Source organism: Aplidium turbinatum, chromosome 7, assembly GCF_918807975.1.
Source record: "Aplidium turbinatum chromosome 7, kaAplTurb1.1, whole genome shotgun sequence".
NCBI lineage: Eukaryota > Metazoa > Chordata > Ascidiacea > Aplousobranchia > Polyclinidae > Aplidium > Aplidium turbinatum.
In genome coordinates this window covers 7,948,641-8,020,208 of record NC_137478.1, presented here as the reverse complement: position 1 = coordinate 8,020,208, position 71,568 = coordinate 7,948,641, and the positions used below count along the sequence as shown (strand labels likewise).

The window sequence follows — 71,568 nt, the reverse complement described above, 5'->3', positions numbered from 1 at the left end:
GTATTTGACTCCTTCTTTGTTTGTTTATTATATTGATGGGGGGAGATTGAGAGATTAGCAGGGAATTATATCAGGTGTTTTGAGAAGAATATTCAGCTTTGATGTGTCCCAATATTTCTATGTTGCCATAATGAATGTTTATTGTTTATGCATATCAGAATTATGTTCATATTTAATGATATTTAGATTAGCAATTGTGCATGATATTGATACATTTAGAAGATAGGTTTTGCTTTGTTGAATAGAGCTTCGATTTCTTTGGCATTTTTCAAACAGAATTTGTTTGTTCTACCAAAGTCCCACTTTCTTGTAATAGTAAGCCTTTTTCTATTTTCATTTGTAAGGATCTGTTCTACATCAACTTTGTCATCAACTGGTTTTTCCGCATGTATCCAGTAAACATTCTTTTCAGAGTCCTTTCTCACAAGATGTTCAATACTATAATCTTTGGCTGAAAGCATCTCCTTGAAGTAAATTGGTTTCTCTAATGCAGTGGTTTTCAACCAGGGTTTCGCGGAACCCTAAGGTTTCGCCAGTAAGTCTAGGGGTTCCGCAAGTTTACATTCAAATCCGAGAGTCTATTTCATTATTATATTGCTCAAGTTTCTTATCAATTTTTTTATGAGAATAAATGTAATTTTTTACAGTTTGTATTTTTATTGTACATAAATAAATCTGAACATGAGTATTTTAATTTAATTTTATTAATCAAACGATGTTTTTTGCATAAGGCAATTAAATTATTAAACAGGGGTTCCTCGAGCTTTTGGAATGTTTCACTGGAATTCATTGGAATGTTCCGTTCCACCAAAAAGGTTGAAAACCACTGCTTTAATGATTATAAACAGCACGCTGCTCTAGATAGAAATACCTTAGGACCAATCTTAGGGCTATGGCCTGCTGAGCTGAGGATAAAAATGTGTTTGAAAACCGATTGACTTAAAGTGTACTGTAGTGTATACTGTATAGCCCTATTTAGTATGTATGCTTCATTGCGCAAAACAGAAAATGTCAGCACGGATATCGACGATTGGAGTCCAGAAAAAGCTTAAATAGTCCTCTATTCAGTAGCGCATGTCATTGGCAACACTGCAAGCAAACATTTCAAGTTGACGAATTTTGCATTTCTCTTGAAGTTTATTGCCACGTGTACGTAAACTGCCAACTGATGAAGTGGCCGATAAAGCTTTGTCAGTCTAAGAATACAACCAGATGAACCGGCAAAACAGTGGTTCCATGTCATCGAATACTAGAATGTGACGCACTCACCGAAAGGGACGTTGTTTCTTTCAAATGGAGGAAACTTGGCGTCGAGAATAGCAAGAATGGCGAAGAAGACGGGAACGATCAGTTGAGATATCGCCACCTGAACAAGGAAATTAATGTGATTGCAGAGAAGTGACGGTTGCTTCAGCTTACCTCATACGAGGAACGATCCACAGTGCTGCAATGATGACTGGCCTACAAGTTGAAATGTCACTTTTTTAAAAAGCGTTCTTATCCAACTACTGTAGTCAGTAGCTTACACACAACTCTCATGGGCAAAATTTTTTAAACATACTTTTTTTCAAACGCTGTTAGTCTATTTTTATCAAATACATACATTAATAAAAGAGTGCATCTATTGTTACATACAATATAAAGCCTATTACATTACATAAACTCTATAAAGTCTACACCTCAAATTCTCCATCTTCATAATGTGCTGCAACTTAAGCGCCTCCCTTAGAAATCTTAACTAAAACAAGTGCAACATCTCATAACAATATGTTGATTCTGTGACAATAAACATATAAGGATAACGTTGAAGACAGCACCTTATAATTTCTCTTGGAATGCAAAATCTTTTTGACAAGTAAGCCATAGAACTGTTGGATCCACAGCACAGCCCCAGTGTTGAGGGTCAGAGACGTGTGAAGGTATTCTGAAATGTAGCATTGTTTATTTTGAATGAAAATCGGATTTAAGTAAGAACGAAACCAAGCAAGTTTTCCACGTTGTATCAACGTCTGGTAACGTTGTGGAAGGTAGGTTGTGGTCACTCTTAATCAATTGCGTAAGCAGAACAAAATTTACAATTAGAATAGTTAAAAAATCATATCGGACAATTTAGCACTTTGGTGTCAACAAATGAAGATTTACATAACGCTATTTTAAGATAAAATGGTTTATATTCTTAAACTGTTTCTCTGGCGTGGTATGACGGAAAACATGTTAAAATGATTCCATGTTATTACATGTTTAAGAGGGAAAAAGTTTAAATGATAAAAATAATTAAGCAGTAGAAATGTTTGTAGAACCATCGTTTTAGCGTTTGAATTTTGGGCTATATTTTTTTTAATCATACGACTAATTTTTCCAAACAATTGGGTGAACCTTTTTCAGCGTTAAGGAGGAGAGTGGTATCTTCTGCAGGGGTTGAACAATTTCCGTTCATTCCCGAAAAATCGTTATGATTCTCTTCAATGGTTGACTGACGTTGCAGAAGTGATTTTCTCTTCGACCATTTTCGGTTAACAGACTTCACCGTTGTGTCCGCGTCTTCGGTGACTCTGCGATGAAAGATATTGCAACATAATTACAAAAATTTGAAAAGACTGTTCAACAATTAATTTGGCTATTGGCTGCATATAATTTACTTTTCTTGAAATCAAGCAATAACGTTTGTGTTTGAAGCAAAAAAATACTTGCATTTTGATAACGTTGACAGAAAAGAAATGTTTTAGAATTACTTTCCAGCCAGCAAAAGTCACTTTTTACGTTGATTCAACGTCTACAGATAACTGCATCTTATAAAACAAGGCAACATATAACATAAGGCGCTATGTAGAACCAACTAAAACACCTGAGAAACACTTCCTCAAGAGTTGTCACCATGGCTCCATAACCAGATATCCCGAGCGCCACCGCGTGGTCATCAAGTGATTGAAAAAGGGCGGGAAATTTTGGAGACGCTTGAAAAGGAAGAAGGTATGACACTTCAGCTCCAGCAGTTCTCTCTAAGCTGGTTTCAGGCACATAAGACTGGATTAAACCGGTTAGCTGCAACAAATAGAGAATAGTTTTGGAGCTGTTCGACCAAATTCGTTTGCCAAAACTCAAGAGCTTCTGCAACGCTAAAAAAACTTGAATTAATATAAAGAAGTTGTTTTGTTACCTTGGCAACATCGCAGTCAGACGACTTGGTCAGTGCAATGTGATATCCAACCCCGAATGCGTTCTTCAAGAAAACAGATGAACCTGGAAAGATACAACACATTTGCTGACCCACCAGAAAATATTATAGTACAAAGTAAACCAGTACCGTACAATAAGTATGTGTTGTGTAACCATTTACGTCTTGTGATGAACTTTCTACAGAGGTTTTACTACATTTGTCACCATTTTTGTTAAAAATTATAACAAATTTAGTACTTTAAAAAATAACCGGCATTTTTAGCCCAGACATGACCATCATTACTCTCCACAAAACCTCACTCTCAAAGCAGAGATCATGACCTTGCTCCTCACCTACGCATCTCAGTCTCCCCTCGGCCATGATGGCGATCCTGTCTCCAAGAAGATCGGCTTCATCCATGAAGTGAGTGGAGAGAAGAATAGAGCATTTGTTCCTGTAGCACTGGAGAACATCCCAGATAGCTCTTCTTGCCGCAGGATCCATTCCGGATGTTGGCTCGTCCAAAATAACATGCTAAAGATTAATACGTCTTATATGCAATAAGATACATCATCCTTATAGTTGTGAACATTAAGGAAAACGTTATTCAAAGACAATATAACTCAGCAACAACACTATTCGAAGGTTTTTTTTTGATGTCACACTGTTCGGTGTCAAAAATCAAGTCTTACGTTGACACAAACCGCCATTTTTTCATTTAAGTACCTTTGATCCGGCACAAAGAGCGAGGCCCACAGACAACTTTCGCTTCATGCCGCCTGACAAGGTGGATGATCGTTCGAATGACTTGTCAGTAAGTTTAAGGACTTCTATCATCTCTTGGCATTCTGTCAACGCCTCTACCTTGGAAAGTCCCTTCAGCTGGAAAAATACAACAAAAATGTGTGAAACAAACATGATAAACGTGCGAAAAGGCGTAAACGTGACTGGTAAAGGTGAGTCCCTTACTTGATTCCACGTGTCGGGGATGAGAAGATAAGGTTCTCATTGTACTAAGCCTTCGGCACTAACTAGAGTAGGGTGGCCAGTTCCTTACTCTCGGCCGCCTTTCCTTCAGCACTAACTAGAGTAGGGTGGCCAGTTCCTTACTCTCGGCCGCCTTTCCTTCAGCAATTATGCCCACCCAACTTATTACACCCTAGGTCAGGGTTGCTCAACTAATGTTAAGAAAGGTCCTGTTTGACAAGTAGAATATTTTAGCTGTTCGGTGAATAAATTATTTCACACGCAACCACGAAAGTTAAACTATCAGTACCAGTACAGAACCTTTTTTTTTTTAGGTAAAATCTAACTCAAATTGGATTTTTGACAGTGTTGGGGGGTCTGGGGAGGGAAGCCCCCCAGGTACAAGGATAATCACAGAAAAAATTGCTTCTTTCTAGTAAAAATCTGTTTAAACACATCCTGAAACGTGGCAATGAGATTTTTCTTCCAGAAGCCCGAGATCCACCATCAACACCCAAAAGGTCCGGATTCGGACCGCGGTGGCTAGTTGAGTAGCCCTGCCCTAGGTAGAGGTGAGCGGTGTTTTCAACAACCAGTTTAAGCTGGGAGAAACCAGGTTTGCATTATTGGAAAGCCAACGCTTTGTCCGCTGCGCCATGCCACCGCTGTAAACGTGACAACATCTGCTTTGTTTTTCTTCAAACATAACTTTCTAGTAAATCTAGCGGTACACTTTTTATGTTGAATTTACACTCACGGACAAAAAACAAAATAATTCTTCAAGTTGTTATCTTTTGCAAAGGAAAGCAATGAATTTTAACTCAAATATAATCATTTTAAAACGATGCTTTGTTTAACAATTTTAGAATACTACTCATGCAACCCCACCGTTTTGTGACTCTAATTTTCGACTTACCCTGGCAAAGAAATAGAGATGTTCATGCACGGTCAAAAGGTCAAATAGAATGTTGAATTGCGGGCACAGACCTAAGGCTTTGCGGACGTTAGAAATGTCTTTAGTGATGCTATAACCATCGATATACGCTTCTCCACTACTGGGTGGGAAGAAACCTAAAATACAACCGTTTGTTCACTTCCGGCTTCTAAAATCTCCATATAATTAGAATCAAGTGCTGTTTTAGCTGCAAACAAAAGCTGAAACATGCAAGGTCTTAATTGTCTGCAAAACTCAACTAACTATTCGAGGTTCCAGTAAAAAAAAAAACGATTCTCGGATGTAAAAATCTTTTGAAAACTGATTGCCATTTGGCTTGTGATACACTTCAGGGATAGTGTAGCTTTTTTACTGCATGGGCCACCTTAATCCTTGAAATTAAAAGTGGGTTATATATTTAATCGCAGGGGACTATCAATGCGAAACTTGCAACTGCACCTTCTCTGCAAGTCTTACTATTCTTGGCTGATAATGTGTAGTTTTTAGCTTCACACATGCAGCTCTCGAATCTGAGCTGAGATGAATCCGTAGGCTTGATTTTGTAAGATTCATGTGCGATAACAAAATATGAACAAAGTTCACACAGTTACCGCAAATCTTTTTATGGTTTCAAACGAATTTGGCAGAAGTTCCACTTTGTAAGGATTATATTTTCACTATAGGTTTCAACAGCAAAAAAGTCACAGCCATCCATGTCCGTTTCTATTTCAATTTTATTTTCAGTCTCCACTAATCTTAAACAGTCAGGAGACATGCAGTTGCTGTTTATGACCAAGAGTGCAAACAAGCAAATTAAAATCATCCAAATTCGGCTTTGTTCCCATGAGCGGGGGTGGCCGATTTTTTCCTTGCAGTGACAACCTTTGCCAATTTTTTCAACTGCGAATAGTCTTTGAGATAAAATAGAAATAATGAAACAAACAGTAAACACAAACCGGTCAACATGGACATGGTGGTCGTTTTTCCGGCCCCGTTATGGCCCAGCAACACAGTGATCTGGCCTTCATACATGGTCAGATTCAGACTGTGCACGGCTGCTTTCCGTTTCTTTCCATTTTTGAAGACCTGTGTGTTGAAACAGATAAAAATAATGACAGAGCGAAGCTGGAAGAGCAAGATGTTACAAAAATACGTTATCAAATGAACGACAACAACCCCGTGTCCACAGAGCCCTACCCAGACAGCTGATCAACCGTTTTTACATTATAAAAACGATTGATTAGCTGTCTGGGTAGTGTGTGCGTATAATTAAACCGTACTACAGAAGACAACTGTGATGTCTGCAACACAACCTTATCTTTTGATGGTAAAACAGGATAGTAATGTTACTGCACAGCGCCTTTACTTTCATTCAGTTGAAACAGCTGAAATATTTAAACACAAAAGTAGCTGACTTAACTAGAGAGTGGTCTACCTTTCTTAAACCTTTAATTTCGACAGTTTTCGTCAAGTTTGATGGTTCCTGTTCAAAATATTCCCGGTCGTGTTCTGCGTTAAACCCTTCGTTCTCTTGGCCTTCTACGTCATCGAGTAGCCTATAGCTGGCTCCAACCACCTTCTGTCCACACCAATATGATTTCTGTTGAAGAAATGATATAACGACCAATGACTATCAAATTCGTATAATGATTGCATGCGGTAGAGCGCGATTTATCCATCATTTGTAATATTATTATGTGATAATAAAAAGTAAATGAACAAAACAAATTAATTATTTTCGACACCCAGAAAGGTTGTAATGTTAGATATTTTAAGGCAAAAAGCGGAAATCGAATCTTATAGATTTGAAAAGTGGACGATCATAATAAAAAAACAATTACAGTTAATTAAAAGAAAAGTAGAAATAATGTAAAAAGATTCGGAAGTGAAAATGACTTTGATGCCGAAAGTCAACTAATGTAGAAATAAATCATATTCATTTGTCCCTTTTTATGTTGAAAGAAACATACAAATTAATGCCCTTTAAAAAAGTCATGTTGCTCACAGATATGCTCACCCATTGCAGTTATCAATCAACAGACTAGTGTGAAAAAGGGTCGCGTGATAGCACTTACTGTGAATGGAAAATACCACGGCTTGGGTATCCCATAGTCTCCCGGAAACACCCCCTCGATGTACACGGCAAGTAGCATGTACAAGATGGAGTCGAGTACCAGCATCCCGAACACCTGCAAAGCGTCACACAACATCAAGTGATATTTCTGGCAAGAAACACTAACAACGTACTAATCCTAAATATTACTGCCTATAAGGAAAATGAAAAGGTAGAGCAATGTAACTTCTGTTGCAACGCTTTAGTACGTAAAATCTTGCAAATTAAAATTTTTCTGGACTTCAAGCAGGATTATCAAAATATAACTCAAATAAAACTCTGTTACAAATATTTGCAAAAAGAAAATTGAAATATATTGGACATACAATACAACGGTGCATTCCATCTAATCCTCATCACGAGGAAAAAAGTTAATGATTCTTCTCTTCTTCTTCGTTTGAAAATTACAAAAGTATAAAAACTGTTATGATTGAAAAATCTATACCAGAAAGAATTTTTTCAACTGGTTGTAGATATGACAGCAAAGAGGTTGCTTACCATGCTGGGAATTTCTATTTTATTGTACACAAACTTTCACTCACACGATTCTTAATAATTGTGATGACGTTTCACCATGTGATTACAGTTATTAGTGTTATGAATTGCTGGTTGAATTACCGATTTCTTTTGCCAAGCTTTCATGGCTGGTAATAATAGATATATGTACACTCAGTCACTCAGTGCTTATAAAACTGGGTTAATTTTGTGACTGAATCGTTGATGGATTGCCACAGATGAGTTTAATTCAAAAGCCTTCATTAGAAAATATATTGCTTGACCTACATAAAAATTAAAGAACAATACAGTGCAAACTGCTGTGACATCATATGGCAACCAGATTGCTCAGAAAATAGAAGGAAAAGACCCTTCCAAGTCGGCAAATTAATTCTTTTTTTTTACAAAATACTCACATCCGCCAAAGTAAAGTTGTCATCCACAGTCACTCCCTTGTTGATATTATTCCACTGCGTGCCAGTACCTGTGTGCATGAATTGCGAACAATGTTATTGCTACGAGCAATCAGTTCCAGTACGGAAAAGCACAACCCAACGAGTTAATGTCTGGGTTCGAATCCCCAGCGGCATATATTTTTTTAATTAGTGGTCAAAACTTTTCCACATTCAAATCTGTTACTGAAAGACCCACTATAGCCCAGCGAAAACCAACAACTCAATTAGCAAAACTGACAAGTATACGTGAAAGGCGTCGGCCACTTGCGACTCCAAATAAAATACTTAAAGTATGCAAAATGCAAATGAATTGTGAAGGAAGCTGTATAAGTGATTGGTCAGGTCAATTCCATTCAAAGTGATCAATTGCATACTTTATGTAGAAATCGCTTTATTGTACAAAATCAAAAGCCATTTTATGCAAATAGGCTACACCAATTAGTAGCAAATAAAAAAGTTTGTTTGCAGATGGTAAACCCTCCAGCACATATTTTGATTGATCGTTTTAAAGCAGGCAAACCACGTCAGGAAAAAGAAAAGAAAATTAGTGCTCATGCAACAAACAGTTAGTCTCGCATGAAAATCTTTGCCTCAATTGATCAATAAGAATGCCATGTTGTGATGCGTGCGACAAGAAATACTAACGTTTATTTATTGTATTTCACTAGTGAACAGATATAAGGTGTGATAGCCTACCACATAAAAACGTTAAAGTTTAAAAAAAAGTTAAAAATGATAATGCTAAAGGTAAAAGTTTAAGTTCGTAAATAATATTTGGATGAAAAAAGTTACAAAATCTGAAAGATATTGGTTGACTTGAAACTATTCAAAACAAGAACTTAAATCAATCTCATAAAAGAAAACGTGCAACAAAAATCGACCTTTTCCTTCGAGCATTCCTATCATGTTCCATCCGCCCGCCATGGCCACGTTAGACAAGAGCGATGCCGCAAACTTGATAGGTCGACTCAAAGAACTGTAGTTGTTCGACATGAACAAGTAGGGCATGTATGAGAGAGCGTAGATGATTCCACCAGCCGCTGCGCCGACGTTCGCTGCGAGCAAGAGTTAGATTCTATTTGAATAAGGAAACAGCGAAGCAAATGGATAAGGCGAAGATCTGACATGGACGTTGTACTGTAAGGCAGTGATTTTCAAACATTTTTTCATTTTGAAATTAATCCAAAACTTGCACAACTTTAATGATGTTTCCGCACTAACCTTTGGAAAAGAAAACAGACACAAGAAAGGAAAAGTTGATCGTGGCAGCAGAAAACAGCAACAGAAAGACGATGACCACCGAAGCGTCACTATGAGTCAGCACGCTGCCTTTGTCCGTCTACAAAGCACAAAACAAAGTGTCTTAACCGGGATGACTTTCACTGTTCGGCTTAACCATTTCGCAAGCCTCTGCCATTTTAGCGCCACATAACAGAGAATAAATATTTCACTGGAACAGGAAACATATAATCTTTGTAGGCCTATAGCATATTCTAATAAAACGTTTTTTTTTTCTGATTTTTGGTGTCTATTCCCTCCAACTAAAATTTTTGATCACAAGACAAGACGCAATGTCATGAATCGATCGGCAAGAAAAATGATAATTGCATCAGGCATTGATTGCACATTGTACATAACCTTACTGGTGGACGCCAAAACACATGATGACCAGTGACTAATGCACTGCATACAATTTTCTCGGTTCATTTATTTTAGGTGGCTTGGTAGAAAATGCCCCACGGCCCGGTGCAAGATTGCGACCTATTGTTGGGGCCACAGCATTGTTACGTTGTTACATCAACATTTATCTTCCGTTTTAAAATAATTTTAACTTCAACATAAAATGCTACGTATCTCAGACAGCAAATCAGCCATTTTTACATTGAGTTCGTCTCCAAACGTTGAATTAATGTAAAAACAGACTGATTTGCTGTCTGGGAGATTTGAGTTAATAAACAATACAAACAGTCTCAAATAATACTCACATTGATCTTGTAAATGCCGGCCATTATCAGGCAGGAAATCGAAAGGAAAACAAGATATTTGATAAACCAGGCCGACCAATGTAGCCAATTTGAAAGCCCCATCATCATCATGTATTCCTTGCAGAGAAAAAGAAGAAATTAACTTTGAGTGAAATTTGGTATTGGCTTTCCTGTTTCGATAAATTGCACAATTTTCTAGTAATCATGGTGTAATACTACGAACACCAGAAGAAAATAAAAAGCTAAGAATATTTCACCACTGGTCGACAAAACTCTTGCATCATTACCGTAATGCTCATGTGTGATCCTCAACAAGGTTGAATAAATTATACATAAAAACAATGTCGCGTTACGTGTAACAGCATTGATTTGATAATCAAGACATGGTAATAATCTGAATAATAAATAACCGTATACAGATGTTAAAACAATGCAAAAGCGACGGATTGTGGCAGCCGAACGATAGAAACGTAACGTAGTGATATCGACTGTGTTCGGTGACTATGTTAAGTGTTTGGATGCCTGCAGGTGCGGAGGAACAGACTGCTGATCATGTCATTCTTCAATGTCCCATTTACAAAGCACCAAATTGAATGCATGGTACAGCAGCACTGAACGAAGCTACCTTGTCTGGCCTTTCATCACCTGTCCTTGAATCGAAATAGTCTGGTTCATACGAAAGATAAAAGAATACAATAAGAACTTAAATTTGTTCTCGCATTTCAAAATTATGTCAGCTAACTAGTTTCGCTTCTGAACAGATGTACACCAAAGAAAACCATACCTTCATTTTCGATTCTTTCTCTTGCACCACACTTCGTACAATGATCAAGGCAGTGTAGAAAAAGCTGAGCATTATGACAAAAGGGAGTGTATTCTGGATGGCAACTGAAAAGCGTTAAAATCAATGAGAAGTTGTAAATTGAACAAAGACAGTAGACACGTTGGGCCAAAAGTAGGGTTCAAGTTGTTACAAAAAGAAATTTTGACGTGTGCTAAAATGTAACTAAAATATATATGAACAGAATGGAAATACACCGCAAGTTGTTTCAAAAGTTTAATATTATTATGGTTTATTAGCAATTGATAAAAAATGTCAAAAATACCTTGCAGACGTGCAGTATATTTCTTATTTAGGCTATTCGTGTGCATTTTTATTGAAACAGTATGGTTAGAACAAAAATACATGAATATATACACTAGATTAGGGCTTCTCAAACATTTTTTACTGTGCTGTGCAATTTTCGACACCATTTGAAAAAATATTTTTATGCGATCCCTTGGTGGATAGTTTACAGTGTAACTACCCAATGTAGGCCCATTTTTAACTTATTTAGCGACCCTGAAATTACGATTTGCGACCCGAGTCGGGTCCCATAGTTTCGGAAGCCCCGCACTAGATTACATACTATCGACCAAATATAACTCAACTTTTGGCACATACTTTCAGTCATAAATCATTGTATCGTTTCAGAAAACAATCAGCCAGTTGAAAACGTGCGATATACTTCACTTCACACTTCACAGTGTGCAATTATACTGTAACTGCAATGTAATTTCATCTCAAATCAATAGAATAACTCGAGCCGATTGTGTTAGTTAAAGTTTTTGACTGTACAATAAGTGTGTCGGCAATACCGTGCAGTTTCAAGAGAGTACCAGTAACTGATTTGCTGCGACTTACCGATAAATGTGTCATCTGTGTACGGTGGGTATGGGTATCTTTTCAACCCAAACGAAGCGTTGATTGAAGAGTTAGTGAGAACACAAGCTATGCTCATTTGAACAGCATGCATAAGAGAAAGAAACCCTTCAAAAAACAGCTTCAAAACATAAGCATTCCATTACTTTCTCAAATGAAACTACTCAACTGCTTTTACTTCAAAAAAAAGTAAGTCCCATATTTGATTCAAGTGTCGGGTATGAGAAGATAAGGTTCTCATTATATTAAGCCTTCGGCACTTACGAGAGTAGGGTAGCCAGCTCGTTCTCTCGGCCGCCTTTCCTTCAGCAATTATGCACACCCAATTTATTACACCCTAGGTAGAGGTGAGCGCTGTTTCAACAACCAGCTTAGCCGAGAGTCGAACCAGGTTTGCATTATTGGAAGGCGGCCAACGCCTTACCCGTTGCGCCATCCCACGCTACTTTAAATATAACCCACAAAAACAAAACCCGGTAGGAGATATGCAATTATGCATGGTGCTAACTCCTTACAAATGAAAACGTAACTTAACATGACCAAAAGTGGTGTAAATCTGAACAGTTACCAGAAATGATTAAATTATTCCGAGATAAAATTTGTATGTACAAAGCTTTGACAACGCACCGCTAGACAAATAAAGCGACTTGATGCGAGTAGGAAAAAAGAAATTACATAAAGTTCAAAACAAGCGTAAATGCAGTGACATGGTTTTTCCAGGGATATCCTGGGTTTTTAGATATCCTGGGATTTAGATATCCCTGGGTTTTTCACCTTCTTCATAGTAGTATGGGTTGCCGCCTGTGTTAGATTGTGAGCGAGGACCAGGTTTTTGAAAAAGCGGAAAAAGCTGTTCCGTCTTCCAAGTATCATCGCTGTTGAAGTAAAAACGACCTTGAGATAATGTCATTCTCAAAAAGTGAACTATTTGCATTGTTGCATAAAAGTTAAACCAAATCCAGAATACCGAATCCTCTTTGGATTATGCCAGTCAAACATGGAGCAAAATTAGTCAAGAGTTTGTTTACAGCAACATGTTGTGAGTAATTTAAGTACAAACAGATTGCAGTGCGGTGCCGGTGTGTCAAGGCATTTCAAACCTCTACCGGTACTTGTTAAGCATGGTCGCAATGTGACGGCAGTTAGCTCAGAGTTGGAAGAAATTTTAATACAGATATTACAGCAATTATTCTAACAGTTTAGTATGAAACATTTGAAAAATATGTTAATAATTTAAATGCTCTGGTTTATCACATTGAGAAGCAAACATACTCTCATTTAATATATGCAAAAGCAGTTGGACTAACATATTTTTTAATCATTTTCAACTTATATATTTATTAATAAAGTTCTCTTTTATCATAATTGAAATTGCTCTACCAAAGTTAAAAATGTAATGTACCAATCATATTGTATGCCAATGTATGGTTCGCAACTATGGTGTAACTATAAAACTTCTACTTTAAATCGCATACGAGTTGCTTACAACGACTCGTACAGAATTATCCACAATTTGTCGAGATGCGACAGTGCTAGAGTGTATCAGGTACAGAACGACGTGTTAACATTTGATGCTCTATTAAGAAAAAATTGCTATGCATTTGTAGAACGTTGCAAAAGATCAATTAATCCACTTTTGCGCAATGTTATGTCTTCTGATTATTACTTTAATTCTACATTTTATATTCACTACAACAGTATTTTGTACGTTGTTTGATGTAGCCTGCTTGATGTTGTGTTAGTCTGATATTTTGTGTGATGACTGTTAAAAATTTAAATTCTATGGACTTTGAGTCTGATTGCAAATAAATAAATAAATAAACTGTCTTAGTTACAAAATCTAAAGAACTTCGACTGGTAATGTGCTTGAAACAATAGACAAGGCTCTCCCAGAATGTAAAAAGCGTCGTAAAGATTAGAAATGTTTGGCTTTGCACAATGCTCTTCAAAGGTTTACCAATTACTTCCAAGAAAAATGTGGCATTTCGAACAATGAGAATAATTTGTAGAAAGTTTCCTTTCTTTTCAACATCAAATTCTTTAGTTCTTTTGCTATAAAATACCTGTCGTGCCTTTGATTGCTGTTTTATTATTACACAATTATTACGCACAAAAAACAAAAGTGGAACAACTCAAGAAAGAATCTTACAAGCCAGAAATTAATGATTTGGACTTTGAGCTGGTAACCGGATCTGAGTGAAATCGCAAAGTAATTCTCATGTCATCTGGTACTTTTCCGTTGTTAGATACCCCGCCAAATATCACTCCAGCTAACACTTGCTTTAAGTGAGTGTCATTTTTCACATAATTCAAAAACAAAGCTTCTGTTTGAAAAGCAAGCACTGAAATGAAAACACAAATATGTGAAATAAGAATAAGCACAGGAATAACTTGTAAAACGTTTCTAAAAGATTAAACCAGATCACACAAGGTTTGGGGTGGAGATACAACCTTTTTGTACTCAGCTGCACTTCTACAAGGTTGCGCTGAAACTGTCCGCCTTGTAAACGGCTAAAACTAACGTTTATATGCAATGGATAAAGAGCTCTATGAAACACACGGTATAAAAATACGAAGTACAAATATTGACACCGGTTGTGTTTTGCAAAAAAATAAAATAAACAAATGAAAAAGATAAATTTTACTCACAATCAACTGTTGGTACCACTTTTCCAGATACTTTTTTTCTATTTGCACGCAAAATCCCTTCATGATCCATTTTTAATTCTTCCGTCACATCTAGACACCAATAAAGTTAGAAGATGTTTGTTTAAATCAGGGATATCTAAAGAAGGGGATACGAAGGCTCACAGCGATAGCCTAATTCTCACAACACTACCAGGGCGGAATGGCCCGTTTCGGTGAGTCCGATCCCTTAACGGGGGATTTTTTCAATTTTTTTTTTTAAATTATCGAGTACCGTAGCCTAATTATCATTGCCGTTTTAGGGTTAGGGGTTTGGGTTAGGGGTTAGAGGATAGAAACTCACCGAATCGGACTCACCGAATCGGACTCACCGAATAGTAGCAGACCCCTACCAGGGGCGGTAGTTTGTAGCGCTTTAAACATGAGGTTCTTTTTAAAATTACAGAAAGTTTTGTAGTACAACTGGTACAGTCAGCTATAGAAGATAGTTAGCAAATGTTACGCAGAGTATATTTAAGGAAGATTTGTTTGGAAAGACAGTTGAAAAGTTACCAGTAAGGTAGTTTTCTTAACAAAGCCTTTGCGATAGGCTAGATGTAAAGTAAGTATATATATGGGACAGAGGTAATTGAATTAACAAGATGAATTTAAAAAAAAATTGCACGGTACCTTGGCGCTGATATTACGGTCCACAACATTAAGGCGCAAACAAAACGGCGCAAGACAAAACGGCGCCAAAGTCAACGTAACAAGCTCAGAACCTTTTCCTTATTTTTTTCACATGTTTTGGTCAATTCCTCTTTGTCATGAGTTGCCAAGGGTGGGAGGGGGGACTTGTATACCAGCTCCAAAAATCCTTATTCACACATAAACTTTCGTTATGGTTGCAGAGTATTATCGTTCTATACATTGACTTTGGCGCCGTTTTGCCTCTGCGCCATTTTGTCTCTGTGCCGTTTTTTCTGCGCCGTTTTGTCTCGCGCCGTTTTGTTTGCGCCCTAATGTCCTGCTTCGCTGATATTATTAAACAAAAATAGGCATATTTCTTCCTACAGAAGTGAAGCGAAAAGATTGTCACTGCGCCATTTGAATCTAGAGCAAAAATTTACTTGAAAAATTTCTGTCCGCCCACCGTAATCACTGCCAATAAATTTACATGGGATATTAAAACCAACGTAAAACCAACTTGCACAGTGAAAAAGACATTAATACTCCAAATAACATTGCAAGATGCAATATAAATAAAATTATTCATTATTAATGGAATGTGTTATTTCTTTAATTAATATCCTCTCAACTTGAATAGGAATATCTGAACAACTTTGAATGTAGAGCATTTTGGTAATACATTATAGATATCCTGTAAAAAATAACGATATGAACATGTTGGGTAACTGACTTTATAACCAAATCTGTTTTACCTTGAAATTGATTGGTGGAGTGAGCATTTAATCTTTCTTGCACCTTCAACATTATTTGATCAACCATTGTATTATTGTTTGGAACATAAGCAATCGTCCATTTATGATCTGATGGGAGAATATCCGTCGAATAGCTTGGTAGTTTGTCAACATTAAATTCTCTGCGAAATTGAATAATGTAATAATTAATCATTTAATCTGAATCTGGTAGAGGGTGAAAATGAGGAACAATTTCACTTCTAGGCTACAAAATAATTCTTTACAGTATGGTATATTAAGAACAACAAAATATAAAATAATACTTAATAGCTGACGAAATTCATACCGGTATGTTGAAAGTTTAAAGTTATGAAATGAAGAGAGCTCTATTTTCAATGTTTAAAATAATACAAAGGTCACAACCATAGCGATTTATATACACATCAAGGATCTCTGAAGAACGGGATGACTCACTTGAGAATTTTCGATCTTTTAGTGGACACTAGTAAGGTAAAAAAACACACACGATTTTGAGAATTATGAATGGGATTCTTTGAGGTCAGTAGTGGTATGTTTTTTACAAGCAAGTCATGAATCTTCATGATGTGTAATTTTATTATAATAGATACAAAACAGTGAATAGTTACAATAACTGTTTGTGCCTTTTCGGAAATGTCTCAGCATTACTATGTTCAGGCTATCCAGTATCCACACCTCCTTACTATTTTTATTAAAGAAATGTGTCCTATTGCACCAAAATGGTTGGGTGTGTTAAACGTCACTATCAAATCAACATCGTCTAGTTTTAGTATAGTGGGCCTATCGGTATTTAAAGAAACTTTCCCTTCCACGCATTCACTGTTACATCACTATCTCTGCAAATCCTATTATATCCTTTTGAAGCCCACTTTGCTATCGCTTATTGGTAATATAAGCTACTTGTGATAATCTCTAAAATGTGGTCTGACGAAGTGGGTTAAGTTGCCGTTAAAACATCAATAAAATAAATGGGAGCGGATCAGCGTTATATATTGACCTCTTAGAAGATTAATTAAAAAAAACATTAACAAGTTTGCAGAGTTTTGAAGTTTGACCCTACTAGTGTCCGGGGCTAAAACAAGTGAGTCATCCCGTTCTTCAGAGATCTGTGTACTGTACACATTGCACAGGCCTTGACAATGTGCAAACTAGAGGCCTGACTGAAGGCTGATGTAATTTCGATTTTGAACTGTAAGCTAAATTTACTTTATATATATTCCTTTGAAATCATAGTTTTGAGAATCCAAATTGCCAAAGTGTGATCACTGAATCTCAAATCACTGTAAAACGCTTAATTTTATGATAAAAACATGACAAATCTTTCTCAATTACCAGTGTTGCCAAACCCTTTTAGGATTTCCAGCACAACTGCAAAAATCTAATCTGTTATTTAAATGGCACAAAAGTTACTCAAGATCACACATATATATATATCTTTCAGTCAAATTTTTAGCTGCCTGTTGTCATGGCCTGTGTATGAAGGTCGCAATCTAATGGGAACCTTTATCAGCAAACTGAGAATATCATTGGAATTTTAATCTTAGCAGCTGTGTATACTTGTAGAGATGACATTGACACACACCCAGGTACTAAGGTTGACAGAGTTTTTTTCTGTTGGTTCAAGTGTATAAGTGTAATTGTCTGTAAAGATGTCACCCAATTTTTGCCATAGAATTACATGTAGCGGTCTCAGCACATTGACCAGCTGCATACAAGGAAATGAAATTGAAAGATTTTCTTGTGGTTATGCCATTTTCTTAAGTGCATATGTAATAAATTGTTGTAGAAGTCCCAAATTTTCTGTTTTTCAGGTTGACTTCTAAGAGTAAATTTGTACTAAAAAATACTGGAAACATGTCATCAGCACAGTGTAGGAAGTACAAAGTCGCAATCAAAAAGTACCTTACAAATATTACATCCAGTGGTGTGTGCACTAATAAATATACTATGCCGTTGCAACAACCAAGCTTCACAATATAATATTGTTCAGCCTACATAGAGTAACACCTGAATTACTTAAGCAACCACCAACATCAATAATGATGAAGTATTATGTCTAAATAAAGCTCAAAAGAAATGTATTACAACAAATTTCAGAAAAAAAAATTAAAATATATTATATACGAGGTAGAGCAAAATTCATTGCAAAGATTAAACCAATTCAATTTTTTTTCTTTGTTGTAACGCAAAAGAAACGATACTGTAGATATGAAACACAGTTCAACAACAAAAAAGCAGGAGCAAAGGCAGACCAAGAATAGTTCAGACATGAGACATAACAAAATGAACAAACTGAAGTACAAAAATGCAACAAGAACTTTTATTGACTGCAATAAATAGTACATTTGCATCCAATCTTTAGTATGAAAAAATAAATTAATATATTAATAAATTACATCAACGGTGTGCAAACTGCGGCTCGTCAACATAAATTTTGTGGCTCTTGTATTGAATCGTAATCTTACAAAAAAATTATGATTATAGTTTATAAATATGTTATCTCGCGCTGTCAACCAAGCAGTGGCGTGCCTAGGGTATGGCAGGCATGGCTCGAGCCATGGGCGGCTTGGGCGCCATACCCACATTGACAGGCTGTCTTTAAATGTAGCAAACGTAGCAAACCTCGCAAACCACAAAGTTGCCAGATGGTATTTTTTTTAATTGTATTTTTTTTATTTCTTGGCATTTTATTTATCGGGTGCATGTTTTTTAAAACCCTTTTGGATATGTTATTTGCTTAGTGTTGATGTCTTATTTTTATCAGTAAAAAGATATCAAAATCTTTGCTTTGTTGGTTATGGTTAGTTTTGATATAAATACGTTTAAAGCAATGCCTTTGCGATCAACATTTGTGAGATGTTGAAACTTGAAAGGTAATATTAACGAAATATTTGGTAGTCAGACATTTGGGAATCAGTACTCCATCCCTTAGTTAGACCATGGTTGGGTGAGTTCACTAATCAGTGGTTCTCTAAAAACCGGGCTGCAGACGATAAATAAAACTTAACTTTTGCAGGTGACCGTAGCTCCTGGGCTACGCCGTGTGACACAAAAGGAAAAAAGTTCCTAATGACAAGTTTTTGTGTGTGTTTAGAATGTAAGGAATATTTTGTAAACGAAACCGGTTTTTCCAAAAGTTTTGGTCATTTGAAGTGTGTTTAAAATGCCTATATGCTTTGGCTCTTTTTTGGGCTACTTGCAAAAAAATTGGTTTGAAACGTGTTTTTGGCTGGGTAATTTTGTGGAATCTGGCAACTCTACAAGGTTTGCTTCTTTAAATGTTGCAAACCTCGCAAATCTTGAGAAAGGTTTCTACAATTGATGGCCGATGAGGTTTTCAACTGTTCATAGTTTGCATCAAACAGATAGGCCTAGACTACAGACAACCTTATCATTACTTGCTGCTAGTCTTAATCTATCTTATTTAGGGAGACTATGAAAACCTATTGCGGTAGGCTTTCAAATGCAGAAACCTTCTCAAGCTTTGCGAGGAATTCGGAGTTCGCGACATTTAAAGACGCCCGCTGAGAAAACCTCATAACTATCAATTGACAAATGCACAGACCTTATTAAAAGTCATAGCCTAGATAGTAGCTACCATCACTAGGTAATTGTACAAATGTACAAACCTTGTGAGGTTTGCTACATTTAAAGAAGCAAACCTTGCAGAGTTGCCAGATTCCACAAAATTACCCAGCCAAAAACACGTTTCAAACCAATCCCAAAAACAAACCATTTTTTGCAAGTAGCCCAAAAAAGAGCCAAAGCATATAGGTATTTTACACACACTTCAAATGACCAAACCTTGGAAAAACCGGTTTCGTTCACAAAATATCCCTTATTTTCTAAACACACACAAAAACTTGTCATAGGAACTTCTTCGTTTTGTCTCACACGGCGTAGCCCATGGCTGGAACTACGGTCGTCTGCAAAAGTTAAGTTTTATTTATCGTCTGCAGCCCGGTTTTTAGAAAACCAGTGATTAGTGAACTCACCCAACCATGGTCTAACTAAGGGATGGAGTACTGATTCCCAAATGTCTAACTACCAAATATTTCGTTAATATTAACTTGCAATAGGCTATCTCACAAATGTTGATCGCAAAGGCATTGCTTTAAATGTATATATTTATATCAAAACTAACCATAACCAACAAAGCAGAGATTATGATATCCTTTTATAGATGAGAACAGAACATCTGCAACATCAACACTAAACAAGTAACATGTTCAAAAGGGTTTTAAAAAACATGCACCCGATAAATAAAACGCCAAGAAATTTAAATACCATCTGGCAACCTTGTGGTTTACGAGGTTTGCTAAGTTTGCTATGTTTGCTAGGTTTGCGAGGTTTGCTACATTTAAAGACGGCCCATTGACAGGGGCGCGAAAATTGGTTGGTAAAAATTAAAATTTGTTACTTACACTTTCTTCAAAATCTAATTTGCACCCAATACAATACAAGATCAAAAAGGAGTCTCTCTTTTACAGTAGCCATTGTTAAACAATAGAATTGTGACATTGCAAAAGCAACAGTGTGCCTCTCCTGGCTCATTTTGCATTCAGTCAGCAACAATTGAAAGTTTCATAAAGTCGCAAAGCAGCGATTAGTTGAAGCTAAGAAGTGGCACCAGAATTTACTTATTCATTTTTATAAGAATTTATAACTTTGTAAAATCAAAACATCATGCAATCTTGACAAATAAACGCTTGGAAGAATTAATTCGCACAGCATTCTCAACTTATCGTCCAAATTTTCAGAGATTAGCAAGTTAAGTACAAAACTGATATGGATAAACAATCATTGTTTTTATTGCTGTTTTGTTATTTTATGTCTTGAAACTGATTTTGCGGCTCGCCGGTATTTAAGGTTTATCTGCAAGCGGCTCTTTCTTTGAACAACTTTGCCCACTCCTGAATTATATTAATATTAATAATATTAAATTATATTAATATATTGAATAAATTAATATAAATAAAGATCAATTTTACTGAAATCATTAGTTTTATCAAAAAAATACATTATTTGTATGAAAACTCACTAGTTAACCAAAACCTTTTCATTTAAAAAGTGAAGACTTACTCCCAGATAGTTATATGAGTTATAGTTTGTAGTGATATGTTCATTCGAATGATGACCAAAAGTACTGCAAAGAATAATGGAAGTACCAACTCAAATACAGTTGCAATTGGGCGACGTCGCTGAAGAATCACGTTCTTCCACAGAAGCAACCTCAACTGACTGCAACAACTCATTTCAATTTGCTTAGAAATAGGTTATGTACCGTACTTTAAAACTTCATAACTTACAGCCAATCTGCAAAAACATAATACTGTAATTCAATTAGTAGCAAACAACCATGTGAACTTCACTTAATAAACAGAAAACTAGCCTACATTATTTTGCGTTTGATGTGACAACATAAAATTGGTTAGGTCTACACATCACGTTCAAAGTAAAATAGAACATTAGCTTCTTAAAAATTGAGTGCCCTAGGACCTACCTAGGTGTGAATTGAAGATACAGTACCGTACTATTAAGGCAGTGGCTATTTGACCGGCGCCGGTCTTTGAATCTGAAACACTATTTGACCGTCATGACGTCACTATACAGTCACTTTTTTTCTTTTTCTCTTTCCAAGCAAAAGACGAGAGCACGTATATAAGCTCTAAATCCGACCATTTCATTCAACTCGTCAGGTGGCGAGTGCGATACGTCGCCGCCTCCTATTCTAGAGGGACTGAGTTCGATACCACGCGCAAGCATTTTTTTTTTTTTAACTAAAATTTTCACCCGAAGTGCATTTTTGTAGTCAATTTTTAATTTGAGTTGCATTACATTTACATACCATTAATCATTTTATTTTTCGTCATTAACGCGTCAGGGACGAAAAAGATACTAACTACAAAAATCGATATGGACCTCCCAGCACGTTAATGAACGGGAAAAAGTGGCAAAACCTTGAAGGTTTAAAACGTGCCTGAATGAAAAATTATGTAGTAGGCTATAGTTAGCACGGCCACAAACGGAAAATTACCCAGAGAAATTCTCAAGTTCCAGCAAATTAAAAAAACTCTAACTTTATTACTCACATTTGAAAAGACATAAAAAATTGGGCTGTAGACAACTCAAATTAAAAATTGACTACAAAAATGCACTTCGTGTCAAAATTTAGTTAAAAAAAAATAAATAAAAAAGAAGAACGCTTCCGGGTAGTATCGAACTCAGTCCCTCTAGAATAGGAGGCGGCGACGTATCGCACTCGCCACGTAACGAGTTGAATGAAACAGTCGGATTTAGAGCTTATATACGTGCTCTCGTCTTTTGCTTTGAAAGAGAAAAAGAAAAAAAGTGACTTGTATAGTCACGTCATGACCGGTCAAATAGTGTTTCAGATTCAAAGACCGGCGCCGGTCAAATAGCCACTGCCTACTATTAAATGCTTATTTCAGACCTTGTGATCCATATAAAGCGAAGAGAACAATTGCACAAATTCAATTGCAGGCAACCTACATTATAAGACATGTGTTTTCAATATGCGCCTTAATTTTCACATTGTTGCTGCCCTGCTTGTGAATCCCTTATCTTGACATAGTCCGGCTTCAACCCAGCGCATAGCCCCGTCTGTTGGCTATTCCTAGTTTAATTTTGTTGTTTGTGAGTCTTAAAGAGAGAGACTGATCTTATGACAAAGGTGTACGGAATCAGGTTTTCTGGACTCCTGCTCCACTCCAACATCTGCGACTCTAAATCCACGCCTGCTCCAAATATTTTGGAAATATTGACTCAAACGCAAAATATAAACTACAAACCAGATTTTTAATGCCTTTTATGAAGGACCCTTATATCTTCCCTATCCCCTGTCATAAAAAGAAAACTATATTTTTAAATGAAAAAATTACTGCTTGGAAAATAAAACCATAGCCTAAAAGTGCACAAAAATAACAAATGAGTCAAGTAGGCTAACCTGGTAAATATTTTCAAGTTAAACGTATCAACTGGAAAAAACTCAGACTGTGGCTCCCTGTTTTTACCAAGAATTTCAGACTGCCGCTCCACACGGACTCGGCCGAAAACCGAGGCTCCCGCTCCTACTCCTCCAATACTCCAAAAGTTCTACATACTCTGACTCGTACAGTACATAGTATCGGTGCAGTACACCTCTGTCCCATGCATAGAATGGTCCCATGACTAAGAACTAATTGCCCAATGGCCAATGCCTACAATGTTTTGTTTAGAGTTGTCAGGTTCAGGGCAACAAACATGTTAATTCAACCGTCGAATTTCGACTGTCAAAAAAGACCTAATTTTATCAGAAAAGGGAAAACTACAAAGAAAATATGCAGAAGCAGTTTAAAAAAAGCCAAAAAATATTTTTACGCTCAGTATTATTGAAAAAAAAAATGTCAAAATTTGATGTGAATGCTAAACCAAATTTTCTAAAGCAAACCAATGAAATTGTCCAACGTCAATCTGGCAACTTTAAACTTGGTTTCAGGTTCAGCTGATCACAAGTTCTTCATGTTGCCATTCTTTCATAAAAAAAAAGAAATAAATTGACCTTCAGGAGTAAGGTGGCTTCACACAGATCCAATGTAAGAAAAAAATCTCATAAACAAAGTGTATGCTGCAATCTAAAGCACTTTCAAAGAATATCTTATATGCTTATCAATTCTGAAGAAATAAAAATACGTTTTTTATCATATTTGACGACTTATTCTTGAGATGAACCAACGCTCATTAACGTATTTGCAATCTGCAGGCCGCTGCAGAAAATCAAGTTCATTGACCAATGATAAGGCAAAGTTTAACTTAGCTAAACAAATCTGATTTGTAACTTTTTGTAGAAACCCGATCACAAATTCGCATTAATCGTTTTCAAAATTTCAACCTAAAAAATAAAACTCAATTTGAAAAAATCGTTAATAAAATATAAATACTAAATAAAATAAATAATAAAAAATTCATTTGTCAGAAATAAAAAAAAAATGAACTGAACTAAAAAAACATGACTTTTAAATAAGCTCCTTTCTGGCAACATTTCCAAACCGGGAGAAAGAATTGATGAACCATTGATTGCGTTTGTGGGTTGTGGCAACGCTGAGATGGTGACTTGGGTCATCAAAGACTCAAAGTTGATGGTGATCAGTACAGTAGTCCCTAACTTTTCTACTAATTTCTAATCACCAGTTTTACTTGTTGCAAGTTTTAATGTTAGACAGATAATCATGCATGAGTTACAAGGTAGGCGATTAGGCAGAGGTGGACATCCGCTACTTCAAAAGTACGCTAGCGTGCCACCGCCACTGGGCTAAAATAGCCTGTGCTACCACTACTAATTTATAAAAGTAGCGCGCTACTCAGGCTAAATTAGCGTTTGCTACTTTTGTCTTAGCTTAAATTAACACAGGAAGCACTATGTGACATCAAAATGACCTTGAAAACGAATAGATTTTTGTCCCAGACACGTTAACGACGAAAAATAAAATGATTGATGATCATTCGTTTACACTGCCATTTCAACGTTGTTATGGAAAACACGTTCTAGGTGAAATTTATTGTTAGGCATCTTTCGAAAACACAAGCATTTCAAAATGCGAATCACTGGGTCTTATTCGCTTTAGCTTCAACACGTACCGGTACCAAAATCTTTCCATCACAGCTCTGGAAAGAATGAGGGTGTTGAATTGAATAGAGACTTTTTAAATTGGCACCAGGAAAGCTCAAGGACGTACTTCTGCATGAAAGTCAGTCTCTCTGAAAAAATGCCTCCACAATGGCCCTTTCTTTCCATACCGACGTTTCATGCAATGGCACCAACACACTAAAAGATTTATATAGAGTCGTGACTGGTATTGGTGTCACTCTTGTAGGTAATGATGAAATGATTTTTGTTTTAATTTTTTAAGCATTGTTTCCATAAAAATTCTGGTTAGAATGTGAGTCTTTTTTTTTTCACTACAAATTGGAAAGTAGCGGGAGTGCGACAGAAAGAAATGCAGCGCCTCTCTGCTGCCACTACATTAAAAAAGTAGCCACTACTCCAACAAAAATGTAGCACAGCTACCAAAAAGTAGCCTGCTACTGCCCATCTCTGTCTACATTAAGTTGACAAGTGAGGATAGACTTTACTTCATTATTATAGCTAACATGTTTTAGATATTGCTTTGCTATGCACTGAATGGTCATTTCAGTAACAATGGTGGTTGTGTCAAGTAATATGCCATTACAAAAGGCAGCACATAATGAACTTGTATACTCATAAAAGAAAGAAGAATTTGTGTTAATTTTTTAAACATAATGTTCATTTGGTGAAGGCATTATCAATGAATGTTTTATTTTTGTTTTATCAAGTTTAAGTGGCATTCTGCAATTTTTAACTTAACTTGGACTATATTGTAATTAATGTGATTCACAATATGCCTGTTGTCAAAGAACGAAACTCGTTTATTGGCAAACAAGCTCCAGTCGAAGTGAAGCAACTAGTTAAACATTTAAAAAAACTTAAAGCTATAAATGATCTTAAACACTTAGTAAAAGGTGAGCAATTTATGAAATGTTATAATAACATATTGATGCATTTACTGTTATTGTGTTTAATTCATACTATGTTTATTTTATTGCGTAACAAAGGCCTGAATTATTGCTCCATATTGCTACAAAATTTATGCTGCACAAAGAAATATATTGTGTGCAGGTTTCAAATTAATGATATATATATCTTGTAGCCTGCTGAGTTTTTTTTTTCAGGCATATATATAATCGTAGCCTAGGCGAATTACTATTGACTGATGTGAGCCTTGAGGTTAAGGATGTTGAGGTATTGTTCAATATATGATGTCACAATTATTTGGGAGCACTGTTAGATATAGTTAGATATACTCTAACTTTTAATGTGGTTACAGCAGTAAGGTTAAAACTCCAGCCCATTGAATGAGCTGTTGCATAGAAGAGCCAACTATAATCATATTGATGAAGTTGATTGTTTGTTTTTTAGATGAATTGGTTGAATGGTTGATTTCAATACAACTTGATACAGAAAGCATAATGCCAGTAGTGAAAGCAACATATACTGTTACTACTGTATATGCGCTTTAATTTAATACATATTTTTCTTTAGTTTACTATAGTTTTAATCTACTTTGAGTTATAATCATGCTTTATTTTCAGTTGCGGCTACAATGTTGTCAACGTCTAAACCAAGTTACAACAAGTTCCATTCTCTTGTAGAAGATTTAGATCCCGAATTAGTTGAAAAGTTATATCCTGGAGTTTTATCAATATTGCAACTGGCACTGCGCCTTCCAGAGAATCAATTAAAGAAAAAAGAATTCATTAATGACCTGACAGAACTGAAGTATGTCCTGCAATTTTAAAACATGTTGGTTGATATGTTTCTTTGATAAAGTCTAACTTTATTGCAACTAAATTTTGTCAACAATTAATTTACATCTCAAAGAAGAAAATAAGAAACCGAGTTTTAGAAGTTTTTTGTATGGTTAATAGTTTCACTATCTTTGTCAGTATGTTGTACATGGCCTGTAGAGTTATGACAAGCTTTGTCGGAGTTTGAAAGTAATTTCTAAGCGTTAGGTTTTCGATCTTTTTCTTTTCTAATGCAGAAAGCTATAATGCCTGTTAATTTTCCAACATTTCAGTAAACTTGGTTTGGCTTGATTATAAAGCGTACCCAGACTTGAAACCGTGCATTACCGGTGATTACGCAGCTAAAAACGGTTTTAATATTGTTTATGCGTTGTTTAGTGGTTTGTTTAACGATTCGCTGCTGTTCCGTATAATACGGTAGCAAACTAACTAATACTTAAATTTAGTATTTCAGAAAAACATCAAGATCCATTTGTTCAAGCTTTGTTCGGTGACGACAGACAGGCAATGAATGAATGCCTTACTGGGTCCCATCCCAAGTTGTCGTCTGTTGATAGCTTCAGGTGGAGAGTTGACGTCGGCATTTCGACAACGTCACTCATGCGCACTCTGGAACCTTCTATTTTGTGCAATATTAAAACTACTGACGATAAAACTCACACATTTGAGGTCAGCTTGTGATGTGTAAATGTTTTTCATCTTTCTTTTTCGTCCTTTGTAAAATTATTAAATGTTCAATTATCACCTGTATTTTTTTCTGTTAGGCTATTGAATGCTTAGTGTCTGAGAAGTTGAACAAAATGCTCATCACTCGCTGAATAATAACTTTAACTTTTAGACAGAAAACTTTAAGATACGGTATATACCGTTTTATTTTTACAGGTCAGCAAAGAAAAGTTCCATGAGCTCCGGTATGCTGTAGCCGAAGTGTTGAATCATATGCAGCAACTGGAAAAGAGATCAATATTGAAGATCGAAACGTGATTTTCATGTTCTTTAACTTTTTCTCGCAATCGATTTTACATTTATCCACAATATTCATATTTTATTGATCTAATCTAAATCATTACAATTCGAAAGCTTATGAGCATTTTGAGAACCTCACTTTGTGTAGAAGCCTCAGCTGAGATTCCCAAATGCAGCACTGCTTTGAAATTGCAAGAAAAAGTGCTCATGTCAAGTAGTATGCTACCAACTACTGAAAACAATCTCAATCGAAGGACTTGCAGATATTCGAGGTTTGAGCCAACAAAGGAGTCTCTACAGACGTTGAATCGATGTAATAATGCGCTGGCTAGGATACAGCCAAAACCTTCAATTCAAACGCAAGCACCAGATTGTTTGATGTGATGTAAATCTTTCACAGTTTAAAACAATGTGACGAAAAAGTAACCACTGATAGTTACCTTAGTCGTTACCGATATATTTCGTTTGTTTCAACCAAGCACGTATGACGTAAGAATTGCCATACTAATTAGTGGTGAAATCGCCAATTTACTAGAAGCGAATGCTTCTCCAGTTCTCTATATCTCGTTCATTGGATTCGCCTTTACTGTCACTGAGCGAAAACGTTAGCGCATGCAATTATTTGAGTAAAATATTTTTGATATCACAGCGTTGCTGCAAGTTGTCAGATAACCATGAAAGCGTTGATTTTTTTACACTTCTGAAATTTTGTTGCTTGCTTTCTGTACGCAAGAGCATATCAATTTAAAAAATCATGCAAATTCTTCTGTAGCCTAGGCCCTATTGGACTGTCAACTATGCTTCAAAGCTGCTATTTTCATCAACGGAGTCTTTATTCATTTCTATATTTTGTTAAAAAGTTTACAGTATTTCAAAAATAAATATCATACTACGTTCATGTGCTCTTTGCATTTATCTTAGTTTATAATTCGAATGGTTCTTTTATTGAGGTTGAAAGAGAAGAACTACGTCACCTAATCTATTAATCAACTGATTCAAAAAATTTCACAGCAATAACGCCTAACACAGAAACTCAGCAGGCTCAAGCCAAATAAAAGAGCCGCACAAAAGAACGACCCACTGACTTCAACACTATTCGTCATAGCACATGACCAGGGAACTGTGTTCAGAAAGCTAGTGCAATTCGCTATTACTACAGCGAACTCGCAGCATCAGGCCAAAACAGGTCGTTACTTCGGTTATTTACATTGTGAAGGAACGATCATGCTGCTAAAAGCGAAACTCAATCAATTGCAGATCTTATTGAGTTCAAAGATCCTTGAATCGGTAACCTTTGGATTATTCTTCTCTCGTGTTGTCGCTATATGTCAGGGCATCCGTTGGTTAGCCACTGCCTGGTGTCGTTATCGATGGAAACTAGGCCTTCCATACCATGAGGTGGTCTGTATAGCCGGCGGCAATCCTTGATAATGTGGGCTGCCGTCTGCATTTCAGCACACTCACAAGCAGCACTCTCTGCCAAGCCCCAGCGCAACATGTCTGCACCATAGCGTCCAACACCAGTGAGAAAACGGTTACGCCTTGATGAGGTCTAGAGAGGCCATGGCCCAGCTGGTTCTCGGGCGGGGATCTGAATACTTGGCGAAGTGGAGATGTGCTGCTTGACCATTGTTCACACCATGCCGCGTGGCACCACTGTTTGCTAGGGCTTCCACAAGAGGCTGCCAGAAGGTCTTGTGCAGCGCGTACAAATGGCTTTCTTGATTTTAACCGAGCTGCTTAAAATCTTGGATTATTAGTCAACATTAACTCGTTACCTTTGCATTGGCGTATCCAAATAATTACACACATGAAATCAACTTTATTCAGTTCGAATTACATTTGTGCAACTATTCCAAGACAGAATAAAAACATTACAGTGCTTTCATAGCGACAATTCGCATACACTACAATTCACACATTCAAATAGCATGAGAAAGGGCGCTACAAAAGTATATGCAAAAGAAAAATGCTACCGGTACCGAATGTAGTTTTCGATACTAGCACTAGTTGCAACGTTCATCTGATGAAAGTGGAAATAAGAGCAACGACAAACAAATAGATTTATTGGTTCACTGACGTTTCATACACCATGATAATGCGCATCCTCAGAGTGAATAGCATACAAAATAGAATTTGCAAAGTTGTATACTGCAAAGTGGTTGAAGGCAAGAAAAAACAATGAAACAGTACATAGCTTTCTAAATTTTATTTTGTATGTTATACGCTCTGAGAATAGGCGTTGTCATGGTGTGCGAAACGTCAGTGAAGCAATGAATCAACCTGTTTATAGTTGCTTTTACTTTCACGTTCATCAGATGAACGTTGCAACTAGTGCCAGAAACGATATTGCCGTGATGAACACCCAAACTTTTCAGTATTCAGAATGTAGTTTCTGTTATTGTTGACCACGAATCGACCTTCCGAAGTAAAAAAAAATTCCTCACATAGTCACACTCCGGACAGCAAATCAGTCGTTTTTTACAATGATTCAACGTCTGCAGGCGACTGATTTGCTGCCTGGGACATTGTCTAATTTTTATCATTCATATTTGCAAAGTATTGTACGAAGGGCAGAACTCGGTTGGTTGATTGCAGCGCGGTAAAAAAAAAACTCCTCACAATTGTGATGCATCACTTTCACCGCGTGAACGTTTTCAGTTGGGCGTACGACTGTTCTTTCCACATCTAATAAAAACCTTGTCTTTGAACCATTAAAATGAAAGATTTATAAGATAACCCTCCTGCGACCAGAGTCTGAATTACTTCCCTTGACCATAAAGTGGAACACTGGGGCAGGTCCAAGGAAGCATTACAAAATAATTTCTTTATGACAAATAATAAAAAAGTGTCAGCCAACCACGAGATATCTCGTTTTCCAATCACCAGATATCTTCTTTGAAACAAATTTTAAAGCAATAGGAATAATGCCATACACAAATAGATTCCGGTAGTACAAATCAAAAGAAGTTAACCAATAATTATGATACAGCCATAGGCTCAAGTAACTTAAAATAGGACTGAAAACATACCTGTAGCAATTGAGCACGTTTTTATTTGACATACGGAGCAACAATACATTTCACAGCTGGTTATTCAAAGAACTTTTACATATCTTGTTTTAGAAATAACACAAAAGTGGTTGAAAGCAAAAGACCAAGAATTCAAGTCGAAATCAGCAAAGTTAATTAATCAGCAGTCGAATCCTACTGTATTTGAAAGCATACAAGGTACAAATGATCTATAGGTGAGAATGTTCATCAATTTTTCAAACTGACCTTGCGGTAGCCAAAGTTGATAAGCTATAAATGTTAAGAGAGTAAAAAGTGATTGCAGAACTACACAGGTGGATGTTGAAATTTCATACGATTTCCTTGCAGCGTTGTAAGAACCGACATTAATTTTACAATTTAGGTAGAGAAGTAACTTTTTTAAACCATGAACAGACGTAACTCAGCAACAACACAACATTAACATGTAGTGTTGTTATTGAGCTACGTCTGTTTATGACATTAATTTTGACGACAAATGTCAGATCGGAGTGAAATAGCAAAAAAATGGCACTATGTTTGATATTTGAACAACCTTAAGCTGCGTTGAACAACCTTGCAAAATCACATGCGTGCAGAAAAAACTGAATTTAATGAAAGCAAACGAGTAATTTATGTACTTTTATCTGTTGAAGCACGAACGTAGGCTACTCAGAAAGCGGTGAATTTTAACCAGGACAGATAACCTAATCAGCTCAGCTTTGAACCGTCTGTGTTGCAGTACAGTACTTATGCTATTTTAAATGTTAATGCAAATAGCTCTTTACTAACACGAAAGTGCTTTCAACAACATAGATTTTACATACGACACATTGATCGCCGAAAAAAGTATGAAGTACACAGAGCTTGGCTTCTTTTAGTAAAAAATTAACATAAAGAGAATAGCAACTTAAACTGAGACAATTTTTTTAATTTGCTTTGGCGATTTTGATCAGTTTTGGTGTTGGTACACCAAAGCAAGGACAAAGTTCATTGCGAAGAGGTCGAAGTTCATCGACAGGTTGATCCCATTCGACCTCTGTGAGGTTCCTCACAGCAACTTCCATGTCCTCTTCTCTAACCAAAAGATCGTCGTAGGTAATTACGAGCTCATACAACTGCTCTGCAGTGGTACGTCGCACAATGGGAAATCTTTGACAAAGAAATATCATCAGTTGGTACAAGACAGACTGACGAAACTGCGATCGTGTGAACTGCATGAATCCACTCAACACTGAAACACCGATCAAAATTTTCTGAGCATCTCTGCATTTTGAAAGTTCTTCTTTGACAAGCGAAAGCAAAGAATTTTGGAATTCCACGGCACTGCTGTCGTTGTCATCTGCTTCAAACAAGAGACGAAAGCTGTCTTTAACCAAGAGCTGTTGAAGAGTTTTTAAAAGGGGTATGGAAACTCGGTCATTTTTCAGAAATTGTCGAAACACGGCAACAAAATCTGAACAAAATTGATCGATTTTCTGTCTGTCGTTGGCTATGCTATCCATGTAGGTGAATAGAGCATCACCACTTGCCTCAGCCAGTGACTGAGTGAGATCTCCGACAGAAACAATAAAGCCAAGAACTACACCACGTGAATACACAGGTTCTCCTAACAGTTTGCTTAGTTTATCAAATAAGTGGATCATTGCAAAAGTGTTGTTTGTAGTTGGGAATGCTTTTAAGAGTTGCTCCTTGCAAGGTATATGGGGAACCTTGGAGTTGTGCAATAAATCGACCAAAACAGACACAGCAAGATCTCGAACTTTATGGATTTTCTCACATGCTTGTTGAATTACTCCATTCATTAACTTTGAAATGGTGGATGGGTCCAAGAGTGCAGGTTTGATGTTAGCTAACATTGCTGTGGTGCTTCCCAATGCTTTTAATGCAGAGCTGCGAACAAGCGACCCAATATCACCCTGTCTGTTGCGAGTATAGTCTTCTAAGCCCAAAAAAAGAGCGTTGAAAATCATTTCCACGTTATCCTGGCAAATGCCAGAGTTCATCTCTCCGTCTTCAACCACGCCTACTGTTTGACAAACTTTTGACAAAGCGTAGATTGCATCACGCCGTGACTCAGAAAAGTACGTTTCGCTTTTGTCTGAAATTCTTGAAGCTTTGAATAGGCTGTGGCAAACTTTCATGAAGCAAGTTTGAAGTACAGGCTTAGGCAGTGACGCAATGGCATGCGCGTAACCGCACCTTTGCCGTTCGACAGAACTTGACAAATGTGACAAATACAGTTCCACCGCTTCGTTGCTTGCAGTTTTTTTGTCTGAGGCCAAACTTGCAAAAGGATCGGAGACAAGTGTCACTTGGTTAATAGAAGATAATGCGCTGATAGCAGTTGTACAAATTTCTTCAGCATTGGTGAAAGTGTGAAGGTTTGACAGAGTATCATGCACCAATTCCAGCCAGCAGTCATTCGTGCGACGTGGAACTGATATGATTTCAGTACATTGAGATATTCTAGCTATTAAATGACAAGCTGCAATGCGCATCAATTCACCTCCGAAACCTCGGAATAACTTTGCATCAACAAGTCGGTTGACAATGCGAAGAATTTCCTTCAGAAAGGGATTCTTTGAGATCAAACCTTGGCGGCCATTGTCTCTTTCAACTTCATAAAGAGAATGGACTACTTCTGCGACGATGAGAATACTTCCATGTCGTGTGACAAGATCCATACCAGTGCAAAGAGGTACAAGAGTCTGAAAAACATCGGATGCCACGAAGTCTACCTTAAGTTTTGTCAATTTGTGCATAGACTGAGCAGCCAGCCAACGGATGCTGCTGTCCCAATGATCACGCTTTGTGTTGGTTAAATGTTCAATCAAGGCATTGGTATACTCTTTGTACTTACCAATAAAAGGACTGAGAGTTAGGTATGTATTAGTGCGATTACTGACAGCAAAGTAATCTGCCATGGTTAAAATATCGATGCCATGTGGAAAATACCCTTGACGTCCAACATTTTCTTGAAAAGCAGCGGAAGCAGCCCTTCTGCAATTTACTTCCCGATCGAACACAGTAGTAATCAGTAAAGTTTGAGCAATATCCTCTACGTGGCCACTTAACGCTTCTGGTTCATATGCACGTGCAAAAGACCAAGCAAGATAGCAAGCCGCATCACGTACATGAGCACCAACACTGCAAGCACCACGGCGTTCATCATACGTTAAGGCTTTGAGCAATATAGGAACCACATCATTTAAACGTTCTGGAAGCAAAAGACCACGTCGCCCTAACTCAGCTAATGCAAGTGACCCTCCATGCCAAGCACTGTCAGACTCCAAAATTGAAAAGTTTTCCAGCACAGATTGAACAACTTCATCAGCGAGCTCTTTTGGAAGTCTTCCAGTGATGCGTCCAACTCCTTTGGCAGCCGACCAGCGAACAACTGTGTCTTTATCCTTCAAGCTGTTTAGAACTATTTCCAAGACGTTCTCAACTTCTTCAGGAATGTCATAGCTTTCATCATCATCAACAATCATTTGCGAATCGAGGTTTGTATTTTCTGCCCCTTGCTTGAGGGCTTTATCCAATGACCGATTTCCTCGTTGATACCGCCATGCAGCCAAGCGTGGTTTCAAAAGTGTCATTCCTACTCTTTGCGTCAATTTGACATTTAATTTTCTAAGAACCAAGTTTTTTACCTCCAAAATATTTGCTTCTTGAATACGTTCAAGAAGAGGAGCACAATACTCGAGCAAATCATCTCTTTTTCCTTGTTTAAACAACAACGCCAAGGCTGAAAGGCAACCTTTCATCACAGTGATCCCTTTGAGGAATTCTGGATCAGAATCGCTAATATTAACCAAACACCAATCAATAAATGGTGCTAGATGTTCTTTGTGGATGTCGGGGCGTGTCAGGAACTTTGAGAGGAGTACAGCAGCTGCCTCTTGACAAGTATCTGAAGATGTTAAAAGATAATCCTTTCCAAAGTTGAGGATGCGTCGAATCATGGGATCTTTTTTAGTAGCATCACCATCACCATATGCATCAAAACGTACCATATCAAAAGGGATCAAGCAAATCATAGACAGCCATAAAATAAGCATGTAACGAGTTTCCCAGTTTTCTTGGTCGTTCATGTTTTGCTTGGAGAGCAAATTCATTATGGGCTCAAGATCTGCTACTTCATGTGGAAATTTTTTTACTATTATTTTAGGCCCTCTTAACTTTGTAACCAAATACAGGTATTTGAATGCACAATGCAACTCTTCAACTGGGGTTGATTGATTCTGAATAATCTGCAATAACATTCCTAAAATCTTATCCATGTGGGGATCTATCAGATGTGGCTGTTGAAGATACTTATCAACTATCTCTGTAAATTTTTCATCAGACTTTTCTTTAGATGTTAGATTATACACAACATTGGGAATGTTAGTAATCAGTTCACTAACTTCGTTAATTTCACGAAAATGATCCAACGTCGTTCCTTCAGTTAATCCTTCATCTACCTCCTCAAACTGGTCCATACTATCAACAGCAGTTGTATTTTGTTACATAAAATGAATAATCTGTAGAATATAACATGTCATCAAACATTTGATATTAATATAGAATCCAATATGGAATTTAAGCAAATTTTCTGACTGGAACTGCCGGACTTCACATGGTCAACTAGACATGGGATTATATGACCATGACCACCATAGCACACACTTGTTGAAATGCAAAAGTTTGATATAATTAAATATAATAAAATGCAAGCAATTAAACAACCAATAAACTTTTACACAGCTGTGACCTGTGAGTTACTTGCACTAAGTTCGATCAATGATGGCTTACTTAAATATTGAAAAAAGATCATACATAGCCGTCATTTTTTACTGAATGAAGCTCATTCCAAAAAACTGGCCTGCCGCATCCATGGTAGACCTGGTAGGGAGGAGCGGCATGTTTTTGAAGTGGCAATGCACCCGGGAAAGAGGTCCACCAGGTTAAGTTGCAGCAGCCAGGTTGGGGAGTCGAGATACTTATAGAAAGAGAGCATGGATCAAAAACTTTGTAGAACCCATCTGCAAAATTTAGACACGCATAGACTATACACTGTATAGTATACAGTATAGCTTGAACAGTTTCGCGTTCTGAGAAACTCAATCCAAACTTATTGCAGCGAGTTTGATTTCTGTCCTTGAAGTAGGCTATGTTGTTTAAGCACACACTCAAAGAGTTGAACCATCGTTTCCCCTTGTTTTTGAAGTTTTGTTTCTTGTTTTTTATTCCACCTACTTGGTTTTGAAGAACTGACTACTACAAATACCAAAGTTACTATTGCAATAACGGCGTACGTGATTGAAAGATGAATAAGCACTCTGCTTTACAACATCTCATATAATATTATTATAAAACATAACAATATAAAGGATGGCGATTCTGGGGTACAAGTGTTCGCCCTGGTAAAAGTTACCATGACGTCATAGACAAGAATTGACCAAACATATAATAATAATAATAATATATGAGATGTTGTAAAGCAGAGTGCTTATTCATCTTTCAATCACGTACAGTAAACAACTAATAAAGATAATAACAGTATTAAGATTAACAGAGGTAACAACAGTGATACACAAGCAAAAGTAAACAACTATACAGTATAAGGTAAAAAGACACACAATTGTACTAAAGCAATATTGGTATGCATCAATTAGGCAGTGACTACTGGAATGCCTAATGCTAACAGTGTAATTGAACACTAGTGTTGGTACAGTAATAACAGTAGGCTACACAATCACAACAATAAATAGTACACTACAGTATTAGATATTGGCAACAACAGTATAAATAGAAGGTAACATTAAAAATTTTGGAAACAAAACTTACTGTGGTAAGCTTACACAAAACACAACATAAAAATTAGAAACATTGTGGGGTGTACACAATATCCCGGTTTTGGAAAAATTTATCTAATGAAGCTTTAAACGAATTTACACTTGGCGAAGTAACCACATGTTCAGGGAGACTGTTCCACCCATTGATCACACGGCAAGTAAAAAAGTTACCAAATTTTCTGGTCTTGGGCCTTGGCTTTTCCAGCTTAAGGCTGTGTCCTCTTGTAGCAATGTTTTTCAGGTCCAGTGTGAATAGATTGTTGACATTGACATCATACAAGCCATGCATGTATTTAAATGTTTCAATGAGGTCACCTCAGAGTTTTCTGTGTTCTATAGTGGGCAGACCAAGTTTTTTCAGCCTTTCTGCATAGGTTAGTTCTCGAAATCCAAACACAAGTTTTGTGGCTCTTCGTTGAACTGCTTCTACTTTTACAATTTGATGTTTGAAATTTGGCCACCAGATGATGTTGTTGTATTCCAATATTGTTCTGACTAGCATTTTGTATAGAAGGAGAAACATATTTACATCAAGAAAAGTAAAGGTTCTTTTTATGACACCAACGATACAATTTGGCTTAGATACCATCTTGTCAATGTGAGATGAGAAGGATAGATTGTTATCAAATATCACTCCAAGGTCCTTTTCCTCACTCACACTTTTTAAAACAACTTTTTCTCCACTTTCTGTAACCATATTATACTGTAATTTCATGTGTTGATGTTCTTTTCCAACTCTGAGGAAGCAACACTTGTCGGGATGAAACTTTAGTTTCCATACTTTTGACCATTTTGTAAGAAGATTCAAGTCAGTTTGTAAGGCTTCCAAATCAGTATGGTCTCGAATTCTCTTACACATCTTAGTGTCATCAGCAAACAGTTTAACCGAACTCTTCAAACCAAGAGGCAAATCATTAATAATATAGATTATGAATAGCAATGGGCCCAAGACATTGCCCTGAGGGACTCCACTTGTCACATTAGACCAGTCAGAAAACTCATTGTGAATTGTTACTCTGTGTCTACGATTCTGTAGAAAAGAGTCGAGCCATTTCAGAACATTGTCATGGAGTTTGAAAGCTTTCAGTTTTAACATCAATCTTTAGTGGGGAACCGTATCAAAGGCCTTCATAATATCCATAAAAATCACATCAGTGCAGCCACCTTCATCCATAGCTTTCACCCAATTGGCAACAGACTCCAGGTGCTGTGTCAAGCAAGACCTCCTCCGCATGAAACCATGTTGATTCTCTGATATTAAGGAATTTTTTTGCCAAGTGTTCAGTCATTCTTTCTCTCAAAATGGTTTCAAGCATCTTACAAGGAATCGATGTCAAGCTGATAGGCCTATAGTTAAGTGCCAAATGTCGGTCACCTTTTTTGAACACTGGAGTTACATTGGCAAGTTTCCAGACTTGAGGAGTTGTCCTGTATCAAGAGAAAGCTGAAACATTTTCTGAAATGGGGACAGTAGTTGACTGGTGGCTTCTTTTAGGAGCCGAGGATGCATTTCATCAGGTCCACTTGACTTCGACACATTCAGATTCTTAAAGCAGTCTTCGACTTCTTTCATTGAAACTTGGGGTTGACTCATGGTATATGGGACTTTCAGTACATTGTATTCTGGCAGCGGGCCATCATCTTCGACGGTGAAAACGGATGAGAAAGCTTTGCACAATGCATTTGCTTTCCCTTGATCATGAGTTTCCAGTCCATGTTCAGTTGATATGTCTGCCACATTTTCCCGAAATCTGGTCTTGCTTTTTACATAGTTCCAAAATTGCTTTCGTTCAGAGGAGAGTTTAGTTTAAGGCGAAACTACTTTACCTTTGCTTTACTGTTCACACTTCAACCCATGTGTCTTGGTCGATTCCTGTCTATGACATCATGGTATTTTTTACCAGGGCAGAGACTTTTACACCAGCTCGACTTGTACACCTCTCGTTGACTCGCTGTCATTATGGAAACATGTGCATTGTGCAACTTTTGCATTGTGTGATGTGTATACTAATTATACTAGTACTTGCATATTTCAAAACATGTACTATGTTCAAGTACATGTTTTTTCTTGTTTCTGACATGTGTTTATGTTCAAGTACATGTTTACATCTGCTTGTTTCTGACAAATAAGGCAGTGGCTATTTGACCGGCGCCGGTCTTTGAATCTTAAACACTATTTGACCGGTCATGACGTCACTATATAGGCATTTTTTTCTTTTCACTTTCAAAGCAAAAGACAAGAAGAATGCCTATATATAATAAGTTCTAAATTCAACACTTACGTTCAACTGATTCTGTGGCGCGTAGGATACGCATCGGGCTGGCGTTCCAGACGGAGTGAGTTCGATACTACGCGGAAGCGTTTTTTTTTTTTAATTTTAACTAAATTTTGACCCGAATTGACTCAATCGTTAGGTTTCTGCATTTTTGTGGTCAATTTTTAATTTGAGTAGCCTACAGCCCAATTTTTTATGTTATTTATTTAATGAGTAATAAAGTTAGAGTTTTTTAATTTTCTTGAATTTAAGAATTTCTCTGGATAATTTTCCGTTTGTCATAAGAGGATGTGACCGTGTTTGCCGAACGACGCAATTTAAGAGAGAAATTCAAATTACCCAGAGAAATTCTCAAATAACAGAAAATTGAAAACTCTAACTTTATTACTTAAGTTTATTTTTTAACTTTCTTCAATTTAAAAATTTCTCTGGATAATTTTCCATTTGTTATAAGAGGATGTGACCGTGACTCTAACTTTATCACTCATAGTTGAAAAAAATATAAAAAAATTAGGCTGTAGGCTACTCAAATTAAAAATTAACCACAAAAATGTAGCAGCCTAACGATTGAGTCAATTCGGGTCAAAATTTAGTTAAAAATTAAAAATAAAGGAACGCTTTCGCGTGGTTTCGAACTCATTCTCTCTGGAGCACCAGCCGGAGACTTATCCTTCGTGCCACCTAATCAGTTGAACATAATTGCCGAATTTAGAACTTATATAGGCACCCTTCTCAACTTTTGCTTTGAAAAAGAAAAAGAAAAAAAATGCCTATACAGTGACGTCATGACTGGTCAAATAGTGTTTCAGATTCAAAGACCGGCGCCGGTCAAATAGCCACTGCTGACAAATAAACCATTGATTGACTGACTTGCTAACGTGCAAACTGGAGGCTGATGTAATTTCAATTTTGAATTGTAAGCTAAATTAATTTATATGCCTTTGCAGTGATAGTTCTGAGAATCCAAATTGCCACAGTGTGACTATGATCATTGAATCACCAAATCACAGCAAAACCTCCTCTAATTTTAGTTATGTTTAAAAAATTACAAATATTTCCCATTACAAGTGTTGCAGGGCTCTCACAAATAAAAATCAGAAAATCCCTACAGCTATGTCAAAAAATCCCTAGATGGCATGAAAAATCCCTAAACATACCGGTAATTAGCGCATAATATTGGATTTCGAATGAAATGTAGCCCACCGTATTTCCTTTCATTCAATCGTTTCAACACCATTTTCAATTTGGCATGCATATGATGCACAGTTGCACACAAATGTATATCATATGACAGCTACACTTCACTGTCACAACATCAGGATAGTCTTTAACAAAGCAACTACACTGTTGTTTGTTGCTGCCAAACATTAAGCCTACATTAGTAAAGTGTCAGATGAGTATCTGACAACGTTGCACATTGGTATGCCTTTGTCATTCAGTGACTGCTTGATTGCACTATATGCCTTCTGCTGTGACATTATTAACTTCTACAAGCTCAAGGAACTGGGTTTTAACACACATAGCTTCGACATCGCAAGACTACAACAATGCCCAGTTGTTTTGCGGATGAACAGTTGAACACCCATAGTTTCATCTGGTATGATGCTGAATTTTGTCTTTATTAACGTACATATCAGTTTCTTAGCATAAAATAAACCAGTTCCTTGCCTCACAACACTGGTGCACTTAGTGGCATTAAGGTTGACTCGCGATGAGGCAACTTTTTCTGCTGAGTTAGTAGGGACTCTTGCTATTAAAATGCATTCCTTTTTTACAGAAAAAAAATGATTGATTGATATAAATTCATGCAGAAACACTGCCTCCAGGTTTTAAATAGGCTGAACAGTTTCAGTTACTCTTTAAAATTCCAAATAAACAGAAACAAGTTGGCTAGCATAATCAAAACCTGTTCTTTTTTTAAACCTGTTTTTTTTTTTGCCTGGTGTAGTGGTGCTGCTGGTCAACCCTGGGCCACTGGTCTAAAAGCAAATTGTAAGGTATCTATCTGGTGTACCGGTACCGTACTGGTGTAGTGGCGAAAAAGGAAACAAAGAGGCCACTGACCACACAGAAACAAGTCACGGTGACGTGATTTCAGAAATCAACTTAATATCACATAAAATGAAAAAAAACAGAATTTACTGGTTAGCAAATTATACAATACGATTTGCAAGAAATTGCAAAAAATTCCTAGATCATCAAAATACCTAGATTTGTCCCTAAAACAGGCTAAGCTAAAAGTTCCAACTTGGAACTAAATCCCTAAAAGTGGGTAACAACTAGAAAGTCCCAGACGCCTTCGCCTCTCTGTTCAAATGTCGTATACAGTTTTACATGTCCGTCCGTGTGATTCGGCATTGACATACATCGGTATGTCCACCAGACATTTGACCACGAGAGTACGGGAGCATCTGAACTTTAGAGACTTAAAGAATAGTGCCATCAAAGACCATATCATGGAGTGTTCTTTTTGCACAGATCAAAAATTCTCTGCTGACTCATTTAAAATTTTACGCAAAGGCAAATCCCAATTTGACACAAAAATTCAGGAAGCGCTATTAATCAAACGCTACAACCCAAATTTAAACAAACAATTATTTGCTGGCGGCGCGTCCATTCTACTAAACATTTACTAAGTTAGATGGATCACGTTCCCTGTGGTGCTAATTCGTTTGTAATCATGTGGTTGCCTTTTTCTAATGTAATTTTGTTTTCCGTCCGTCTGTTTGTTTTCCACACTATTGCTTTTAACCGCTGCGTATTTCTTGATGCTTACAATTAGTTAGCTAGTTACCTTCAAGAAGTTGAAATTTATTGCATTTTATTAATATTTTCAGATTCCTGATGAGGGCTTAGGTTAAGCCGAAAACGTTTGAATGTTAAACTATTTGTAAATATGTAAAATATATACTGTTGTAATGCTCAACCCTGTGGTATTGTTGTGTCTTGCTTGTCTTTGGTATAAAAAAGCAAACTCTCTCCCGAAACTATAAAATAGTTAAAACATGGCACTCTCAAGTTTTTTAGCGCTAAAAGTAACTACTTTCAATTCTCTCATTTTCTCAAACCATCATTTTTCCCAATTAGTTTTTTTTTCAATTTTCTCTTTCGCCTGAGTTGTGTGATGTTCTGGTCCTTACCCAAGGCGGGTCCTTACCCTAAAAGTGGGTAGCCACTTTAACAAGTCGAAATTCTGCCACTGAAATTGACTAGAATGCAACCGCCAACCAATCAGAACATGTTATAAGAGGCTGCCGTCCAATTGTGATCCTTCTAGCACTCATCCAGAGAGCTAATGCTTGTTTTGAACATTATTTGGTAATTAAAGAAGAAAAAGAGCAATAGCAGTAGTGGGAATCGAACCCGCGTCAATGAAATGACTACTTTCTAGCCTTAACCCTAACCCTTAAGCCAACCAGCTGACAAAAAATCCATCACTTAATTTGCTTTCTATCATCTTCTTTTTGCCATTTTTTACGTCACTTAAACCGTAGCTTCTGATTGGTTGGCGGTTTCATTCTAATCAATTTCAGTGGCAGAATTTCGACTTGTTAAAGTGGCTACCACAGACATCTTATTATAACTAGACTGCGCTTCTCGTATTTCGATTGAAGAAATTGAAAAAAGGCGGCGGCCATTGTTAGTGTCTCAAACTCGCGTGAAAGCTGCGCTGTTAACAATAACATTTCTGAGCTGGTTGCGCTTCTGCAGAAAACTAACTTGTTAACTATAATTTAGAACTTTGGTGTAATAGAGGTTTTATTCATCTACGAAATGAATAAAAGCATGTGTTAAATTGCACAGAATTATACATACAGTCTATAATATAAAGCAAAAACACTGCGATGCGAGAGCACGTATACGATACACTGAATGCATCATTTCCAGCAGTTCAGCAGAACTCTTACCGTATTCAATTTGGCGTTACAGCTGAGCTGATGATTAGCCTATTGTAAAAATAGCAACAAACAGTTTATTACATCAAACCTAAGCGAATGATACGCTATAGTATAGCGGCTATAACGTCGGCCTATAGCTCAACAAAATCAAAACAAATTAAATATTCACCAATACTGATGTGATGTCGAAAGGAAGTGGTTTATTGGTGTTTCGCTCTTCTTAGAGCACATCAGACAGACTCAGGTTTCGAACCCAGACCTCCTGGTGTCTACAGCCAGACAAGTCTGATATTTTAACTACTCGGCCCCCCAATGTTCCATGTCTCAATGGTGGCAGATTAGGATTATGTCTGCTTAAACCCCTCTAGTCGACAGAGCTTATGCGATCTCATAGTAGCCTATATACCCAATTAAAATTCACAATATGTCACTCTACAAATAATTTTCTTTATTCGGAGTTATGTTTATGCGTCTTGCATAGCCTACAAGTCGCAATGCACATAGGCCTAAGCGTCTGCCTTCATTAAGCAGATACAAAATACAAGGTAGGCTATAGGTTATTTGAAAACTGGAACTAAATTCAAAAATAGCCTATCATTGGCCAACAGTGCGCATAATCATAATAATAATAGTCGTGTTTTTATTTAAGCTCATTGCGGCAGTTAACTTTTCGTACGTCTTTCAAATGATTGCCTTGTTCAAATGCTTTGGAAATGCCTTAAAACGAGTGGGGACAGCGTTGTCTCGTAAAGTCACTCGCTCACCACAGCGATACATGAACTCTTCCTTGAAATGATCAGAACAAATAAATGTGTGTTTAGAAGGTGTCCAATTGGCACGCTTGACGTTCGCAATCCATAATTTTCTTCGTTCTTCATTGGTTGGAAATCTAAGCAACGTAAAATAGCATGATACGTTATAGGCTAATGTAGTAGCTATAGGCTATATACTGAAAGCCCGATTTCACATTTGTTTTGTTTTTTTATAAGAAAAGCGCCACACTTTTTGTCCAAAATATAACAAAAAAAATCACAAAAATCTCCGCCTAGAAGGAAAAGAAATTAGTCAGTGTCAGTCCGAGGATAAAGATTCAAAACCAACCAACCAGTGTTATCGTTACAATAATAGTATTTTCTATTTTCTCATAGCTCGCTAAAAGTATCACAATATTTTCATACCTGTGAAATGAACGCGGAAATGTTCTCTTCGCAATTGATTCTTCATCCTCGCTGCATTTACTGCTACTCCTTTTATCATCTGAATTGTATTTTCTTCGTTTGCTACATCCATATGCACAGCACGCCATATCTAAAGTCCAGGGGTTTAAGGTTTTTATTAAAATTTTATTAACCCCAGAATTTGAAACACCAATTTTTGAACTAGCGTTTTTTTAGAATGAATAGATTTTTGAATTTGAAACGTAAGAATTATCGTAATTGTCATACTATACTATAGGCCTACTATATTATATGTAAAACTTGTTTGTGCGGAGGTATATAAAGCACTTTCAAAATAAAAAAAAAAGCAAGCAATTACGTAATTTAAAATTAACAAATTCCAACAATATGTTTGCGATTGTAGAACAGCAAAGGTGAAATCATACAAACATTTCGTCATAGAAGTGAATTGCGGAGATATTTATTAGTTGTTATTTCACAGCAACTTGAAACTGAAGCTATTTCTTTAAAAGTTATTGTTGACGAAATCACACGAATTTACGTCATAATGCAACGTTTTGCTACAACGGAGAAAATCGAAAGCCATCAATCTCTATTGAACAGAATCCTGGTAAAAGCTGCGGTTGTGTTGTTGCATAGAAAACTATTTGTTTTGTCAATTATTTGTTCACAACAATTTAGTTTTTTAAGAAACGCAAATATTATGGGAGAATTACATTTTGTAGAAAGTTAAGTTGTGTTCAGTCGTGTTCTCATTGCTTTAAGAATTGGCGCTCCAGTTGTTTCAGGAACGAGGAGGCGACTGATTCTTAACTAATTAATTCATCTACTTCTACTTGCTTTAAAGTATCAGGTTTGGTGGCCGTGCTTAACTACTGTATATTTATCGATTCATATACCGCAATATTAAATCCTTTCATGCACGTCTTAAACCATTATGGTTTTGCCACCTTTTCCTTTTGTTGGTTTTGTTCCTGTATTTCTTTTTCACAATATCATTTCTTTTGCATTCTGACAAGGAAAAATAAATTGAATTGAATTCAAAACAATGAAAATTCATTACGGGTCCCTACAAAAGCATTGGCAAACGCGCGGAATAGGTACACTAACAATGGCTGACGTCTGAACCCGCTTTCTTCAAAAATCGTAAACGAGAGAAGTGACGATGCGCGGTCTAGTTATAATAAGATGTCTATGGTGGCTACCCTAAAAGTGAGAGCACTGAAGTGTTACCAGATGCTTTTTAAATTTCCTGCACAAATGCCAAAATCCAATCAATCCATCAATGGTTCATTCACTAGAAACAGGAACAGTACCGTGCATGGTTGAAATACGCATTATTTGTATCACTTTCATTTTGCATTATTATTTATAATTGTGCATTATTATTATTACTATTTACAACACGTTTACATATTTTTTATGTACAGTAACTGAACACTTAACAAGTTTCATAGTTTGACTGTTTTGTTTACTGTGATCAACATCACTCAGTGATATAAAAAGCTTATTTTTTTAGTATAACTGACACTAATTCTATTCCAGATATGCTAGGCTACTAAGTTTCTGAATGGACTGTGTGCTTTCTTACCCATGGACAGTGGCGCCGGCAGGGGGGGGCAGGCGGGGCAGCTGCCCCCCCAATGTTTTGGGCATCATTTTTTTTTTTATTATTTGGATCCCAACCTCAAGTAAGTCAACTCAAGTTGCAAAGGGGGGGGGGTAAAAGCTCTCTCTTTAAAAAAAGTATGGAAAACCTTGATGACTAAATTGTACAGTACCGTAGATAAAAAGATTTTTGATACCTCACACTGCCATGACTTCTTCCGCGCGCATTTTGGCATTGGTTGCTTGCAGTGATTCTTTCACTAAAACAAAACGTTTTGTTTCAGCAGTTTTGAGTTGTTCGATTCTTAAGTTGTAAAGGAGACTCAATTTCTCCAATATTTATCATTTATTGAAAATTGAATGAGGCTGTTCACCAGGCATTAAATTAAATAATAGGAGATGTTCTACTGGTGCAAATTGATGTTCTACTTGTGATAGTTTAGCTCAATTTGCACCAGTAGAACATCTCCTATTATTTAATTTATCATTTATGTTTCTTCTTTAATCTCAGCAGAGTATAAAACTTGTAAAAGTTTTTCATCCATACGACGTCATAAATGAAATTATATCTCAAATCGGCGTAATGACGTGAAATCATCTAAACATTTTACCGAATAATAAATTAACAAATTCGATCGTCAAAAGTGGTTTGGTGGTGGTAAATATTACGTAATGAAAAAAAATGTGATAAGGGTGGAAGACAACGTCATGTATTTTCAATACAAATATGAAGTTTAAAATTTATTCTTTTGTTCATAGTCGTAATCCACCTTCAAAGCGGTACTACAAAGAACAATTTTCGATAAGGGGGGCATCAAGAATAAGTCGACATGACTTTTAACCCTTAGAAGGTTGGCCTCCTGGAGTCTTGCTCAGTTTGGGGGGGGGGAGGCTGTCAATTCTTCTTATGCTTTAAGAGTGATATCTCTGTTATTTTGGCACGGTTTCAAAATTTGGGATTCACTTTGTAAAACTATTCACGCTGAGCATATCTGAAAATTAAAACTATGTGAATTTGTGAACTGCTCATATACCGTACGTTGAAATGTTGAGGTCACTTATGAGTGTAATTTGTAGCGTGAGTTTACACATTATTTTTTGGTAGAGTAATGAAGAACGTGCATAGTAATGTTGTGATTAATTTTTTTTACATTATTTTACATACAGATCTTTCAATTTATAACCTTTATTCGCTCAAAATTTCAGCTCAATAGAGGTGAATAAAAGTTAGGAAAAGTCAAGAAATCTCGTAGTCGCAGCCTCAGTGGTTTTAGAGATACAACTGTTGACACAAAAAAGTTGAATTGACAGCCCCCCTCCCCAACCTTCAAAGGGTTTGCATTGAGTCAACAGATCTATGCCTTAAGGTTTACGTCAGCTCCGGAGATCAGTAAAATATAAGGTTGTCATCTTCAGTGCAACAAGACCATTGATTGATTGGTTTAGTGAGGATTCGTAGTCCCATTGCTTTCATTTTGAGTGACCATACTGATTTTCAATTTATTCCTACAAGACGTTACGTAATGAAAAAATTTATAACTAAGGTTGGAAGACATTACGTCATGTCTTTTCAATTCAAAATGAAGTTTAAAATTTATTCTTTTGTTCATAGTCGTAATCCTCCTTCAAAGCGGTAATACAAAGAACAATTTTCGATAAGGGGGGCATCAAGAATATGTCGGGCACAAAAAAGTTGAATTGACAGCCCCCCCCCCCCAACCTTCAAAGGGTTTGCATTGAGTCAACAGATCTATGCCTTAAGGTTTACGTCAGCTCCGGAGACCAGTAAAATATAAGGTTCCCATTATCGTGATTGTAAGCCACGGGAAATTTTTTCTCTAAAAAACAGATTCCCGGGAAGCTAAACATTTTTTCCAGCCCTGGTAGAAAACAAGAGAAATTAAATAATATACCACTGTCTTGCATGTCTTGCACCAGTGGCGTAGCCAAGGGAGGGGGGTTCGAGGGTTTCAACCTTTCAAATTGAATTTACGGAAGTTAATACATTGTTTACAAGAAAAGGTTTAGCCTATGATGTAATTTCTCGTCAAACTGTGCAAGGATGCAAGCCACCTGCAACTGCTGAGATCGCTTGTTCGATATGGATTAACATATCTAAACAGCTATTCGTTATACAAAACTTGAATATATCAGAAATAGCCTAAAACAGTGGTTCCCAATCTTTTGGTTTAGGTGACCCCCTTTAAAAAATTTCGTAGATAACGCGACCCCCACTTATATTCTTTCCTAAATGCAAGTATACTATTAATGATTCTGCGCTAAGAACAACGTTGCAGAGAACACACTGTGGCTTCTCAACACCATTGGTCAATAAAGAAGTAAAGCCAAGGTTAATGTAGCCTACTCTTCAACGTATTTTCGTTTTTTCTCCATGGAACGATGCTCCCTTTAACTATTTTTTTAGCAATCTCGAGTATTGACTGATCTTTGTTGTCTAATAGTTTCAATTTACATTTTTACAGTCACGCTTACTACATCACAGTGGACGCATACTGATGCAATAATGTTGTGCTACAAGCAATCCGAATGAAATGGCTAGCGGACCGGTACCTCGTCCTACTTACATTCACTTTTGTTGTTGCAACAACAGCTTCGCGACCCCCTATAAAATGCTCTGCGACCCCCTTGGGGGTGGCAAACCCCAGGTTGGGAACCACTAGCCTAAAGTAACTTCATTGTCTCAAAGCTTTTTGTTTGCCACTCATCAAGATGTATGACCTCTATGACGTTACATTTTCTAAACTTTGGGTTGACTTCAGAGCATAAAAGTTAGTGACTTCCCGGAATAAGATCGTTTTTTGAATCAACCAAGGAGAAAATTGATAAATAATAAAAATGTAATAATCTCGCAAAAAAAGCAATCAACCTATGTCTCTAAAACAAAGTTTGCCTAATTTTAAACGAAACTGCATTAAAAGAGCGAGTTTTGCCAATACCAAACATTCAAATATCTCAGTCTGGAATTAGCAACAAAAAAACATAGAGACTTAGCTTTATTTCCGAAAAATGCCGAAGAAAACATGATCTTATCTTTTTGCTATGCCACCGGACAGCACCATTTTACAGAAATATTCATACCAACAATTTTGTTGAAAATGCTCTCAGAATGCACCAAACTGAAAGTAATTTTTCAAAATTTTCTGCGGGAGGCCCCCCAGACCCCCCGTCGTTAAGTGTCGCCTTCGGCGAACACGCCATCGGGCTTCGCCCGCCGGCTGTCAACACCCCCCTTTCAAAATTTTTGACTGTGCTACTGTCTTGCACTGTCAATATTTTGCCCCCCCCCCAATGTTGAAGGTCTGGCGGCGCCACTGCCCATGGATGTATTTTTGTTGATTAGTTGGACATAGATGTAGGGCTCCCGTCAGTTGTGTGTTAGGATACTATTTAGATTACCTAGAGATTCTTTGGCTGGTTGATTTCATGGTTTTATTCGTGTTATTGTAGCCCATGGGCGCCGATCCCTATAGGATCGAGGACATGTCCCCACCATCTTTTTACATTACTTTTTATAACGTAAAAGGGAAAACAGGTGCAGCTGCTGTAAAAGCAGTGCTTGATAATAATAGGCTACTGGAAGCCTTGGAAGTAGCCATGAGTCAATTTGATTCAAATGTAGCAACAACTGCTAATCGGCTTTTGAAATCTTTTTCTCTTGGCGGGTCGAGTGTACTTGGGTTATTAGAGGCATTGTTTGTCATTTAGCGTCTGGAACGTTTTAACAAAGCCTTGCAAGGTTGCGGTTTGCGGGGAGGGTCGCTAGTCCTCACCTCACACCCGTTGGTCGACGTTGCCTTACATGCGAGATTTTTTTTTTGGGAGCTCCCGATGTTGGGGGTGCTCAGCGAAGGCAAGTCGACCCTTGTGTTCTGTCAGAGACAACTTAGGTTTGTGGTACGTAACGAAGTAAAGCAAAATCCCGAAAACGGATTTAGCTGCTTCGTGCCACAAGGTTGACTGACGTGCCTGCAGTGACGATCGGTGAAGGAAAGCAGTGCTGAGGCTACCTGAGCGAAAACTATGCAAAATATAATGACTGGATTCTAGGTTTAACTTCTTATTATTTATACCACGTCTATTTTAACTTGAAAATTACTGTTAAATAATATGAGATGTTCTACTGGTGCAAATTAAGCTAAACTATCACAAGATGTATGCAGTGACAATCTGCTTTTATTCCGACGTTTTGTCAATCAGACACGACTGATTTCTTCAGGGGGCTAGACCAGGTGGTGACTACCTGTCTAGCATGGCAAAACACAGGACATATTGCTGAAAACAACTAAACATGCAAAATGAAAATTCAACTTCTGGACAAAAACTTATCGCGCGCAAAGTTTGAAATAAGTTCGAAAAAAGGGGAGACTTAATTGTTAATCATCAACAAGAAACTTAAATAACAACAAGATAGGAGAGTGAACGGCATGAGTCATGAATCGAGTTTTGTACGCACTACTGCACAGTTTTACAATCAGCATGAAACCAATTTAAAAAAACGTCAAATAAGCACTTACAATAGTTTTTTGTAGATAGCAGGAAAGAAGATGCCATCATTGCGATTCATTCCATGAGGCTTTTGATTGATGAACCAACTTTCAGAAAACATTCGCTTTTTATAATCACTTTCAACTTTTAGAATTGCTCCAAGTTATTTTATGATCTGAAGTTATGGCATGCATGCAAGGAGCAGATTGTTTAATTTAATGCCTGGTGAACAGCCTCATTCAATTTTGAAAATTACTGTGTTCGTGACTAGAATTACTCGTAACGCTTGTGAGTAGTCTATGTCCTCACCAAACCGCATGTCTTGCCGATAAATGCCAATTAACGCAAACGCTCCTGTCAGAAACAACCACTGAGGTCCAGGGAAATCAACTTTCAAAGTTGCTTTACCCACGTTCAAAAACGTCAAAAAACGCCTTCGTTTTATCCAATCCTCACTCGTTTTGCAAAACGTCACCAGCTGCTTAGCCAATCAGATGTGTTATGGTTAGAGTTGCTTTCCCAGTGACGTCAATGCGTACAATCGCTAGACTATCTTGTCATGCGCACAGAATGGTCTCTCATCACGGTACACAGCACAGCATCATAAAGGCGAAAAGATTGTTGCTGTTTTTTTATGTCTCCTCGCCATGTACTTTAGCCTACTAGCTTTCATAATCATGCGTTTGCCCTTTTTACAGCGTTGATATAACGTTACTTCGCCAATGAACGTTCAGGTGCGGATGCAATATTTAGTTCGTTAAGCTTCTATACGCAGGAAGCAAACTTATCCAGCTTTTTGTACAAATTGTTTGCGGTTGTAATGTTTAGGCCTAAGTGTTAGTTTTTGTAGTGTAGGCCTAACTGAATATCTGAGAATGAACATTCATGACGAATTACATATTTAGACAACTATTATTCCATGTCTAACACTGGATTTTGGTCCTGCAACGTTAAAATTAAGATTGTTCATGACTTCTAAACATTAAATGGATGTATGATCACGACATAGGCGAAGCACAATTTGACAGATTTTTATTTTTGATTTGTTTTGGAAATGCTCTCAGAGCGCAACAAATTGGAAGTGTTTTTCAAAAATTTCTGGGGGAGGCTCCCCAGACCCCCCGATGGAAGTGTTGCCTTCGGCAACACGCCTTTGGGCTTCGCCCGATGGTTACGCCCTTCGTGCCTACTACCTTGCTGCAGCATATTTCCAAGTTTCTTTCCAACGGTTTAAGCCACCGAACGTCACTGCGTGGCTGGCATTCTTAAAGGTGCTGAACTCCGCCATCTACGTACGGTAGTGAAGAAGAATTTCATCGTCTCTTTGTAAATGCTGAGAAGCTAATGGAGGATCGCAACCTTGAGTCATTGAAACTGTCACGTCCCAAAAAGATCCAAAATTGTCTTCAGCATAGACATGGCCATGGTCAACCTCCTCAACTTCAAACACCAGAGACGAAATATCGGTCAGAGTATTTTGCAGTCATTGATGGCGCGCAGCAAAATCTCACTGACTATTTTAAGTCGATCGATCTTGATAGCACTACAAAAATTTACAAGAATCAGTCGTTAGTGGAAAGCTAAAATCACATGTGGTAGACCAGGGGTCACCAAACTTTTTTCTCTGAGGGCCGGATTGCTGCCAGATTAACCGTATCTGTTACTGCTTCCTTTTGGTGGCAAGAGTTACTGGCCGAGACCATCAGGTCTACGTCTCTTTTATTGCTAATTACTCCGTCGGCTTATATCAAATAACAACAGGAAAAGTATGCCGTTGGTCAAAAGCCTTATTGTCTATCACTTCAATCAATTTATTTCGCAAAATATATTCGTGATTGTGTATTTTAGGTAGAAAAGGTGATAAAGACTCGGTTTTTGACCTATTTTCGCCATTTTTTGGTCAAATTTCTCAGTTCACATTTTATTTTGAAAGTCTTCTTGCATTGAACACAAAATTTCATCAATTTTTTTTTCCGTTTCTGTGCAAACAGTATTCCATGCATTTTTTGCACTACAAATCAATTTGCGCAAATAACAAATTAACTTCCTAATTATTGTCTGCCAGCAAAGAATGACTCATATCGCGTCAGATCCCGACTTCCTACCCAGATAGCAAAATCGACATTGAATCAATGTAAAAATGACGGATTTTGCTGCCTGGGTACAGAATGGAATTTTAGCGCCGCCGACAAACACAAAATGAAACCGCACGCTAATAGTAACCTGTCAATCAAGCTATTAAATATCAGCAAATTTCTTGCATTTCATAACTGGCTGTGACAAAAGGTTTATTGTGAACTTTACAATTATCCGATACCAACATAATCGGGATTAAAAGTTGGGGCAAGAAAAAAAGTAAAAGTCAAGAAATCTCAGGTTTCTAGCGTCACTGCTTCTATGTGAAATTGCTGAATTAGCAGAAGGCGAGACCATAGGGTCTACGCCAGTAACAGGTACGGTTAACAGCTGCGGGCCGGATGCAAATAGCGAAAAGATAAACAACTATTTAGAATCTTCATTGACTTGAATTGAGCACAATAAATAACAAAGTCAGCGGTAGAATAGCAAATTTGTGATGAAAATCGAAAGGTTTCTGGAAAAGTTATCCCCTGCTGTGATACACTAGGCTACATGGCATATTCGTGCTTTTGAAAAAACATTTCATCTTTCCAAATTTGGCCTAGGCTGTCCCCATTTGTGGTGGCTTAATGATAAAAACAGAATACCAACATAGGCTGCCTGGTGGAAATATGTACAAATTCAACATACAACAACGAACTATAAGTCTATAACAACAAAAAAATTTAACAAAAAAGTCTCTATTACACAAAACGGCAAAGCCAAAGACGGTTGCTAATGCAGCACGTGGCGGGCCGGATAACATCAGTTTATGGTCCGGTTCCGGCCAGCGTACCGTAATTTGGTGACCTCTGTGGTAGACGATTATCCTGAGTTCCCTCACACAGACTCCCTTGCACAAGAACTATGCTTCTTTCGAAAGCAGTAGCTACAATGGAAAATCGGTGGAAGATTTTCGAATAATATTCAAGAAGATGCCATCCGCTGTTCGGCAAATGTTTCCGCAAGTGGAACTTTTTGTGCCACTTTTGCTCATTTCACCAGTCAGCTCGTGTGCAACTGAACGGTCATTTTCAACTTTGCTACCGTATCAAAACTTGGTTACGATCTACCTTGACACAGAAACGGCTAAATCATGCAATAACGGTTTGCCATGTGCACAACAAAGTTTTGAATTCGATCAACCTCCATGACCCCTCCAAGGACTTCGTTTTTAATTCGCCGGAGACTCGTTGTCGAGTGTTTGGAAGTCTGCTGTCCAATGCCGATGCTGACACGACAAATGAAGTATATGTAGGCCTACATCGCATTAGACTTAATGTATCTACTGTATTTGTTTGTTTGTCAGAACAGACCTCCAGACCTCCGATTCGGTATTAGTTATCACAACAAACTCGCAGCATCAGGCTAAAACAGATTGAACTCGCAGCATTAGGGAAAAACAAAAAAATGATCGTTAATATCTACATTGTGAAGTAAGCAACGATCATGCTGTTAAAAGTGAAACTCAATTTATTGTAGGCTACAGTAGGCCTATAACACGACTTAATTTGCCTTGTAGGGCTATGATTTATAATTCGTTCCAGTGCAGTAGCCTACTGGATTATTGCTAGGCTACTTACTAAACGTAGTAGTTTATGAAGTGTAGACGTAGTAACTGTTGGCGCAAAAAAAAATTGGACGGGGGCCCCCGATCTAAGTGCCCCGGGCCCCCCATCAGCTAAACCCGCTCCTGCTTGTGAAAGCCTTTTTCTCGGACAAAAACAAGTCCTTGAACTTTCCTAATAGCGAGTGAAAACGTCTGAACATTAGATAGGCTATGACACTCCTATTCCTTCCAGTGCTGCTGCGGTGAAGAGTCTTTTCTCTCTGGGAGAAGATGTGCTGAAGCCAAAGTGGACAGGACTTAGTGACCCCAGTTTAAAATGCTTATGTTTTGAAAGATGCGTAATACATTTCACCTAGAACGTGATTTTATAAGGACTTTGAAATAGCAATGTAAACGAATAGTATCATTTGAAAGTGAAACAGTGGTGGTGCCGAAGTCAGTTGAGGATTGGAGGGAATAAATCAACAATTTATTAAATTTTAGACGATTTTGAACATTGTGCTTGTGGGGATACATATTTTTAGACACAATTTTAGTGGTAGCCTACCGGTATGAAGTTTATTAAAAAATCACCGGACCTCGGTAAATTAGCTGCTAACAGTATATTATACAGATAAGAAATCATGGAAATAAAGGTGCTACTGCTCTTGTGAATGACTGCTGCAAGATTAAGAAACAAGCAAAGAAAAATTGGTACCTTCAGCGGAATTCGAACCTATATGACCTTCTAATGAATACTTAGTTTTTCCAAAAAAAAACAAAAAAAAAAAACACAAGTTATACTTTTCTTCTTGTCCTCTCCTTCACTAGAATCACTACACTTTAGTGCACTATAGGACAAAGTCACTAGTCAGCAGGAGACTGAAAACGATCGAAACTACAGAAGAACATCTGCAAATTTATGACATAATATAATAACTTTCAAACACATCACAAGAACTTGCAACCGAACATATTGCGTCTTACAGTAGTGCGCATTAAAAACTCCTTAGCAATGTCATTTATGCTGATGTCATTAAGAATACTTTGGTGAATGTTGCAAACAATGCTAGAATTCAACATTTTCTGTCCCAAAGTAGGTCTACTTCTCAGCCAAATTTTCAATTTACGAAGATTGGAAAACGACCTCTCACAAGCAGCAGAGCTTACCGGGCAAACTAAGAGGAAATTACATCTTAATCAGCTGGAGTATTTGAGAATAGAGAAGTTTTTCCAACTCGGACAATGCCTGGTAAGCTCTTTTAGCATCGTAGGCTACAGAGATTTTGTTTCTGTTGCCTTTCTGAATGAATCAATTTGATAACTCATTGGTTGTCTATTCAGCTCTGGATAATGTTTGACCATTTCAGGAACAAAGCCGGTCTTGAAAATTCGTGCAAGTTCTTTATACTTTGCCAAATCGGAATTCAGACTATTTTTAAACCGTTCGGTCAGTTCAGAGATAACTCTGTCCATGAACTGATTGTAAAGTATTTTATAATGCAGTTGAGTGTCTGCAGTAGCTCCCATCGAGCCTCCACCCAATCTTTCAGGGACTCTTCTTTGCGTGGTACTTGCCAGAGATGGGCGTGATCTTGATCTTCAAGATCACTCTTTTTTTGGTGATCTTGATCTAAGATCACTTTTTTTTTGTGTGATCTTGATCTTGAAGAACAATAAGATCAAGATCACTTTAATATTGAAGTTTACTTACAAGATAGAGGCATTTTTTTAGAACTCGTTTTGTACAAAGTAGTTAGTGGCAACTAATAACGTTAAGCCACTGTTAATATGATATGTGTCCAACAAAAGATGATTTAAAGTCTCCATCTAATCTGGTCAGTGTTGCCATTTTAAAATTGAAAAAGTTTTCTGTGTTGGTCATAATAAAGAAGTCAACTTCCGTGTACTTTGTGTTGACGTATAATAAAAATGATTTAACTTTGTTCACAATTTTCATGTCTGAATTTTAAAGAAATGTTTGCTTTCTTTGACCCAATTTTAGATGTTTCAAAAGTCTAGAATGGCGGTGTTAAAAAATCTGGACTCTAACCGACTTTGGTCATGTAAAGTGGTTTATTGCAGCAAATCAACCAGACCAAGACTTGTTTAGGGTCCGAGTATGGAGCGGTTTGTCTGACCTCAAACCTCTGAACTTTTTTGAAAGCAGACAACGGTATCAAGATTGCCAGATGGATAAATGGTGCAATAAACATTGACATAATACAATGAAAGTTAAAACTACGTAGTAACACGTATAAAAACTCCCACATAAACCAAGCAAAATTTTGGTAAAAAATGATGCAGTTCAAAGTTTATTTTTATTTATTTATTATAAATAAAAAGTATATAACTAATTGCAAATTTTGCGACTTTTTCAGTATCATTGTAATTAACCCCGGCCTTGGGTGTGACCAGTGCCGGTCTTTGGGATGTGCAAACCGTGCGGTCGCACAGGGCCCGCAAATTAGGGGGCCCGCAATTTACTCAGAAAATGCAGTAATTTTGTCATTTTCAAAGGAAAAATTCAACAAGTGAATTCAGCAAAGGAATTCGCAACAAGAAAACATAGAGACTCAACGAATTCAACCTATTTCGTCGCCTGAATATTTCGTACCCTGAAAAGATCAAGAAAAAAAAAACGACATAGCCGAAATCGCTGATCGGAGTTGCGGCAAACATTTCAAAATTTCTCGATCTTTTCAGGGGACGAAATGAGTCGAAATTTAATTTTGTTACACGATTTCAGGGGACGAAATAGGTTGCATCCAGACTCAACATACTGTAGAGACATAGCTATATTTCCGAAAAATGCCAAAGAAAGCATGATCTTATCCTTTTGCTATGCCACCGGACAGCACCATTTCACAGTAATATTCATACCTAAATTTTTGTTGAACATGCTCTCAGAATGTCCCAAATTCAAAGTAATTTTTCAAAATTTTCTGGGGGAGGCTCCCCAGACCCCCCACCGCTGGTTGTCGTTTTTGGCGATCACGCCGCCACCACCGCCCCTTCCCTTTCTTTCAAAGTACCTAGCTACGCCACTGAATTGGATTATTGTCATTGGGGCCCGCAAAAGCATATTCCGCACAGGGCCCGAAAAACCCTAAGACCGGCACTGGGTGTGACTTTGGGATTCTACGCAAACAATTGATAGGCCTAATAGCAACAGTCACTAACTTATTACAATTCTTAGGTCAGCGATCGAGTAGTTAAAAGTAAAAGTTAGCAATACCAACTATATAGCCTACCTTTACCAGGTTGCTTATAATAATTATTTTTTGCAACATCATTGATCAAAAACTTCATTTTTTTTCAAGTGCACAAAAAGTAATCTTGAAAGTGATCTTGATCTTCAAGAACACATAGTTATTGGTGATCTTGATCTTCAAGATCACCTATTCTTGTGATCTTGCCCATCTCTGGTGCTTGCAAAGGCGTGAAAATTAGCAGCAAATTTTTCCGGAAGTGAAACTGCATTTTTGTATTTGTTTACAAACTCCAAATCACGCTATTTCTCCAGACTAGAGTGATTTTCAGGGTCTGAAACAGCTCTTCACAAGAGTCAATGTGTAGCGGTAGCGAGCTACAGTAGAATTCGCCTATAGTGACTTTGGCTATAGTGACACTTCGCCTATAGTGACACCTGTTGCAAAGCCCCGTTTGCATACGCAACAGTTGAGTAGAATTCGGCTATAGTGACACTTCGGTTATGGTGACACTTTTTCCGCAGTCCCTTTAGGTGTCACTATAGGCGAATTCTACTGTACTTTTAAAGTAGCGGATGCCCAGTGCCCACCCTCCTTGAGGAACACTCTTATAATGCGTTAGTTCATCGTAGAAAAAAGCAAGGTAGGCAAAGAAACCCCCAAAAAGAAATCCTACAACGGCCACTCCATTTCAAAACAACGCAACAGGCCTCATAAGACTGACAAAAACGGTACGGTAGGCCTACAGTGGACAGTAGGCTATCATATTAAAAACGGGAGAGAAACATAAACGGATTGTTATAGACCTGTAGCCGTTTTTTCTCGAGTCATGTAGATGGTATAAGCTACCGGTAGTCAGTCAAATGTGTCCCGCTTAGTCGTAACCGTAGTGAGATGACATGTAGCCTACTTAAATGTGTAGGCTAGTTAGTGACGTAATCAGAAGCTTCCTAAGTTATGAAAACAATCTTTAAAATAAAGATTTTTATTTAATAATTTGCAATTTTTTTTTCCAAATACGTTTTGTATAATCACAAACATCATTTGTTTCCACATTGTTTTGTTTCAAGGTCGCCATTGCGGTCTTACGAGGTTTTGCCTGCGCTCTCGGAGTAGTCTTCGCATTTCCAGCTCAGAAAGCGTTTGATTGGTCCATGCAAGCACAGGTTGCATTAGAGTGCTTCCGAGATACTTTGGTGTTTGACAGGAAACTCCAGGTTTAGCTTTGCGACGTGCATACATGATTTTATCTCCTCGACAATAACCAACTTCATCTCCTTTTCGACAATAAGCAGGTTCTGCATTTTTTCGGCAATAAGCAGGTTCTGCTGACGCGGGGCGCGACCTGTACGTGCACTGACGCATGGGAACGTCATGCGATCGAAGCGACGTGCTGGATTCAACACAGCGTAACGCGTGGTGAGAATGAGTTGGAGTAGGAACAGGACTTGAAACAGCGGGTGATGGAGGCTGTGCTTTTCTGCAGTACTGATGTGGTATAGTTTGATTAGCTTTGTTTTTATTCTTGGGTTGTCTGGGTGGTCTTGCACACGGAGACTGGCAAGTTGGATTGTCGCTGTATGCACAAATAACTGAAAAGTACAAAAATTCATGAGGCCTATTGTGACAAACTTTTTGTTTTTAGGGTTGTTGGACCTACGATTTTCAATTTCCAAATTTCTCAGGTAGCCTAATGATAGATCTAGCGTTGAAAAACTACATTTCTCAACGCTTTTCTTACCCACCATTAGGCTAAGCTGTATAGGCTACTCAGTGCCACATCAAGACTTTCAAGGCATCCAACCTTCATGCTGAAAAAGCCTTTACAGAAACACTTTAACGATAACATAATTTTTCCACATTTGATGTGTTTGTTTTGGAGATTCATAGAATTACGAGATGACCAACTAGGCTACGTTATCGGAAAAGTGGAGAGTAAAATATTGCTAGAATAATTGTTTGAAGAAACTAATAGGCTACCGTACTAAAAGAGCGTAAGTCCAGAGTCCAGACTATTGGTACAAAAAGTAAAATCAGATAATATTAGAAGCCATTTAATCTAAAAAAAATTATCATGAATAAAGGAACAGCAGCAAGTTAAATAGATTCTATGTGTTTTTTCCTAATGCAAAAGCTATAGCCTCCTCTTCTGCGTATAGCCTACCACTACCAATTTCGTTTCTAACATTTTAATGATCTCAAAACAGGTGATAGCAACATTCTTAAAGTTTAAACTTAAACTTCTGCAACAGATGACCGACTTACTTGGGCGATAAGCTCTTATGGCTTCTAGGCGTTCCAGAGCTTGCTTAGCACAGCGTATAGCAATTGGAAGAACACTAATGATCCCCCCAAAGTGATTCCATGCTTCGTCACAACTCAAATGGTTGATATGGGAATAAGGATATTGAACGCGCAGCTTTGAAATATCCTTAACATATGTGTATTTTTTTTCAATTCTGTATATAGGCCTTACGTTAAATCATGGGGGGGAAAAATATTAGGTAAGTAATAATTTGATATTGGAAAGAGTTTCGCTGCTCACATATAGACCTCGTTATGTTGAGGCATGCAAGCTACACGGTTCATCATTTAAGTAATCCTTGAGTTTGAGTGTTATAACATCCCTGGTTGTAACCTATAGCGATAATAACAGCAAGTTCTCTAATTTTACTTTCACAAGTAAGTTGCTGAGTAACATGATCATTTACCTGCCTCGAATCTAGAATCTTCTTCCACTTTGCAAAAATTTTAGCTAACTTATGATCATGGTGTTGCGTCAACTTCATCAAGGTTCGTCGAAATTCGCTTAAATCTTTCACGAGAACCAAGAACATATTCAGGACTCTTTTGTCAGTACGGTGATCGGATATGTGAGTGAAATAGTGGTTCACCTGCAATGACATTGTTATTGTTCAGTTCTTGAATGTTTAGTTTGTCCTAAAAACATTAAACGAGTAGACGCATGATTGGTCCTATAAGCCGATTTAAGTTGTAGGCTAGTCAGCACCAGCAGTGTTGACAAGGGATTCCAGTGGTTCCTTTTGGACTCGAGCCCTGGAAGATTTCAGAGGCCCATAACCTTTACAAAGGGTCTGGAAACTTGAAAAAAAACAAGGGGCATTATTTAGATATGGTACCTATTTCTAAAAATTGTTTTGGTTTGAGGTGTGTGGTCACAGCGGTAAACCATAATCTCTTCGTGGGAAAATTGTAACATAAAGTTTCCGGATCCGTTCGTCTGCATGTAATGACCGAAAAAGAAACACTCCTCGAAACGTCTATTCAAAAAGTGTATTCCTGTAAAATTAGCCCGCGGCTATCGAAAATGGAACGCAACACCGTACGCCTCTAAAACTGTCACTACAGAACAGATTACTTGGATAAAAGACGGAAAATTTGTCCAGCTAGCAAGCACCAAGCAAACAGTTAAACTTGCGACTGACTTCCAACAAACAATTTTACGAATGACTAGAATAATTTGCGATATCTCAAATGCACGTAGACAGTAACTGTGACCAGTGCTTCCACTTTTACAAAACTAGATTACCACTTGTATTACCACATTTGTCCTCAGATTACCACAATTTTTACTGTGATTTTTTACCCGATCTTAACCGTATTTTACATTAACACAGTGGCTATCTTTACCCACTTGTTGCCATAGTTACTATCAGGTGTTGTCAGAGTTAGGATTAAAGTTAGTAAGGGTTAAGGTCTTCTTCTCTCGTTTGACTTGCAGTAGCTTAGATTGGCAATGCCTCCTCGTGCAGCCAAGATACGGTAGTTGGGTCCAGTTGTCGAATACCAGTGATTCCACTTGGGGGTCGTAAGATGGGACATTCGTGGAGTATGTGTTGCATTGTTTGTTCTACCGCTCCGCAGACACATATCGGCGAATTATGCAACCCCCACCTAAACAAATTAGCTCCAGTACAGCCAACGTCACATCTGATCCTGTTCAATGTGACCCATGCCTTTCTTGAGAGGTCTGCTCCAGGAGGGATGGAGAGTGCTGGCATAACTGAAAACTGGGGAGGGATATGTGGCAGCTCGTTCCATTCTTGGGTCCATGTTTCCATGCAGCTGAAGTTCTTATCCACAAGTTGTGTAGCATATCGATGGAATGGGCGCCTTGATGATAGGCGTTGAGGTCTGACTGGTCCATTTGTTTGGGAGTGACTGTAGAGAAGGTGTTGAGGATCGAGTCTCGCATGTAGAGCCAGTTTGTGAGAGGCTTCTTCCCTACGGACATGAGCAGGAGCAATGCCAGCCAAAGTTGGCAGATAAGCAGTAGGTGTGGGGCGGAGACAGCCAGTGATGATGCGCAAGGTGTCGTTAATGCACACATCCATCTTTTTGTGTGTCTGCTGCGGTTCCATACAGCTGAGGCATATTCGGCTGAGCTGTAGACCAAGGCTAGTGCACTTGTACGCAAGGTTGATGCTCGGGCTCCCCATCCTGTTCCTGCTAGGCTTCTCAAGAGGTTATTTCGCGAGGTAACCTTGGCACGGAGTGACTCGATGTGGGGTCTGTAGGTCAACTGCCGGTCAAGTTTTACTCCAAGGTAAGTTGGGTTTGCAGTGTATGGTAAAGGATTTCCTTTTAGCGAGACAGACAGTTGACGCTGAGATTCCCGATTATTTAGATGGAAAGCAGAGATTGTTGTTTTCGACGCATTCAGTTTGAGCCTCCACTTGTCCAGATAGTCAGCCACCAGTTTCAGGTCAGTTTCAAGTTTTCTTTCCACCTCATGCCAGTTTCTGTGAGCATATAGAAGAGCTAGATCATCCGCATAGCCACACTGTTGCGATGTAGTGCATGGGAGGTCACTTATATAGATATTAAATAGGAGTGGCGATAGTGTTGACCCTTGGGGGACGCCATTTTTCAGGCGGCGTGGTCTGCTGGGTTTTCCCTCGTTGGTATGCAGTTTAGGTAAGAAGGGTAAGAAGGGTATGCAGTTTAGGTAAGAAGGGTTAAGGTAAGACTTGGGAATAAGGTTAGGGTTTTGATTTTTACCCAGAACCAAAAAAATTTCTAAAATGCAAGTTTTTGTTTTCAACAGCTTTAAACTTTTCTTAAATTACGACAGAATTCCTTATCCGGCAACGCTATTATTTGGTTATATTTACACTATAGTGTAAAATAAGGCCTAAAACAACTACTCGGTTTATTAACAGAACGTCTGAAATAAGAAAGCAAAGTACCAGTAGCTTAGCCAGGAATTTTGAAAGGGGGGGTTTTGACGGCCGCCGGGCTTCGCCCGCCGGCCTCTTCGCCAAAGTCGACACCCAGCGGCGGGGGTCTGGAGGGCTTCCCCAGAAAACTTTAAAAAATTACTTTAAATTTGGTGCATTCTGAGAGCATTTTCAACAAAAATGTGGGTATAAATATTCCTGTAAAATAGTGCTGTCTGGTGGCATAGCAAAAGAATAAGATCATGTTTTCTTGGGCATTTTTCGGTAATAAAGCTAAGTCTCTATATTTTCTTGTTGCTAATTCCTGGCTGAGATATTTGAATGTTTGGTATTTGCAAAACTCGCTCTTTTAATGCAATTCAATTTCGTTTAAAATTAGGCAAACTTTGTTTTAGAGACATAGAGACTGAAAGCATCATTCTCAATATCGTGACGTCACACGCGTGCCAAGGGGAGGGTTGTAACCCCCAACCTCTCCCCTGGCTACGCCACTGCAAAGTACTGTACTTGACACCGCAGCTACAATCTGAAAGACATCTTAATTATGAATATGATCACATGGTCAGTGGTCACCCTACCTTCAAATTCATAAGTCAGGACGCATTCCAAAATCAAATCGAAAACAGCGGAACATGCTAGTCACATGCTGTTATAAGTAGTTTTTTGCATATCTGTTCGATTTTGGAGGACAACAGTTTAAATGCTCTTATTTATTGATAGTATTTTATGTCAAATTTTCAAAAGTTATAATTTCCACATTTTGGCAACATTTCCACACAAAATTTCTATATTACCACATTTTTACCACAAATTTTTCATTACCACATTTTTACCACAAACATGATGAAAATTCCACAATTGTGGTAATTACCACAAAAGTGGAAGCGCTGACTGTGACGCAATAATGAAAGACATTGTCACGCAATTCAAACCGGTGTTCAAAGGTAGTGATGCAATATTTCATCAGGTCTTACGACCGATGGTGCAATATTTGGACATTTTCTAGCAATTTCCATGACGTAAGATGCCAGCTAGGTTAAGTAGACCATAACGGTTTTTATATGACGTTTGATTTGGTGAAAACTGTCGGGAACAGTGTGAAGATCGCATTGACACCGGGCTCAAATTGTCCTCCCAACGGCCCCGGTTATATTACGAACAGTTCTTATTTCAATGCAAAGCCTCTAAATAATCTTTTTCAGTGGTACAATACTAGTGGTCTCTGAAGGTTAGATACACCAACAGCTGATCTTTAAAGTGGCTGATTAAGCTAATCGACCGATTAGTTAATCAAGAATCAGTTTGCGTGAAGCTCATAGTTGAATCCAACATCGACAATTCCAATCGATGAATTAAGGTTGGTGTATAAGAAAAAAAAAAACTACTAAACCACGAATGAAGTTGCGTAATCTGTCGATTTCAGTAATTAGAGAATGATCTCCTGAGTTAAATTCAAATTGTTGAAGGAAGTTTAGACTTCTGTATAACCTACTCGTGATTCAATGCCCATTCAAGAATTTGTGAAGTAGGCTAAGCCCACGGATAGCTAAAATATTGGAGAATAGCGCGGAGTTTCTTTCAATCTAAAACATCAGGTGGTTGCTTTGATGACAAGCAGCCAGTGGAATCAATTCTGCACCAACGTAACTGAATCAAAAGCTCCACCTCTCCCCGTAACAAACTGAATGTCCGTTGCTTGCAACTACTTTCTATAAAAACAGGCATTTATTTAAAATTCGATTAATGGGTCCATTTCAGCTATTTCTAACCTTCTTCGTGACATAAGATTTTAGTTATGCCAGTGCCAATTTGGTAAAAGCTGTACGGTACAAGTAAGTAAAAAACTTAACGTTCACCTACTTGAAATAGAGTTGAAATTGGTCTCTGAGGTTCGAATGCAGTGACGCGACATCTGTCAAGCGCTGTGACAAAGGTGAATTGTTGTTGGGAAAACGTATTGAATCTTGCTTCAAGACTGCTAAGAATTTCTTTAGTTTCTGACATGATGCGCTTGACAAAAAAAGATTCTTTTTTATACAAGAATAATATAGGCTACTGTTTTAATAAAATTTAACAAAGTAGCCTATGTCAATCACTTAAGTAAAATTAGTTAGATCCTTTTTAAAAACAGAAAGTTTATCCATATTTAAATCAAATAGGCTACAATTGCACGACTTCTGCTTACAAAACTTATCCTTTTTTGCAAAACTTATCCCAACTTTAAACAGAACTTTAAACTTTAAAGCAACACTTAAAACTGAAAGTTTTAAACATGTTTATGTTTATTTTTCTTTGTATCTTCAGCATAAATTCTTGAAATTTGTTAATGTTTTTTGGCATGTCTATTCTGCACTAAATTTCAGCAAATTCCATACGAAAAAAGTTATTAATCAAACCAAATATACTGCAGAGTCCTGAAAATGCTCAATAAAAAAGTGAGATTATGGTTAGGATCTTGGTGTTTCTCTCGATAAGGTAAAACTGAAAAGCTCTCCAAATGGTTTGAAGTGACCACAACCACTCTAAAACAGTTGAGTACAAAGCAACCTCTTGCAAGTGAAGGACCAACTTAAAATCAGAAATCACACTCTTAACTTTGCATCAGCCTATGTACAAAACAAGACTTGTGATACTGTACGTTACTAGCCTACTCTTTATCCACTTGAAACTGGATAAAGCTTAAAGAAAAAAAGAATTTCCGATACGGCTGTTGGAAACGAATTTTATTTTTGTTCAAAACGAGACGGAATTTTACGCTATTAAAATGTGGCTCAATAAAACAAAGCTCTTTTTAAGCAAAATCATTTCAAAAAACTCGAGGCAAACGAATTTTGTTTGGTTAGTGTTTCTTTGAAAAACTTAGAAAATGATTTTATGTTTAACACTTTATCAACCTAACAATATGCTTTAATTAGTCAATCTTGTCAGAACCTAACTAACAAAACAGTTTTTTCACATTGGCTCAAAGTCTGCAAACGTTGAAGCAAAGTGAAAAAGATTGATTTTGCTGTCGGAGGAAGATCTTACACACATTTAGATTGTAATGTTGGCCTATTTTCTGGATTCTGAGATTTTCTTGAACTTATTTTCAAGTTTACATCGAAACGAGTATTTTTGAAACACAAAACGAAATTCTTCACTAAAAATTTTATTCCAAACAAATTTGAAACCTAAACAAAATGTTTGTCTCTGAGCGAAACAAAATCTTTGAAAGTTTTTTTATTTTTGAACAGGCCTGTAACTGGTTAGAACTGTTTTTCGAGTGCAGATATTTGTCTTGTTACTTTGCTGTCAGGCTATCATAAAATTTGTTTTGAAGCTTTTATTTACTTCACAATGTCCGCTCTAACAACTCAATCGCTCGAATTGTAATCTCAGATGCAATTCTCGTATTTTAAAACAAAAGCTTTTCATTCTTTTGTCGTAGTTGTTTCTATTATGTTGTTATCACTTTTAACAATAACAACTATTTCAATTCCTGCCTCTTGAAAAAAAGACGCGACACATTGACGTCATCAAACAATACGTTATTGTCAATAACCGATAGAGTTGCTTCAGCATAAAATAGTTTCACTGAACTTCGATGATGGCGATACAACGTTCCCAAACGTTAAACTAACCTATAATTAAAACGATTCTCTGTTTGGCTTTTCAGAAACTTTCATTCAGTTGTTGCTATCAATCTGGCATTTGTAACAATTGATCTTTATAATGGTATGACTTTTTCACATAACGCAACTTCGATTTTAGACATAAACATTAGGATTAGGGGATGGATTTAAAATAATTTTTTTATGTTTACAGATGACATGGGAATAATTACGTTTAAAAAGAATAAGTTAATTAATATCCTGCTATTTTAAAGAAAATAACTTTAAGCCCAACATTTTTATTTAGAGCCTCAAACTTGTTTGCACTTGTGTAAACAACTCAATTGCAACAAAACTAAAACAACAAGACCGAAAAAAGATACAAATAATTTGTTGGAATGTTTTTAAAAAGTATGGTCTACTCTTTGTATAAGCTATAAGATGACGCTCTATCATCAAGTGCATCACCAGTCAAATGTGTTTTATGGCCATGTGAGCTACAAACAAAAATTGTTAGCCAACGTTCTACCTCCAAGTCAAGACAATTTATTTCTTTTAATACCGCCATATAAAAATAGAGTGAATAAAACTTCAAAAAAATGCATTGTATCGCAGCAGCTTTTAGATTATGGTGCAATCAAGATGGTAGTGAAAGACCATACGCGATCATCTAGTTAGCCACCATTTCATAGGCCATAATTATAAACCTAATTACACATTCACAGATGCAAGCGTGTAGAGACAGGGTAACTACTTTAATAAAGAAAAAAATTACTCAATAATTACATTGAGAATAAGCCATCGGATGTGTGCGTTGAAATAGAGGGGTGGTCGAAGTTTCACTAGAGGGGGGGAGAGCAACGTAACGACCACCAAGATACCGTAATGTAACAACAATGTAAAGTAACACACACAAACGTAAGAAAAACATAAATAATGGTATTAATTTTCAAACGTAAGCTAAACTATTGTAAACACTCGTTTAAAGCATTACATGGACATTCTTATTCTGCCAGACTGTGGAGCAGCGCAAACTGGATTTTCTAGCTACGATTTTTTTCTTTCATTGACAAGAATATCCAGAAATTAATGTTGAATGCACGATTTCTATACACCTCGTGTTATAATGAAATAAAAAAATAAAAACACTTTACACTATAAAAACACTTCGTTAAACACTCACCTCATAAATCATTCGTAAATCTGGCAAGTAGCCATTGGCCACGGTCAATGCTTTCTGAACAGAAAACATGCTTAATTTCTTTGTGTCAAAAGTTTGTTAATTTTTTTGCGTTTAAATTAATATTTTGTAGTCTTGTCTCACTCAGGCTATGTTTAATTTTGTTTTGCTGAAGGAGGAACATTTCAAAATATTTTAACCAATTCCTAAAAGTTTTATGACGTCACATTAGGCTTTATGTACAAACAATGCTGTAATGAAAAAATTGGCAAGTGTGTAGGTGTAGGTATGCCACTAGTATCCAATTTGTTTCTCTCTCTTTTGCCTTGAACAGGCATTGACGGCCTCGGATAGGTTATATTCTGTGGTTTAACTATTCCTTTTTCATGGCTAGACTGCACATCACACAGGTCGATGTTCGAAATTTGAAGTTTCTGTTATTGCTTTTCAGCTTGATGATGGAATAAAAGGGCCGTTGAGAGAGTGAGTTAGGCCAGATTTCAATGAGATAATCGGACCCCAAATCATGACACTTCTGAGAAAAAAGCAATACAGAAGATCCAAAGAATACGTGGTGGTTTAGAAACGTTACAGGCTCGGGTCCTTTACAACAGTGCATGCAGGGCCGTAGCAACAAAGAACGTGGCCCCCTCCGAACATAAGTCCGGGGCCCCTTCCAACGCAGAAACTGGAATGTGGTATTTATTTTACACAACATGCAGGGTTCATATTATGTACACACAGTTCCGCTAATTAGCAAAGCTAACGCTTTGGTTAGCGGATTAGCATTTTCGCTAATATTTGGAAATTTTAGCGGACTCGTTAGCGAAAGTAAATTTATTGGAAATCCGCTGATTTCTTTGTTGAAAGCTAACTTTTACATTAGCTGCGCCCACAACTGTGTATAATAGGTCTACAGTGACAGTGTGGACATATATTCCATAATTACGCAAAGCGCTTCTTTCGAGCCTTGTTCTGCACAAATTGTAATGGGTCATAGTCCAGGGATTGGGCAATCTTGTTTTCGATGGTAATTGCAAGAGCAGAAAGCCTGTCATCTGTCATGGTTGAGCGCAGGATATTCTTGATCAGTTTCATTCTGCTGATGGTCCTTTCAACACTGGCGACAGTAACTGGTGTGGTCGGTCAGAAGAATTCTGGTGTAAATGCAAAGATTCGGATAGGCCTAGGCTATATCTCCTGAAGGCTATTCTTGTACCTACGTTAAAAAAATGCTCGCCGTGACAAGTCCTCTCTCTTGCTCGATGACATGAATAAAACGATTCAATTCCATTATTAGTTCGTTGGCATCAATGTCTCCCATTTATCTTTTAATTTTTTTTGCAGTGATTGGCCAGTTCCATTGTCCGCCCTGTTAGCTCAGTAGTTATGTGCCCGCTCAAGACCACGCGGCACAAGTTCGACTCTCGGGGTGTGCGCTTGAGCAACGCATTTCAGGACTGCTCTCCATTCAGCGGCACCTAGTGAATGGAATAATTTCCTGGCAAAACCACTTCAATAATCGGAAACTTCACTCTGCCAATCTCGGTAGCCGGCCCTGCAGCAAGAGCCTCTACAAGTATGCAAAACTACCAGAAATAACCAATCAAAGCTTTGTTAGTCCGAGGATAAAGATTCAAAACCAACCAACCCAACCATTTTCTCGGAGACACTTCTTCAGGCTACTAACGTTGTACAGAAATTCAAACAACTTGTACCACTCCACAAGTTGGTCAATGCGCAAAGAAACAGAAGAGATGGCCTGATCAGTGAGAACAAGAAAAAATTGCGATTTGAGTTTTTCTTCAGTAGAAAGACGACTCGAATCATCAGCACATTCGTAACCAAACATTCTCTTCCTACGTCGTACCATGTTTTTGAAAACACCTGCTCAACACTGGGGCTACCATATGTCCTCTTTTAGGAGGATTTGTCCTCTTCTTTTGTAAAAAATGGATTGTCCTCCGAGGACACTTGAAAATGCTCAAATGTCCTTTTTTTTGCATTGCTATCATTTTCAACAAGGTTTTAATTTTATGTGACCTTGGCGAAAGCTAAATAAGGCTAAGTGAACAAAGACGGTTATTTTTCTTGAATGTATTAACAAAAGAAAAATGATCGAATCGCAATTTCTGCAACAAAATACACAACGTAAGATTGTTAAACTCAACACTAGAACTAGAACAAAAGAAGCTGTTGTTCGCTAGCCTGCCAGAATGAAATGATACGAATAAAACAGAGTACTGCCTCGCGGAGTACACGTGACAAAAGGAGTGCAGAAGTAATCAAGGAAGCATGCTAACTGCAGGCATTTGTGCATCCCCCCCAGCTCGTAAGGCGAAACTGTAGACTTACGAGCTCGACCCCTTGATTACCCATTGACCAGAGGATGCGTCTAAATCCAATGCCGGCCGTCGGGACCGCGTGGAACGGCGCAAAACAGGCGATTTTTCAATGTGAGGGACTCCACTTGTAGGTTCGGTTGGTTCCACTGAATCGAAAGGTAGCGGCTGCTTTGGAGGTTCAGGTGAGTGCTGTGGCTCACAAAGCTTCGGGCTTGAGGCTGGTGTCGGGCAGGTGAGTGCGGGCGGACTGTGATCTGCATCGAGAAGCAACATCGGAGATTCTCCAATTTCTGGGCTAGGGCCTATTTCGTGATGCGGAGGGTGGGGAGGGCAGTAGTCCGTTTCAGGAGGCTGGGCAAAAGAAGATGATGGGAGGCTCTGTGGGTGAGCAATGATGTTTGGTTGAGGAGGGATGGGATCGGCACATGCTTTAGTATGTGGAATTACTCGCAAGAAACGTCGATTCCGTTTTGTGATTCTGCCCGACCCGTCAACTTTCACTACATATTTGTCATGCGGCAACGTTTCGACAACCATTCCCACTTTGTCCCATTTTCGAGGATAGTTGCCGTTTTGGTTTTGGATAAATACGCGTTTTCCACATTGTAAGGTACGTAAAGGACGAGTATGCTGAGACAGCGCCTTATCGGTTCGACCAGCTCGCAGGCGAAGGGCGTCTTCCTTTGCCTTCCATGTATCCCGCCATGTACGACGAATGTGACGATTGGAGAACTTGACTAGGCGGTTTACAAAACCGAATGCGTCGCGCAGAGGGTGACCGAACACGATCTCTGCTGGAGAGATGTCACAGTCAGGATCAGGTGTGTTTCGCAACTGTAACAATGCACGTAAGAAGGAATCGTTGTTCAGGTCTCCGTTTGGGCTCACATTAGTCATGAGCAAGCGTTTTACAGTTTTGACAGCCACCTCAGCTCGACCATTAGATTGAGGGAAGTAAGATGACGATATGCGGTGCTGCACACCCCAGTTTTTAAGAAAGAGTTCAGTAACGGCAGCCGTAAATTCGGGACCCCCATCTGTAGATATTTCCTCAGGAACACCAAACGTGGCAAAGTACGAGCGCAAGAGTTGAGTCAAAGCAGCTGCTCCTGCGGCACTCGATCCTGATGGCGTGGCAAATACATCCGACCACCCAGAGAATCTGTCCCCAATGACCAAAAAGTGACGGCCCCCATAGTCAAAATAATCTGCAAAAATTTTCTCAAATGGTGTAGCTGGGGGATCACATGGCGTCGGGGGAGGAGCTGCTTGAGATGGAGCATTACGATTACATGAAGTACACGAGTCACGAATAGCATGGATATCATTAGTCATACCGGGCCAAAATACTATAGCACGTGCCCGGCGTTCCATGGCAGACACACCTTGATGACCAGCATGCAACGTTGAGAGTACTCTAGGCCTAAGCGATGGTGGTACAACAATACGATCATGATATAGAATAACGTCGTCTTCAACAAAGAACCCGTCACGATAGGGGAGATATGGGCGAATGTCGCCGGTGTTGGGAAAGGTGAATCCCGTTTCAATAGCTACCATTAACTTGCTAAGGTTTGGATCGGCGGCTGTTTCCCGAACGATTTCAGGCCATTGCAAGCAAAAGGCATGGGCGGCATCTGCCTGTATGGCAGTAACCAGCGCCATTTCTGCTACATTATTTTCTGCACACGACGCTACAGCAATGAGATCGCATGATACTGGGTGACGTGAGGCAGCATCGGCTGCGCAGTTGGTTGTGCCAGGTAAGTGTGCGATATCAAAGCGCCACATTAGTGTACGCTGTTTTAAACGAAACAGGCGAGTGTTAGTGATTTCGTCCAACGTACGGTCACCGAATATTTTTACCAATGGCTTATGATCCGTTACAATAACCAAATTATCACAGCCTTGCGTAAAATACTTTGTCTGTTCTAGGCCCCACGCAACTGCTAGGGCTTCGCCTTCTATGGGAGCATAACGTCGTTCGGCCGATGAGAGGAATCGGGATCCTGCAAGAGTCACTTTCCAACCTGATGAGCAGCAGTCCGGTATAGTGGAAGCACATACGCAATGTTTTTGGAGAAGGAAATATCCGATGCCTTTGTTGGACCAGTCAGGGCGCAAACATGTTCGACGGCAGGGGTCAAAGATTTCTACCCCATGGCGAATAGCATCAACGATTGCCGATTTGGAGGCGGCAAATGCGGAATCCAGCTCCTGAGACCATTCGAACTTATGCTTTGGGCTAAGGAACGGCTTGAACGGTGCCATTAGGTCACGCAGTTGAGCATAGTTTCCTACTTGGTTGATTAATCCGAACCAGCTGCGTATGTCTGTGATATTATTCGGGACTGGAAATTCTTGGATGGCGAGCAAGTATTTAGGGAGGGGCTCGACCATTGCTTCTGAGATACGGAATCCAGCGAAATCTACGGTGCGTTGGGCAAATTGAAACTTGTCAGGGTTAAGGACAATGCCCGCCCGTCCCACTAAAGTGAGGAATTTTATGGTTCGCCACCAATGTTCCTCCAGTTGGCTATCATAGAACACTGTGTCGTCGACACAGCGTTCTTTGCGCACAAAATCGGTTAATATGGTATTGAAACGGCGATTGTAGCCATCCCCAGAGGATAGGAATCCTTGCGGTGCCCTAGTGTAGCGCCATCTTCCAAAGGGAGTGATGAAAGTTGTGAGATGCCGATCAGAAGGACGCAGTGGAACACTGTGATAGCCGTTCCATGCGTCAGTCACCGATTTCCAAGTGTTTCCGGGGACACGACGGGACAGCTG

At 38.0% G+C, this 71,568-nt stretch overlaps 5 protein-coding genes across 5 annotated transcripts in view; 1 reads left to right on the top strand and 4 right to left on the bottom strand.

Annotated features, from left to right (window-relative positions):
* Nucleotides 1-21,099, bottom strand: part of LOC145774032 (phospholipid-transporting ATPase ABCA3-like) — a 33,242-nt gene extending 12,143 nt beyond the window's left edge. Inside the window, exons 1-22 of the mRNA XM_082585165.1 lie at nt 20,975-21,099; nt 15,875-16,035; nt 14,457-14,546; nt 13,957-14,149; nt 12,582-12,682; nt 11,790-11,915; nt 10,890-10,993; nt 10,106-10,222; nt 9,342-9,459; nt 9,002-9,175; nt 8,082-8,149; nt 7,133-7,246; nt 6,493-6,657; nt 6,014-6,143; nt 5,040-5,194; nt 3,884-4,039; nt 3,511-3,691; nt 3,158-3,240; nt 2,846-3,042; nt 2,377-2,552; nt 1,818-1,924; nt 1,270-1,366 (exon numbers count right to left, since the gene is read on the bottom strand). Of these exons, the coding sequence (XP_082441291.1) occupies nt 1,270-1,366; nt 1,818-1,924; nt 2,377-2,552; nt 2,846-3,042; nt 3,158-3,240; nt 3,511-3,691; nt 3,884-4,039; nt 5,040-5,194; nt 6,014-6,143; nt 6,493-6,657; nt 7,133-7,246; nt 8,082-8,149; nt 9,002-9,175; nt 9,342-9,459; nt 10,106-10,222; nt 10,890-10,993; nt 11,790-11,915; nt 12,582-12,682; nt 13,957-14,149; nt 14,457-14,546; nt 15,875-16,035; nt 20,975-21,018 (2,857 nt within the window). The 5' untranslated portion in view covers nt 21,019-21,099. The remainder of the gene's footprint in view (nt 1-1,269; nt 1,367-1,817; nt 1,925-2,376; nt 2,553-2,845; nt 3,043-3,157; nt 3,241-3,510; nt 3,692-3,883; nt 4,040-5,039; nt 5,195-6,013; nt 6,144-6,492; nt 6,658-7,132; nt 7,247-8,081; nt 8,150-9,001; nt 9,176-9,341; nt 9,460-10,105; nt 10,223-10,889; nt 10,994-11,789; nt 11,916-12,581; nt 12,683-13,956; nt 14,150-14,456; nt 14,547-15,874; nt 16,036-20,974) is intronic.
* A 4,152-nt stretch (nt 21,100-25,251) lies between these two features.
* LOC145774064 (COMM domain-containing protein 5-like) lies at nt 25,252-28,142 on the top strand. Its single transcript, XM_082585211.1, has 4 exons — nt 25,252-25,432; nt 26,063-26,249; nt 26,725-26,947; nt 27,161-28,142. Exons 1-4 carry the CDS (start codon nt 25,312-25,314, stop codon nt 27,260-27,262), a joined length of 633 nt encoding a protein of 210 aa, XP_082441337.1. The 5' UTR covers nt 25,252-25,311; the 3' UTR covers nt 27,263-28,142.
* Nucleotides 28,143-29,051: 909 nt separating this feature from the next.
* Nucleotides 29,052-34,798, bottom strand: LOC145774063 (tubulin-specific chaperone D-like). The gene has a single exon (XM_082585210.1). It carries the CDS (start codon nt 34,758-34,760, stop codon nt 31,203-31,205), a length of 3,558 nt encoding a protein of 1,185 aa, XP_082441336.1. The 5' UTR covers nt 34,761-34,798; the 3' UTR covers nt 29,052-31,202.
* A 7,347-nt stretch (nt 34,799-42,145) lies between these two features.
* Nucleotides 42,146-43,722, bottom strand: LOC145774806 (THAP domain-containing protein 2-like). The gene is made up of 2 exons (XM_082586119.1): nt 43,470-43,722; nt 42,146-43,180 (listed from the first exon to the last, which is right to left on the bottom strand). Exons 1-2 carry the CDS (start codon nt 43,595-43,597, stop codon nt 42,973-42,975), a joined length of 336 nt encoding a protein of 111 aa, XP_082442245.1. The 5' UTR covers nt 43,598-43,722; the 3' UTR covers nt 42,146-42,972.
* Nucleotides 43,723-57,437: 13,715 nt separating this feature from the next.
* Nucleotides 57,438-66,618, bottom strand: LOC145774237 (uncharacterized). The gene is made up of 5 exons (XM_082585419.1): nt 66,437-66,618; nt 63,524-63,673; nt 59,174-59,356; nt 58,728-58,893; nt 57,438-58,054 (listed from the first exon to the last, which is right to left on the bottom strand). Exons 1-5 carry the CDS (start codon nt 66,503-66,505, stop codon nt 57,528-57,530), a joined length of 1,095 nt encoding a protein of 364 aa, XP_082441545.1. The 5' UTR covers nt 66,506-66,618; the 3' UTR covers nt 57,438-57,527.
* Nucleotides 66,619-71,568: the final 4,950 nt, after the last annotated feature.

Excerpts from the sequence above, each read along its gene's own strand:
- LOC145774064 (XM_082585211.1), top strand. The coding sequence starts at position 25,312 with ATGCCTGTTGTCAAAGAACGAAACTCGTTTATTGGCAAACAAGCTCCA. Across the intron at positions 25,433-26,062 it reads TCTTAAACACTTAGTAAAAG|TTGCGGCTACAATGTTGTCA; the intron begins GTGAGCAATTTA and ends CTTTATTTTCAG. Across the intron at positions 26,250-26,724 it reads AATGACCTGACAGAACTGAA|TATTTCAGAAAAACATCAAG; the intron begins GTATGTCCTGCA and ends ACTTAAATTTAG.
- LOC145774237 (XM_082585419.1), bottom strand. The coding sequence starts at position 66,505 with ATGTTTTCTGTTCAGAAAGCATTGACCGTGGCCAATGGCTACTTGCCA. Across the intron at positions 58,894-59,173 it reads AGATTCTAGATTCGAGGCAG|GATATTTCAAAGCTGCGCGT; the intron begins GTAAATGATCAT and ends ACATATGTTAAG. Across the intron at positions 58,055-58,727 it reads CATAAGAGCTTATCGCCCAA|TTATTTGTGCATACAGCGAC; the intron begins GTAAGTCGGTCA and ends TGTACTTTTCAG.
- LOC145774806 (XM_082586119.1), bottom strand. The coding sequence starts at position 43,597 with ATGGCGTGCTGTGCATATGGATGTAGCAAACGAAGAAAATACAATTCA. Across the intron at positions 43,181-43,469 it reads TTTCCGCGTTCATTTCACAG|ATTTCCAACCAATGAAGAAC; the intron begins GTATGAAAATAT and ends TACGTTGCTTAG.
- LOC145774063 (XM_082585210.1), bottom strand. The coding sequence starts at position 34,760 with ATGGACCAGTTTGAGGAGGTAGATGAAGGATTAACTGAAGGAACGACG.